The sequence below is a fragment of the Parambassis ranga genome, chromosome 5, assembly GCF_900634625.1.
Source record: "Parambassis ranga chromosome 5, fParRan2.1, whole genome shotgun sequence".
NCBI classification, from domain to species: Eukaryota; Metazoa; Chordata; class Actinopteri; family Ambassidae; genus Parambassis; species Parambassis ranga.
The window spans coordinates 19,266,189-19,333,668 of NC_041026.1; the positions used below are offsets into that span (position 1 = coordinate 19,266,189).

The 67,480-nt window shown below is 41.3% G+C and overlaps 8 protein-coding genes across 15 annotated transcripts in view; 5 read left to right on the forward strand and 3 right to left on the reverse strand.

Moving 5' to 3' along the window:
- Positions 1–296: 296 nt before the first annotated feature.
- On the reverse strand, positions 297–18,438 carry LOC114435708 (growth/differentiation factor 11). Its single transcript, XM_028405617.1, has 3 exons — positions 18,024–18,438; positions 7,288–7,661; positions 297–3,443 (listed from the first exon to the last, which is right to left on the reverse strand). Exons 1-3 carry the CDS (start codon positions 18,436–18,438, stop codon positions 3,063–3,065), a joined length of 1,170 nt encoding a protein of 389 aa, XP_028261418.1. The 3' UTR covers positions 297–3,062.
- Positions 18,439–21,041: 2,603 nt separating this feature from the next.
- Positions 21,042–25,206, forward strand: LOC114435709 (leucine-rich repeat flightless-interacting protein 1). 2 transcript variants are annotated; one of them, XM_028405619.1, is made up of 6 exons: positions 21,042–21,272; positions 21,530–21,604; positions 22,687–22,722; positions 22,958–23,119; positions 23,269–23,352; positions 23,594–25,206. In XM_028405619.1, exons 1-6 carry the CDS (start codon positions 21,174–21,176, stop codon positions 24,134–24,136), a joined length of 999 nt encoding a protein of 332 aa, XP_028261420.1. In that variant the 5' UTR covers positions 21,042–21,173; the 3' UTR covers positions 24,137–25,206. The 2 variants fall into 2 exon arrangements, with proteins under 2 accessions (XP_028261420.1, XP_028261419.1); XM_028405618.1 differs by having other exon boundaries at positions 21,043–21,272; positions 22,684–22,722.
- A 939-nt stretch (positions 25,207–26,145) lies between these two features.
- avil (advillin) lies at positions 26,146–32,316 on the reverse strand. 2 transcript variants are annotated; one of them, XM_028405591.1, is made up of 20 exons: positions 32,230–32,316; positions 31,958–32,063; positions 31,802–31,876; positions 31,485–31,624; positions 31,304–31,412; positions 31,102–31,212; positions 29,946–30,151; positions 29,780–29,858; positions 29,588–29,686; positions 29,339–29,492; positions 29,147–29,247; positions 28,638–28,775; positions 28,380–28,538; positions 28,113–28,292; positions 27,786–27,943; positions 27,566–27,710; positions 27,305–27,493; positions 27,166–27,234; positions 26,941–27,045; positions 26,146–26,679 (listed from the first exon to the last, which is right to left on the reverse strand). In XM_028405591.1, exons 2-20 carry the CDS (start codon positions 32,015–32,017, stop codon positions 26,566–26,568), a joined length of 2,391 nt encoding a protein of 796 aa, XP_028261392.1. In that variant the 5' UTR covers positions 32,018–32,063; positions 32,230–32,316; the 3' UTR covers positions 26,146–26,565. The 2 variants fall into 2 exon arrangements, with proteins under 2 accessions (XP_028261392.1, XP_028261391.1); XM_028405590.1 differs by having other exon boundaries at positions 31,485–31,681.
- Positions 32,317–34,468: 2,152 nt separating this feature from the next.
- Positions 34,469–36,847, forward strand: olfml3b (olfactomedin-like 3b). Its single transcript, XM_028406459.1, has 3 exons — positions 34,469–34,641; positions 35,400–35,685; positions 35,801–36,847. Exons 1-3 carry the CDS (start codon positions 34,543–34,545, stop codon positions 36,583–36,585), a joined length of 1,170 nt encoding a protein of 389 aa, XP_028262260.1. The 5' UTR covers positions 34,469–34,542; the 3' UTR covers positions 36,586–36,847.
- An 852-nt stretch (positions 36,848–37,699) lies between these two features.
- cdk2 (cyclin dependent kinase 2) lies at positions 37,700–41,575 on the reverse strand. The gene is made up of 7 exons (XM_028406517.1): positions 40,880–41,575; positions 40,141–40,218; positions 39,933–40,053; positions 39,671–39,841; positions 38,962–39,063; positions 38,676–38,879; positions 37,700–38,395 (listed from the first exon to the last, which is right to left on the reverse strand). The coding sequence occupies exons 1-7, from the start codon at positions 40,993–40,995 to the stop codon at positions 38,291–38,293; spliced, it is 897 nt and encodes a 298-aa protein (XP_028262318.1). The 5' UTR covers positions 40,996–41,575; the 3' UTR covers positions 37,700–38,290.
- A 3,160-nt stretch (positions 41,576–44,735) lies between these two features.
- Positions 44,736–50,020, forward strand: pmela (premelanosome protein a). 2 transcript variants are annotated; one of them, XM_028406036.1, is made up of 12 exons: positions 44,736–44,879; positions 45,914–46,009; positions 46,093–46,239; positions 46,357–46,491; positions 46,595–46,756; positions 46,840–47,124; positions 47,206–47,949; positions 48,030–48,194; positions 48,288–48,390; positions 48,665–48,870; positions 48,960–49,050; positions 49,502–50,020. In XM_028406036.1, exons 1-12 carry the CDS (start codon positions 44,792–44,794, stop codon positions 49,653–49,655), a joined length of 2,376 nt encoding a protein of 791 aa, XP_028261837.1. In that variant the 5' UTR covers positions 44,736–44,791; the 3' UTR covers positions 49,656–50,020. The 2 variants fall into 2 exon arrangements, with proteins under 2 accessions (XP_028261837.1, XP_028261838.1); XM_028406037.1 differs by having other exon boundaries at positions 48,033–48,194.
- Positions 50,021–55,431: 5,411 nt separating this feature from the next.
- On the forward strand, positions 55,432–60,128 carry prph (peripherin). 2 transcript variants are annotated; one of them, XM_028406015.1, is made up of 9 exons: positions 55,432–56,049; positions 57,277–57,337; positions 57,660–57,755; positions 57,866–58,030; positions 58,112–58,237; positions 58,320–58,540; positions 58,791–58,843; positions 59,219–59,292; positions 59,416–60,128. In XM_028406015.1, the coding sequence occupies exons 1-9, from the start codon at positions 55,505–55,507 to the stop codon at positions 59,485–59,487; spliced, it is 1,413 nt and encodes a 470-aa protein (XP_028261816.1). In that variant the 5' UTR covers positions 55,432–55,504; the 3' UTR covers positions 59,488–60,128. The 2 variants fall into 2 exon arrangements, with proteins under 2 accessions (XP_028261816.1, XP_028261817.1); XM_028406016.1 differs by lacking the exon at positions 59,219–59,292.
- A 919-nt stretch (positions 60,129–61,047) lies between these two features.
- timeless (timeless circadian clock) overlaps positions 61,048–67,480 on the forward strand; it is a 9,548-nt gene continuing 3,115 nt past the window's right edge. The window contains exons 1-25 of one of the 4 annotated variants that reach the window (XM_028406013.1): positions 61,059–61,110; positions 61,258–61,286; positions 61,487–61,537; positions 61,781–61,869; positions 62,037–62,151; positions 62,274–62,336; positions 62,456–62,557; positions 62,683–62,838; positions 62,932–63,065; positions 63,571–63,658; positions 63,753–63,929; positions 64,004–64,221; positions 64,306–64,409; positions 64,582–64,751; positions 64,837–64,962; positions 65,267–65,418; positions 65,616–65,713; positions 65,794–65,917; positions 66,025–66,226; positions 66,329–66,468; positions 66,588–66,667; positions 66,764–66,887; positions 66,992–67,074; positions 67,140–67,294; positions 67,427–67,480. The exon at positions 67,427–67,480 is cut by the window's right edge and continues 175 nt beyond it. In XM_028406013.1, the coding sequence (XP_028261814.1) occupies positions 62,041–62,151; positions 62,274–62,336; positions 62,456–62,557; positions 62,683–62,838; positions 62,932–63,065; positions 63,571–63,658; positions 63,753–63,929; positions 64,004–64,221; positions 64,306–64,409; positions 64,582–64,751; positions 64,837–64,962; positions 65,267–65,418; positions 65,616–65,713; positions 65,794–65,917; positions 66,025–66,226; positions 66,329–66,468; positions 66,588–66,667; positions 66,764–66,887; positions 66,992–67,074; positions 67,140–67,294; positions 67,427–67,480 (2,661 nt within the window). In that variant the 5' untranslated portion in view covers positions 61,059–61,110; positions 61,258–61,286; positions 61,487–61,537; positions 61,781–61,869; positions 62,037–62,040. Of the gene's footprint in view, positions 61,287–61,486; positions 61,642–61,715; positions 61,870–62,036; positions 62,152–62,273; positions 62,337–62,455; positions 62,558–62,682; positions 62,839–62,931; positions 63,066–63,570; positions 63,659–63,752; positions 63,930–64,003; positions 64,222–64,305; positions 64,410–64,581; positions 64,752–64,836; positions 64,963–65,266; positions 65,419–65,615; positions 65,714–65,793; positions 65,918–66,024; positions 66,227–66,328; positions 66,469–66,587; positions 66,668–66,763; positions 66,888–66,991; positions 67,075–67,139; positions 67,295–67,426 lie in introns of all 4 variants that reach the window. The other 3 variants (XM_028406010.1, XM_028406012.1, XM_028406011.1) reach the window with 3 other exon arrangements.

Here is a 67,480-nt window from a genome sequence, read left to right on the forward strand (position 1 = left end):
TATATGTATAGAACAGTTTTATTTTGTGGTGGCAACATAACCATTAGAGTCGATCCACTGCTCCACCAGTGATGAGAATAAAACTGTCAACATGTTGATGTAAACACACACCTACCCCACACTCCGATGCCACACAACCTGGTAAGCTCAAAAAGAAACAGCAAGTCTCATAAGCTAAATAAATGATTTATTGTACAAAAGAAAAATGACAGTAAATAAACAACAAAAGGCAAAAAAATAATTGAACAGTTATTCATATACACAACCATAAAACTACAAAGTTTGGGTGATTTTTTTTGTTTTAAACTACACAAAGAACAGAGGAATGTAGGGTAAAGTGAGAAAAAGAAAGTTAGAAGCGGTGAACCTGTCCAAAACATCATAAATGTCACCATTTGGGTAGGTATTTACATAGAGATTTTTTTTTTACTCTCATATATTTATATGAAAAAACTCTCACACATACAAACACTAAAATTCAAAATGCAACTTCTCAACAGTTTTAACCATAGTTAACCCACAGATGTGGGCACAGCTAATTATATCTTCTGACCACACATTACCAGAGCCGCTACCATCAGTCACTCTGTCAATAACTCAATCTGAACCTGAGAGCAAAGGGACCCTGTGGTTTTCATCTATGTATTTTTGGAGGGGGGGGGGTTTGTATGAGTTAATTTTTTTTGTTGCACAGATTAATTTATGACATTAAAAAGCAAGGTGTTTAGAAGGCTAAAGTGAGGTAGACAGACTTTGAAATGCATTGTAATTATTATTAATAAATAGACAGTTGACCAGTTGATTTTATTTTATTTTCTTTTTTCCAACCACTGCCCCTAAAACCAGCTTTATCCTCCCTTTGAAATGTTCTAGCATATTCCTGCGATCACAAAAGATACAGCACACAACATGTCATCCTCTACTTTGGCTAACAATCCCTGGATACTCCTCCCATTCTTATATGGGGTGCTTTCACTTAAAAATACACACAACGGCAAAAACACGTCTATGCAAGACAGTCTACACACTGTTTAAAGTCAAAAGGATGTAGTCTCTCTCTCTCTCTCTCTCTAACATGGTAACAGATTAAAATTGATGGGCGGGCCATTTCCAGTTAAAGCATTCTATGTTCATGGATCCAGACACTTAATACACACATGACTTGATCACCCAAAGGGGGCATGGAGGCCTTTCAGGCCGCTGGTACAGCACGTCCAGGTTCCAGATTGGAATGAAGTGTGTGAGTGTATGGACAGGCCCCCGCTTCAAAGTCAGGAAAGTGTGATAGTATCAAAAAAAAGTGATAACCTTTCTAGTTTATGGTTCATCACCAGAAGCTTGAATAGTTTTTCCCCCTATCCTATACTGTACAAGCTCTCTTGTGCTTGGTAAAACACAAACAACACTTCACCTCCTCACGCCATGAACGTCCCATAGTGCAAAATTTATTGTTGGTAAGGTAGAGTGCCCCAAAAAGGTTTTGTACCCCTTTTTTAAATATATACATATATCATTTATATATAATGTCAGAAGGCTCTTCCTTTATCCAACAGCATAGTGCTTTCGTTTATAACAAAAGGATATCTTTGCTTTGACATCCAAAGAGACAAAGACAAGCTTCAAGCGTACTAATCTACTCTGTGTTCAAGCACTAACCATATTTGATGATGATGATAAGGTGGAGGTGGGTGGAGGCATTTCACAATGCAGTCAAATATGTTAAGTCCATGGCTGAGCTACGTTGTCTTCTGTACACTGTGTGGTTTGTTGTGCTAACACTTCTTTAGTACTTTTCTGAAACTAGCATTGAGAAAATGTGACTGAAAGGTCTGAATGTGTAAATAAAACGCTTGTTTTCTTTGTACACTCTAACTCAGTCGTCTAGTGATCACATTTGTGCTGTTTCAGCTTCAGCTGATAACACTCACCACTCTGGTGTGGTCTGCTTTATTTCAGGGTGTGGGGTTTCTGTTGTCTGATATTACAAGTTCAGCCCTCAGCCTTCGAAACATTTACATTCCGCTTTAAACTGTTCTAAGTGTTTTTCCCTTTGTTGGTTCCTCCTCCTCCTCTTCCTTCTCTCAGACCTTACACCAGATAACCTGATCTACATCTCTTTGTATTTTCGATTGCAGTGTGCAAAGCCTACTAAACCTGTAAATCTTGTTGCAGACTGGCATCAACAACAGCTGCACTGACTTTATTTATCTGCTTTAAAAGATGGAGCTGTGTTAACCTCTTCTCTTTCTTCCCTTTCCTTTCCTTTTCTTTCTTTTCTTTTCTTTTCTTTTTTTTTACAAGACTACAAATAAAAGATCAAAGTAACTGTGAAGAGGTTTCGTAGATACTCGAGAATGTCACACTGGGGTGTTATACATTAATAGTGGGTATAGGTTTGGTTTTGGATCTCCTTTACACTTTACATCTGTAAACAAGATTTTGGATTTATCCAAATGCTACCTCCAGAAGCTAAAACTCCTCAGCTCACTGTGTGTTTTTGATTTTTTTTTGTGATGGATTGTAAAAAAATATAATTCTGATCATGCCCCCCTGCAAACATCTTTTTTTTCTGAATCTGAAGTAAGTGTATCTGCAGAATTAAGCATTTCCAACTTCACATTAATGTATTGTAAATGCTTCTGTCTCCTGTCATCTCAATCCACTAACCCGGACACTTCACAAAGATGCCATTAAACAAACAAACAAACAAAAAACCATTAAAAATCCACAAAACTAACACACACTCTATAATATAGTTTTGTCTCATTTGCCGTTTTTCTGAAGCTCCTCCACAAGTTAAAACCTCTTTAAATCATTCATAATGTTCTGTATTTCCATCACTCAGTTCTTTTTTGATTCATATTTCAATCTTAAGTTTTTTTTTGTACAGTTAGAATCAATTTAATTACTGGAAACATGGAAACCCCAGTGGGATGCTTGTGTGGCTGAGTGAAAGTGAAATCTAGTGTTGAGGAGTGGGCTCTGGTGCCAGGGGCGAGCTCCGTAAGGGTTTTGGGTGGTTTGATGTGAGCTGTACACACACGTTTGTCTCCTCCCGCAGCCTAAGAGCAGCCACATCTATCCACCACCATCCCCGGGATCTTGCCATGAATGATCTGCTGTTTGTCATTGAAGTAGAGCATGTTAATGGGGGACATCTTGGTAGGGGTACAGCAGGGCCCTGCGGAGCCTCGGGGGTTGGCGTGCTGCACCAAGTGGGTGTGTGGATATTTCTGCATGAACATGTACTCGCACTGGCCAGAGCAGTAGTTGGCTTTGTAGCGTTTGGGGGCAATGATCCAGTCCCAGCCGAATGCCTCGAAGTCCACAGTCAGGGGGTAGCGGCAGCACCGGGACTCGGTGGAGTGCTCGTCGCAGTCCAGGCCCAGGTTTCTCCGAGAGCGTTTGGTCGTCTCAAGAACCTTCACTTCCAGGAACGGCTGCTGGAATCAGGGGGAGGAGGGGCAGGACAGACAGGAAGAGGTGGTTATAAGAGCACAACTGAACAGACATGGCTCACAAAGCAGTAAGGTTACTTATAATTATTATTCATTAAGCAGATGATAGTGAGGACTTTTTGTCTATTTTGTCATTTAAAATGAAAAACATCCATATGACAGCATCTTTTAATGTTAGAGTCCTAAAGGTGAACAACATTCCTGCATAAAGTATTTATGCGTAGATGTATACACCACTCCACACTGCCTCCTGAAGTGTCAATCCAAAGAGGAAGTGCCTACTTGAAATTCCGCATATACACCATATTTATATTCTCAGGAATGTGCACTAACTTCTATGTTTATATTGTAATTATTTTTAATAGCTTCTTTATATCTCTTTTTCATATCTTTTATATTGCTTGTTTTTTGCACTGAAACTGGATGACGCTTTAATCTCATTGTACTTGTGTATAGTGACAATAAAAGGCATTCTATTCTATTCTATTCTATTCTATTCTTAGACCTGCATTCTTTCTAATGATCAGCAGGGGGCAACTCTACAGAGCGGTCCTATCATACAGAGGTCAATGAGAAAATTAAACCTCTTTATACTATATTTTTTTTTAACCTAACCAAACCTTCCTGATGCATTTATTGCTTCAAACTGTCAATAATGTATGAGAATAATTTGGTAAATTATAATCTCAATCAGGCCCAGCTCCACCCACTAGTCTAAATGACAGTTCCAGCTCCTAAAAACCAAGACGGTGAAGCCAAGCTGCCACATTGGCTTTAAAAGTGGTAACGTCCACACAAGATTGAGACATTCACACTGCTGTTTAGCTGCCTGTGTGTATTAAGAAGGCTAACTAGAGCCAGAACTGGAAGCAATTAGCTTACCCTAGCATAAAGAATAGAAAACAGTTGGAAACAGCTAGCTAGCTTATAACTTGACTGTCTACTGCAGAATTATCCAGTTTAATCCTTCTGTGCAGTGTCACTTCTTGTTGCCTGGCAACCTTACAACAACAACAACAACAACAACAACAACAACAACAACATGACTCTGGGCGATAACGGCATGCACTCTGGTAAAAGCAATGAACAGTAAACATACACTGAGTTAATCAGTTAGTTTTAAACGTAGTGGTATGAGTAATGATTAATAGACAACCAGGATCAGTGTTTCTTCCAAACTTTGTGCTAGTCTAGGCTAACCATCAGGTTTTTGATATTCAGTGGACAGACAGCAGTGTAAATGTTGTTATCAGACTTAATAAAAAACATAAATCTGTGCTATTCCATTGCTGGGTTCCCCTATAACAGAAATGGGGTGTTGTCTGACTGTGTGTCTTTTTATGTAAATTATATTTGTCAAACTGATGGAGACAAAGAACACACAACATCTTACTTATGCCAGTGTAGAGGACACACTGTGTGCCACACACAATCAATCAAAAACTGACAGGTGTCAGCAAACCTGCCAACAAACCAAAACAAGGAAGAATTCTTAAAAAGTGATGGGAGCTCAGATGTTGCTGAGTTTTAACATGAATGGCTGATCACTATCAATATAAAAATAGCCCAAAGGTCTAAATTCTGACATGTCACAATGACAAACATCAGCAAACGAACATAAATAATAACATGCATGAAGATGTATCTTATATACTAACTCATTGTCACATGGTTAAATGGGACGTGTGAATATAATGAAAGTTGCTCTTTTCTTCCAGTACAACAGTACAACAGCACCTCACCTGTTCATCTGATGAGCGTTTATTTTATTTCACTGTTGATGTTATTCTACTGATTTTAGGATTATCTGTGACATTTAAACACTTGAAAGAACAAACTAAGTTATATTAATATACAGATTAAGGCAGAGGCAGATGAGTTGCACAGCTCTCATCAGACGCACGTGAGGACTGAACTTTTGTGATCAATAAGATTTCATGGTAATTCTGGTCTGGGTAGATTCAGTACTTTTTAAAGCTGCAACCTAAATTTGGCTGCTGCAGTCAGATAATGAAGGATCTCAGTGATCACTATATAGGCAAGATGACATCACCTCTGCTGGGGTCAGTAGTATCAGTGAGTAAATGCAGGATAGGATCATGTTGTAAAAGAAATATGCCATGTTTTTTTATCAATTGACATATTAATCACTTTTTGCATTTTAATTTCTTGTTAACAAAAATCACTTTTTAACTTTAAAAAGAGCCTTACTCCTACACAGAGCTACAACCTGCTTTAATATTCAGCATCTGCTCCCTTCATAACTAACCAACATTTATTTAAAGGGGGCAACACAATGTGCCACTGGAGTCCTGACAGAAACTTGTCTTTTCTAACACCGATGGCTGACTCTGTATGCGTGGTTTGATCCATGACCCAGGAGGTCATCTGCAGGCTACCATAACCTTGACCTTTAGGCGCAGCAAGCGGATCAAATATTTTACTCCATCATGTTTGTTTTACAAAGCCTTCTTCTCCCCACAGTGATTCCAGCTGGGCTCCAGCACAGGTTTTTGTGACGCATTCAAAAGAGGAAATAAGCTGAAAGGCGATTGGGGTGAGACCATGTCAGCTTGGCCTTTAGGGCTTTTGTTGTAGAAAAAAAGAGCCAGAGGATCAGGGAGAAGCAGAGGTTGACTCTTTGTTGTTTGTTGTGTTTTGTTTTATTTTCGTGCACTTGCCTGTGTTTTTGATCTTTTCCCTTTTTTTTGGGTTCAAGAATAATATTGCACACTGCTGTGTGCTCAGAGGGCAGCGATTTATTGGCCAAGACACCAGAGCTGACCTCTGATATGTGTTGTGAAGATCTGACCCAAATAGCCACTCGGTTTGGTGTTGCTTAACTGTGATAAGTGGCCTACATAATTCAACATGGATGTTGTATGTAACTGTCAGCCGCAGTAGCTCTGGAATTTCTAACAAGATTAATGGTTTTACGTAAAAAATGAAGTTTGAACTTATCTGTTCAGACCAGGAGATTTATCATTAAAAAGATATAATCTAAAGAAATATGTAGGCCAGGACACGGCCGGTGAGATGTGGACATTTAAAGATCCTGCGCTGACAGTTTGAGGCCCAGCAGCATCATTCTGACACAAGGACCACAGCCCGAGACATGACCCAGAGGAGCGCTAAATCACGCTTTTCTACAGGAAAAAATGTAAAAACATAAGATGTTTTCAGTCTTCTAGCCATTTTACTAGCACTTTGTAAACGTAGCCATTGTTTGTTGCAACAGATCTGAGATATAGAATAGAATAGAATAGAATAGAATAGAATAGAATAGAATAGAATAGAATAGAATAGAATAGAATAGAAATTGTTAATTCATCCCAAGCTGGGAATTTCGCTGACTAAATGATGAAGGCCGACCAAAACAAAGCAGCTGTGTTTTCATCAGATGCAACTAAATATAGAGTGGTCAGGACCGACGTTTTTGAATGGAGTGTTGCAGAGTTTTAACACAGAACTGTTGAAAAGACTTAAAGACAGCAGCAGTATCCACAGTGTAAACTTAAAATGACAGTAACTAAATACATGACTCTACTGATATGTGATGGAAGCAGCCCTCACCAGATCAGCTGCTGTGTTATGACCACAGAGACTTAGTGAAAGCTTTTTGCTCACCATGTGGTTGCAGTTGTTTTTACTCTCATGAGGAAAACTTTAAGACTCCACAGGTTGTTTTTGATATTAAGGTGGAATTAGTCTGAACATTTTCACTTGCTGTGCTGCCCCTGTTTGATTGAAATATGAATCTGGATGAGTGTGAGCTGTGGTGGAAGTGATTCCCTGTTCCCACCCCAGGGGCAGGTCTGAGGGTCCTTACCAGCCCCTCCTCCCCGGGTCGCAGCGAGGTAACGGCGAGGTCATTGCCGCTCTCATCAAAGGCGTTGATGTCGATTCCCCAGTTGGTGTGAGGCTGTTTGAACCAGTTCTGCAACACGTGCTTAAAGTCAATGCTTTGCCAATGGCCCACCCTGGAGTTGAGCTCTATCTTCAGGGAGCGGATACGGATGTGGCGGCTGCCCTGCTCCGTGACTGGCTTCAGCCTCAGGATCTGCAGGTAGACTGTGGACGTCTGCTGCAGCGGCCGCAAGTACACCCACAGCTGGGCCTTCAGCACCTTGGTAAACATCAGTTTGGGGCTGAACTTGAAGAAGCAGCAGCTGGGCTTCCCGTTCACCTGGACCAGGGGCTCCGCTGTGGAACAGAAGATGGAGGACATTCAGTCTTTTTTCCCCAGTAACTCATCACTGTGTGCTTGGAAGATGCAGATAAACAAACAGCAGCTTGCAAAACAAAAAACAAACACTCGGTGGATTTAGTTTAACAGGAGAAAACAAAAACTGAAGATTGCATGTATTTAAATGTAACAGAACTCTACTAAGTGAGCTATGTGAGCTCTTTTATGTGTCTCCCCTCTGCAACAAGCTTTTCTGCCATTTTCTTGACTAGCATGAGTTCTAACAACTCTTATCTTAATTTCACATGCATACTGAGCACACAAGGAGCAAAAACTAGCCAACCAACTAGCCATCACAGCAAGAATTTGAGCCTGGCTGGTGCATGGGTTATAAAACTTGAAGCTCTGCAGAGGAGAGTGTTGGAGAGTGCATTTTGAGTGTTGTGCTCAGTTGTATAGGTGTATAGGTGATAGAACTTAGAATTACCTGTAATTTAAAGTTCTAACCCCTGCGGCAGAGCACTGTGTTTCTGTTAGAAAGCCGCCCTCTGTCTGCATGAAGGCTGTCCGTTAGGTGCACATGGCCATGTTGTTTGGTCTATTCAGTTAGGTTAAAACTGTGATTACATTAAGGTTGGACAACATTTGCATATTAAAACAAGAATCAGTGATGGTGGCCAGTGGCCAGATGGTAACCTTAGATTCCCCTGGGTCAGCCATAATGAAATGGTCTACCCTGACATTAAAACTACTAAAATTAAAACATGTTAAGTTTTTTCCCCCCTCTTTATCCTCGTGGCTCTCTCTCTTGTTGGAAATATATTTGGGGTGTGGATTAAGGGTTACATCAGAGAACACAAGGGGTCTCCTAAAATAGGCAGATTTATTCCTGTCATGATCTCAGGCTCTAGTGTTTCTGTGATTTGCACCACATGTCAAATCTGCACATGCTTCATTTACATAGAACTCCATCTGATATAATGACATCCATCCATTGCATTCACACATTCATTTCCATGTAAAGCATTCATTTATTAAGGGAAATTTATTCTGTATCTATCTGGCATGATAATGTGCCCGGCAGAGTACAATAGAATACTTAATCTGCCCATTTTCTCCAAGCAGATTTGATGTGTTAAAACTCTGATTCTGTTGTTTTTGTGTCATCTTATCTAACTGATTTGTTGTTATTCTTCCAAAAAAAAAAAGAAAAGAAGAAGATAAAAAAAGCTGGACATGTCAATCATCTGAGGTTGCTCAGGCAAACTGCAAATGCTTCCTGGGTCAAAAGGTTATTTGGCACCTCAGCCTAGTTAAGAAATGGGATCAGGGGTCAAAACCGTCAGCCTCTTTACATCTCAGGGGTGCTGGGGAGGGGCAGCCTCAACAGCCAGATTGAGTTTGAAGGTCAAGGTCGACCCTATGGCAATGGTAATATGTCTTTCTTCACATGATGCCTTTTCAACAGAAAATCATTTGAAACCTCAGAGACACATCAGTGCTGAATCAGCCACAGTTTGTTTTTGTTTTGATCAGGGTGGAGATTCTCCAGCCAATAGTGAATTGTTTATCAAACCTCAATTGCGCAGGAGAGAACAGTGCGCCGGGCTGTTTCTTTTTACACTAAACAAGTGTTGTAATTGAATTATAGGCATGCATTGAGGGATATGAATTCACTGAGGTACAGATGGACTATCCATTAGAAGAGACCAGGGCGAACATTGAATAAGGGCCAAGCCAGGGACAGACGTGGTCCTTCAGCCTGTATTTCCAAGGACAGTCATTAGTGAGTGTAAATTATACAGTGTCTCACGCTGGACAAACAATATGTCAATGTTCCTTTTGGTGGGTTGCTGGGGTCACAGCAATTAACGTGGGTGGTGTTGTGTTTGCTCATCAGCACAAAACTGGGATGAATGATTCTGCAGTTTGCTCTGAGTTTACTTGTGGTTACTACTTTTTGTTGTTTTTAATCGCTGCAGATGGGGGCAGACACACACCAGGTCTTCCTTTGCAAACACTTTTTAGTGCTTTTGTTCATTTCCAGGAACAAACAGAAAAAAAGTCCAATAAACAGCGTAGAGCAGAAAAGGTTCTTTTTTTTAAGCTGAGGCCTTTTCCTCAAGAAGGAGTAATCTGAGAAGCTGAACCTGTGTACGGCGTGATCCAGCTAGGACCTCAGTTATTAAACACACATGCACAACATATGAGCTACATCATGTTAAACAATGACTGCATTGATAGGTGAAATCAATTTGTGCCTTTATAGATCCTGTAGGTGCACAAGTGTGAGGCAAAGCACGAAGGATGAATGCCAGCAGCTTAATTACACCCTGTGTCCTGGCACAGTGTTCCAGTTGTGAAAAACAGGTCAGGTTAGCTTGTAAAGAGCATAAAACCAGCGGGACATTTAATCCGTCTACCTGAACTCCACTTTTTCCCTTTCTACCATTCCCTGTTCCTCTTGAAAAGCTCAGCCTAATTGCAAATGCAATCCTGTTTTTATGGCATCATTTCTTGAACAAGTTGCCTATAACTAGGCAACTTGTTCAAGAAATGATGCCATAAAAACAGTTCTTTTAACCAGCTGCAGTAAAGATATAAATCTGATTTTGAGTTCAGCACCACCTACTGGAGCAAAAACACCTCTCATCCTCAGCTACACTGAAGACAAACACGCAAACTAATTCCTGTAAAGCAGCAACTCTTCTAACTAAAACTAAAAAGTGTGAACAGAGGCTGTGCTTTTCCAAAGAAACAGGTCTGTTTGCTTTTCCTGCTCATGTTTCCAGCCCGCTTCATTATTACAGCAGCTTATTTCCCTGCGGTATAATTGCAGCATATGCAGCACATGAATTTTACTGCCAGCGCACAGCGGGCTTGCAGGTGAGCCTATCAAACATCTGGTGGACTCCCTGGGTACCTGTGTTCCAAAGTGAGCCTCCTATATGTGTGTGTAAGGGGGGCATATAGAATATAAGGGTTTATTCAGCACACCATCTGTCCTTTTTCAATACCACTGCAGCACATTTAAATAACTCTTTCTAAGGTGCAGAAATGACCCAGTAAAAAACTTACTTTAAGCCGTGTTACAATAAAAAGGCAACATGCTACCATTGCTTAATAAGCACAGATAGAAAAGTGAGAATTTTCACTCTTGCATGGATAATACTTGTGACCAAACTTCCAACATGTCAGCTTTGGAAATAAAGAGCAGCCTTGCTATATTTACTGCACTGACTTCTCCTCTCAATCATCACAGCAGGATAACATATTTCATGTCCTCCGTTTTTTGTCAAAGAGCGGCCAGCAACATAGTTGATAAATTGATAAAAATGACCCATGCCTCTGTCACAACACATAATTAAACTTAACTTCTTTATCTAAACTCTTCTATAGATGTGTGGCAACATATGCCAGTCAAGTAAAAACACACAGCTCAGATGGAGTGTGGAGAGAAAGGGTCATCTATTGTTAATGTCCAAATGGATAATGCATAATGGTATAAACCTAGATAGGAGTTTCATTTGCATATATATCTATATTTTCTTTTCTTAATGGGAAATGCAAATGTGCCATTTTGTGGTGAGTGTGTGTGTTTGGGAGCCTTCGTGTTGAATAAATGTGACTCTAGGGTATCCCCACGCACCTCGGCATATTAATCATCGTGACATGTTCACGACCCTTCTAATAAGACAGGGGCCACAGTGCACCCCCCCAAACATCCCATCCCACCCCAGCCCCACTCCCTCTTTGTCTCTCGGTCAGTCCCAAGGGAGCGGAGAGGGTGGTGGGGGAGGCCGAGCTCGAGCTGAGGACGGAGGGGGTGTGTGAGTGTGTGTGTGAAGTTAGACCCCCTCATTCAGAAGCCTTCCCCTGGGACAACGGCAGGCACAAGACTCCTATTAGGACGGAGCACAGTAGCCCCCCAGGAGCAACAAAAGACACCTCCTAATGCTCACAGTTATAGCTCAGTGAGCACACACACACACACACACACGGAAACATGCAGCCACACATAAACACACAACAAGCTCCAAACTGAGTGTCCTCTGCAAACACACTCAAAAGTTATTGTTTCCCATGTTATATACCTTTGTATTATAAGGGGAGCGTCTGCTGGACAGCAGGATGGGAAGAGAGGGGCGTGCAATGAACTGCAATAATGTGGACAGCTGGACAGCATGAAGCATGCTGGGGTCTCACCGCTTGTGTTTGTGTGCAACCACACATACATGCAAGACGTTAATGTCACAGGAAAATGTGTTGCTCTGCTTCAAGGAGTCAAAACTTTTTACTCACTTCACATCAGCAGAAGCCTGATCAGACAGATGGTTGTGACTGCAGTGTTGATGTTTTTGAATTGACACAGAACAAATAAACAGGACTCAGTGTTGGATTTTTAGCATTTAAACAGAGTATCATGAACACAGTTTATACTGTTTTTATGCCCTCCAAAACACACTGAGCCTGTCAGTGTGTGTGTGTATCTACTCTGTCTGCATGGACTTGCAGTCTATTGGAAATGACCGCAAGTCATTAAATAGCAGATGTTTTAATTTACATATAATCACCTGTAACCAAGTTTTTCAAATGTGTGAGGAAAACGCATCACTTGATGATTATGTAACAGTACTGGTGCAGTCATAGGTAGCAGCTGTGGCACCTGTTGGCCACAACGGGTTCTCCTACAAGCTTGGAGGGGGTTTCATTTGGAAAAGACTTACAAAATGTGACATGCTTAAGTTCTATTGTTGTATTATTGAGTTCAGTAGTGACTCTCATGTGAGATTATGACTTCAGTAGTGGTCAAAGCCTTACCTGGGATGATACACAAATGAGTTTGTTTTTTCAGCCATTACTATTTAATTGATTAATGCACCAAGGTGCAGGTACCACACTATCACATCCAAGCTTTCTAAAACTAGCAGAGATATTATCCAAAGAGAGCAAGCACTTAAAAAAACACTCTCCATGCAAAGGGATGACCCATCTCTCTTTTAACTAGAAAAATACCACTGCTTCTCTTGGTCACCATCATAGACCCTCATATCGGTCTGAGCCATTGTCTCAAGGATCCTGCATGAATCTTAAGAATCAACACTAACTTCTTTGCAACATAAACCTACAACAACAAGTTTAAAGCAGAAGTACTCATCAGGAGTTGCTTAAATAATGCACAGTACTATAAGGTCATCCACGTCTTCAAGCTGCACTCTGTAACACATCTAGTGTTTGTCTGGAAGCAACCATGTGAAAGAAAGTCAGTGATCAAAAACAAAGAATCATGCTGACACAGAATGAACCCAGAACAGCAACCAGCTGTATGGCTGCACACGTATGAACACCTCCATGAAGTTACATTTGTGTTGGAAAATCTGCAGTTAAAATCCTGTGACAATGCATTGCATAACATACATTATAAATGTGTAACCGTCAGTGATGCAACCATCTGCAACTGCTAGTTATTCACCAGTCCATGACAAAGTTGCAATGTATCATCTCTATCAATGCAGCCTACCTGCACTGAGCCTTAACATTAAATCAATACTTCACATGCAGAATGACAACATTTCATAATTATGTAGCTGGACCTTTAACCATTTTACACTTGATCTTCTCATGTAAAGCTTTTTAAAATGTAAATAAAGATTTGTGGCACTGTTTGCATTTTTAAAAAAAATTCAAATTCATGTCATTCTCTTAGATCTACAATACTACTTTTTCAGCTACTAATCATAAATAAATACATAAATGATCCCTGAGGACACCTAAATCTCTCAGAGCCTGAACCAAGACGAAGTCCGTGTGACCAGATTGGGCAAATCCTCTATACCGTTTCCTCAAGAAGGTCTAAATAGAATAATGTTTCTACAGTTCCCTTTATGAGTCTGTCTCTATCTGTGCTGTGCATTGTAGAAGTCAAACCTGTCCCTTGAACTGAGCATTTTCACAACTTCTGTAATGAAAGTCCTGGGGTGATTTGTGTGTGAGGAGAAACACAGCCAGGGGCGATAAATACAGCAAGAAGCTGCTGCTCTCCCTTTTGCTGCAGAAAAGAAGCTAATTAAATTTTTATGTAGATAATCATGAGGTAATCCGCTTCTTTCCGACACAGTGGCTCCCTCGTGGGATCCAGCATTATGCCCATGCAGCATTCCGTTTGCTTAAACGCCTCTTAGATTTAATGGACTCTTCCATAAACTGATCCTCGACCACAGAGCGTGAACGCATCCATCAACAATAATCCCCTCAATGATCTCCATTTTATCTTCTCCCTCCTCCTCTTCCTTCTCACTCGTGTTACTACATAGAGCTTAATTACTGTTGTGAAGTAATTATTTCCTTTATTAGTGAAACGTAACATCTGTTTCAGGTCTTTTTAATTGTACCTATAAAACTCTTCCATTATTTCTGTCCCTTTAGGATAGGACTGGGCTGCTTGTTGCTCCCTGTGGACACTCTCCCTTCTTCCCTCCACCCCCCGCTTCATACATGCAGCGTGAGCCATGGTACGCCTAACTCAGTCATTGAAATCCTTTTAAGAATTTCAGCATAAATACATTTATATTTACATTACAAATACATGTATTTGATAAAGCATGCATTAAATCCTAACACAACATATTCCCAAATACCAGGAGGAAAGACTGCCGGCTACAGGGACTGGAACATGGGAGCGTGGGAATAGAGGAAGGAGGGTGGAAGGAGTGAGATTCCTGAGGTCCTGGGGAAATTTTGTCCTTGTATTAATAGACTTTGGTCCCTTTGAAATTTTATTAGCCATAAAGTTGACAGTATGTTGTGCAATTTCTACAGTCCTACAGACCTTTTCTTCAGTTTTTACTCCTTTATAAACAAACCGGGTGTGCCCCAGCATCCAAACAATTCAACCACCACAGTTTATCTTTCCCCCAACTGATGCCAGCAACTACACAAGGAGAACAGGTGTCATCGTCAAACTGAGACCTCCATGGAATAAATAAATCTATAAAAACCTCACATAGTCATCAACTTCCAGCAAACACTGACCAGTGAGTTGAAGACAGTCCGGCTTCTGCTGCTCTGTCCTTTTAGCGCTCTCCCTCTTAATTTTTATGGTTCCTGCACCTTCAGGAAATGACCCTTTTATAGGGTCAACACTATAAAAGACTTGTTTTTTTGTGGGAGTGGTTAGTGGATGTGTGTGTGTGTGTGGGTGCGTGTGGTGGGGGGATAAGTGTTCAAGTTACTACCGGTTCGTCTTTGCTGCCAAAGAAAGAGACCTGATGAGGTTAATAGTCTCCTCTTCCAATATATCACATAGCTGTGAACTCTGTGACCCTTTTTGTCAATAGGAGAACTTTTCTCTGGAGTGTGTGTGACTGTGTGAGTAGGTGTGTGTGAGCATCCTCGTGCGTCCACACAAGTATGCACATGTGGGAAATTTGCACAGTCGTACCTTTACATGTGTGCAGATGTTTCTTGAGAATTGCAGGACTACATGATAATACATGCATGAAATTAAATGTGGATATAAGGTAGTTTAAAAGTCAGAGGTTTGAGAGGTGTTCTAATGTTGGTATTAATATTTTTAAAGGTTAAATATTTCTCTGCAGGACTAATTTCCAACATTTTGGACACACTGATTTGTCCATCAGCTCAAAGAAAACATGTAATTTACATGAAATAACAGCTTTAATTAGAGAATAAACACACGGTGCTCTCTACTGCATGCTCTGTTTGCAGAAAAACTACAATCACAGTCTAAAATCAAATTACTTTACTATACAACCACACAATCTCCAATTGACTTTTCTCCTGCCTACTCCTGATATCTGAAAGTAGTTTCAGTGTGTTATTAGAACTTATGATATGGTTGATCAGCATCATGACGTACAGAAAGAGACAGAAAGAAAGAAGAGGTCACCGGTGGCAGAGGAAGGTCTGGTCTAAAGGTTCTGGACATGTGACAAATGGGATACTAGTGGGGTCAAATCCTCACCCCACCTCAGGCAAAACAAACTGAGCTCCAAAATACACACTTTACATATGCTCACACACACACGCATCAATTAACTATTGCATATTATATTTTGATGAAGATTTGCTGCACAGGAAAATGACCCTGATATTCTGAACCTCATTTTCATGTCAAGGAACGCAGTGGTTACCTTCATGCTGTACAGAGAGAGATGTTTTAGTACATAAAGTGCCGCACTATGATATAAATAGATGTACTTTTCCATGAAATTTCATAGTAATTAGAGACCAGGAAACACGGACCCTCTCAACCCCCACTGCGGCACCCACGTACCTTGAGTGAATACTAAGAAGCAACTCTGGCACAGGTCCAGTTCAGTATGTACTGTGTGAACCCCCGTGGCCCATCAAAGGCAGTGTGCACGACCGTGAAAGGGTGATTGGGTTCGAGGTGTGCAGGGAATAGTGTTTGAAGTCCTCCTTCTATCAGAGAGACAGAAAAAGGCACTTTTAATCCTGTGGGATCATTAAGGCGCCACAGGCGAAAAGAGATGCACTCATTCTCTCAACTCTTCGCTGAGTACCAGAGGAAAAAAAACAGCAGAAGAAGAAGAGAGGGGGGTAACGGGAAAGAAGGTGGGGGCGGCACGAGGAGGAGGTAGGGGGGGGGGGTGCAGATGATTAAAAACTGCAGCTGACGTAAAGAGATGAGGCAAACAGAAGAGGGAGAGAAATGCTATAACATGACAGATTCAGCAGTCATGTCAGTCATCAGCTTCTCTGGCTGGCATGAGGCCCCCAGAAATGCACCATTACTCTGCATCCCACCTTTCTACCTGGACTGATAAGGCATCACATCACATGGTACTCAAGTCTTTTGTGCACACAGAGTAAATGTGCAGGTATAAAGAATCAAATTATGGCTTTAATAATCACAGTAACAATTTGTTACAGGAAGTCTACACTGTTAGGATCAGCTGCATAACACTATGGAGATTTTTAAAGCAAGAGAGCAAACCTGACATGCCTGAAGGGCTTAACTAGGCTGATGTATACTGCCACATCCAAACAGCAGTTTAAGCATGAACTCAAGCCCTTCATGATGATTTCAAAATAAGACATGAGCTTTGCACTGATCTCCTTCATTCCCTACATCAGAAACCCTATTGTCAGGTGCAGCCAAAAGTGCATCATCCAGAAAGAACAAACAGCCTAAATTAGGAAGCATCCACAGTATTATAAGGCTCCACATCAAAATAAATGGTGAAATATTTCACATGATGTATTTCTGCTGTTAAGACAGGGACAGGTGGGTCTGCCATGACAGGTGAGAAAGGAAAAGTGTCACTAAACAATAAAATAATAGATTGATAGATAGACAGATAGATAGATTTTGCTCAGTCACAGACTAAAAAGTACTGATTGTTTGGAGTGTGTTTCATCCACCGCAGAATATATTATGTGTGTAAATGTTGTTGAACCCCACGATTTGCCAGGAAAAGGTCACACACTCCCCTCGACCCTATGTGATTCTCTGTCTTTGTGTACTCGGGGTGAAAAAAAACGAGCTGTGCCTATAAACTTCGCATTTAAAAGGCAAGTGCGGCCGAGGGGGGCCGCTGCATGAAGGGAACAATAGCAGCTTTTTGGACACACTTTTTCTCACTGCGATGAACAGCAGGGAAACCGGTAGAGGCTCCTATAAAAGACCGATAGAGCACAGCTGCCAGGGTTCAACAGTAATTTCATAAAATGTCTCCAAGGGCTCTGCCTTGTGGATTATCTGCAGATTTATGGGAAACTATAAGAGGGGGAGCAAATTGTTAGGGGCCAATAATCAGAGGGGCCTCGCCACATGATCATAACTCCAGAATTTTTATGCAAAAGAAGACATAAAAGACATAAAGTGATGCAACTGGCAGCCAAATGGTGCGTTATTGATCATCTTCATCACAAACTTCATCACAAACACACAATATGGGAAAGTTTGAGCATGACAGCAGCAGGAGAATCCACCAGCCAAACACTGCTCCATCATCATCATCATCAGCAGCAGCAGCAGCAGCAGCAGCATGAAGACAAAAGTTCATCAGGCCATATTGCAGCTGTCTGTTTCAGGCTCTTTATACTGCTGATTATTGATTTATCAGGCTCACACATAATCCCTACTTTGTCAGCCACGGGCAACAGCTGAACAGAGCCATTTGTCTAATTTTATCAGACACAGACACACACACACACGGAGTGAACCCTCATTTCTGTTCCCAAAAAACAGGTTAGGCCACTGACTTGAATGAGCCCCGGCGGTTCCACTTTCCACGCAGCAGGCCTGAGTCACTTGAACCTATCTGCTCCCCAATAACGCGCATGACGCATTTGAAGACAATATCGTTGTTGGGTTGTAAACTATTACTCACGCTCAGAGGCCATAGTGATCACGGACTCCGTGGTGGCGTGGTACTCATCCTCCTCCATAAACTCATCCTGGGACGACGCGTCTCCCTGGAAGTCGTGATGGTCCAGAAGTTGCTGGAGCGGAGGCGCCTTGGGGAGCAGCTGATTGACCACCTCCCGGCTGATGTTGGGCGCCTGCTTCAGACGCAGCTTGCTCAGGATCTGGGACTTGATGGTCTCCAGTCTCAGTACTTTGCTTTGCTCCCTCCAAACACAGGCAGAGCACTCGTGGGAACCGGCGTCCTCGTCCAGCAGAGACAGCCCGGCATCCGTGGGCGTCTCGCTGGCATGAGGCAGCAGCAGATTAGGCTCGTCGCTCCCCGACTGTCCCAGGGAGATGAGCACCATCAAGCACAGTAAGAAGTTGTACCTCGGCATGACGATGCGCGGACGCCAGGAAATGCAACTTTTTGTCTGGTCTTTTCTTGTCTTTTATTCCGTTATATTCCTTGTCGGATCAGCGCCGATCCTTGCCTTAGCATGCAGAAGGGAGAGAGCCAGTGACATGCATCTAATCCAACACGATCACCCTGAAGTTGCCTTTTTTTGCAGGAGCAGGCGCTTTTGCAGTAAGTGCGTTCCAGTGTGGCTCGGTGCAGGCTGTTTTGATTGAAAGTTAAATTATCTGCCTGATGAATGCATAGCCCACTCACATGTAGTAGTAGCCTATAAATGGTTGTTTTGGGGTCTTCTGTACAATTTAGTCCATGGAGGTGTGTGAATGTTCAGAAGTGTCACTGAAAAATGTGCAAGTGCGGTCAAAAAGCGGCTCTTTATATATCTCAGCTGCCCGGTGTCGTAATCCGTCTCCATTGGCTAAGATTGCAACAAAAGGCTTTTAGGTCTGTCACCAAGTCAAGAGGGACAGAGCGAAGGGAGGGTGCACACGCTGTTATGAGAGTAGAAATGTTTTTACAGTGCACAAACACTGCTCTCACATTATACAAATACACTCCAAGCACGTTTTTAAGATGACTGTGGCTCACAGGATCTGTGTTTATAAAAATGTTGTTAATGGTTAATAAAGCTTGTTGTATTTCCCACAAATTCACCAGATCTTCTCCTAATCACACACATTTGAACCTTTGTGGTGCATTTTAACATGGAACACATTGCTGGGGGCTCTTCGTGCGCAGTTATGGAGGGTTTTTTGTTTTTGATTTGCATATTATTTAGAAGTTACAGGGTCTCTCCAATACAAGGCTTTATCAAAACTGCGTTTAAATAAACAAAGAAATCAACAAACAAAAAATTCTGAAATAAAAATCATCATTATTTAAACAGTGAATTGAGACTTTTCAAGCAGGTCTGACTGGCCCTCTCTATTCCAAACAATATAGACTTAAAGATGTATATTTTAAATATTAGATATTATCAATATAACCCCTAAAGAAAATGGTGTCATTGAGAATATTAGATTAAAGCAGATTATATGTCATTCCACCATTTACAAACCTCTAGTCAGGATCTAATGTAAATACTGCACAAGAACATTGAACACACGGTGGATTTATATATCTGTGTGTGTCAGAGTGTGTCTTTCATAAAAGTTTTGTTGTTACTATAATTGCACCCTTAAAGCAGTGAGGTGACTGTGAGGCAATAAACTACTGACCCACTGCTGTCATCTGCTGGAGGAAAACATAGCTGCAGCTATGAGAACAGCCACGGTGGAGCCAATGTCCCATTCTTAATAATCAGTTTTTTCCCAATTGTAGCAGTCTTGAATAATGAGCATCAAAATGACCACCTCAGGCACTGACAGAACATTTTCTGCATGCTGTTAAATAGATGATCATGCCATCATGTCATGTACCAATGTCATTTCCTCCACTGGTCTCTATTTGTATTTACTTAGCACCTTATATCTCTATATTACAGCCATGCAACATATATTGTGCTCAGTCATACTGCTTACTGTACTTCTTGGATTTTTATTGACACTTACTCTTATCTTAAATGTCCACCCTTTCATTGTTTCTGGTGGACAAATATCACAGCTTGTCTTATTTACCTGCTCAGAAACATTAGGAGTGCTTTACTGATGAGGGTCAGTGGAGAACATATCTACTATGTGAAGTTCATGTCCTCACATGTTGGATGTGTATATATGGACTGCTTTGAAGTGAGCTTTATGTGCAGTGTCTGTGTATTTCTCTTCTTGAATGTCTGTGTGACAGATCTGCATAATTAAATACTCACTGCAGTCTTGTGATCACCACCGGATTGGGACAAACGTCTTCCCGCAGAGGACGATGTTTAGAGGGCTAACAGCTGCCATGGTTAGTGCTTCAGCAGTCCACTGGTTTTCAGGGTGATTATGATGCTGTAGTAGAAAGAGAACATTATGTAAAGTGGCACACTTGTACTCATCCTCTCCGACCTCTGGATCCCACCATTGTGTAGTGAGTCACAATTTACAGACACCTCCAGTCAGCAAGATTATGCTGTGTATGCATATCTGCAGTGAAACTAGAGGGACTATCTGGTAAATAAGCTGATAAATTACTGATTAAAAAGGGATACATGCATGGCAATTAAGGTTAAGGAGAAAGGGAAAACGAGTGTGCAGTGCATTAGTGTGTTTTTCTCTACATTAATACAGTCAGTAAAATGTCCTACAGCCTACACCGACATCAATGCGTGTACAAAACTCTTTTGAAAGGAAAATATGAACACTGAGTGAGTTGTACACATTAAACGTAACCCCTTGACGTTTCCAGGAAGTACCCTTGGCCCACCACACTCACCTTAACACTTGGCAGGGTCTTTTATTGATTAATGTCAGCGCGTCAGGCCTGCCATGCGCCACAGTGCTTATCTGAACTCTAAAATAAACAAAACCTCTTTCATATTTGACTCACCGCAGCTTTAAAGATTAATCGTGTCTCGTATGAAAGGCTGATAAACCGTGTCTGTGGCTGATCTTTGACTTTCCAGTGGGCGGAGTGAGGGCGGCGTTAAAGACGTTTTGATCCCCGCGGCTTTCCGTAGATCACGGCCTGGGCGTAGTTCACTGCCGCTCCTGCTACTGCGTAGGAAACAAACACCACTTCAGCCGAAGAGCTCGGAGGTGTCTTACATAAACAAAAACTTAATATAAACCTTAAAAAATGCACTCGGTCACGCTGGACAGCAGTGGTTCGCCAAAGAAACGGACATTATCTCGGGGTCTGAGCGAGGATGAGTCTCTCCGCAGCATAATAAAGGAGGTGAGCTGAGAAAAATCACGGCGTCTTGAAGTCAGCGCTGACGTTAATGTGGATGTGTAATGATTTTAAACGATTTAACAGATAGTTTCTTCTTTTACAAATTCTGTGAATTATTTACTCTAAGGTGTCACCAGATAAACAGAGTTGGCTTCCAGAGGCCGACAGCTTTACTTCACTTCCCTGTTATTAGCCAAGTTAGCTTCCCGTGTTGTTGTTAAGAGCGAACGTGATGCTGATGACTGTTGTCTCCTCATCAGACTGAGAGCTCATCCAGACGTCTGCCACGAAGCGAGAGTCGAGCAGGCACCCTGAAGAGAAGGAGCGACAGCCAGGTAGGAGCCAGACAACATGTCTGTACACACGATCACAGTCTGTATCGATTAATGCTGTCTGTATCAATATCTTTGAAACGTACAGGACACACACACACACACACACACACACACACACACACACACACAAAATACGTATACCACATACTTGTGGACTCTTATCATGTCCATTGATGTACACACACTGTAATTAATATATGATAAGATTATTGGCCATAAAATTAGCTGCATGGCTATAGATCCTTCAGGGATCTGTACGATGATTTGTTCGTGGATAGAAGATATGACTGGCTCTCTGACAAATAACTCTTCTTGTGACATCTTGTCACACTTCATATTGATTGATCATACTCATTCCTAAATTGCATTTTATGGACAATAATCAATCATTATTTAAGTTATTTTAATAATTTTGACAGACTAATGAAAGTCACCAAGACTATTTTTATTGTACCTTTAAAAGTGTAGTTTTCCAAACATGATATGGGAAAAAAAAATTTAGTGTTTGCATGCCATACACATGCCAGTAATAAATGGTGACATCTGCTGGACAAATCATTGTTATTACCTTTGTAGAAATGGATAAAATCCAAGAGCAAAGTTGTTGTAGTCAGAGTACAAGTTTGAGGGTCACATGGTTTAAATAAATATAGTACTATAAAGCTTTTAAATGAGCTCAGATGTAGACTGGCAAGGAGAGAAAGATCAACTCTGGGTGGTTAATCTCAAGCTTACTGTCACTGTTTTGGCTACAGAATAAATATGTGCTGTGATAACATGTTAATAAAATGTTTGTAGATGCTACACGATCTGTTGTAAAAATATTTAAAAACTTATTCTCTGCTAGTCAGGCTTATTTATAGGAAACATCCTGGTACTTTTATGTGTATTCTGTAGTATATCATCTCCAAAATGTTTTTATTAATTTTATTGTTGCACTTAGTTTTTAATTTATTGGTCCTTATTGGTCTTTTTAAAATGATCTGTCAAGCAATACTTCTAAAGTTGTTCTCATACACCTTAGTGTTGAATGACAACAGGTTGTGTAGTGTTACTTTTGTGTTTTTTCTGTCTTTCAGCAGTCTGATCAGGAGCTTTTCATGGGACTACCAGAAATGGTGACTATTATTTTATTTATTTATTGTTATACTCTTCTACTCTGCTATTTAAAGCCTTTTTTTAATAAAATGGATCGCTGCAGACAAAAGCAGTCCTTTATGTTTAAAAGGATTGTTGTGCTTCCACATGCGGCCTCCCACAGGCTGTTACCTCAGAGAGCTTTGCTCTCCCACTGACTGTCACTGATTCCAGATAGGTTACCCACACTGATTTGTAACTGTATTTGTTTTGTAGCTGGAGCTGCAGGCCAGCTATGATGAGGTGGTGCAGGAGCTGCGTGGGATGGAGGTTGAGCGAGAGGCTCTGTTGTTCCAGGTGGACGTCCTGCAAGACACACTGGAGGGTGTAGAGGAGTTGCTGGCTGAAGCCCAGAGGGAAGCTGGACAGGCGAGTGTGGTAGGTCTCAGCAGAAGTGAATTGCCATTTACCTTAAAAACTTGATGGTATTTTTTTAGTCTGGATCTTTTTTGCTGTGATGTTTATTGCTGCAAAGTTGAACACTAGCAAGCGGTGGGTCCTTGCATGACATCTGTCTGCATTTGTAGGAGCTGGAGCAAGAGAGACAGGCCAAGAGAAAGCTGGAGAGTCTCGTTGGCTCTCTGATGGAAGAGGTGCAGAGATTAAAAGAGGTATTGTGACTTTACATAATGTTACTGAAGCACTGACGCTGTGTGCAAAGGTTGTGCAACAGTTGTGCAGAGTGTAATCACCATAAATAATGCTGAAGTTTTGTTTTACAAGATTAATCTTAATGATCTCACATCAAATAATATATAAATTCCATTAAAAAATGTAATATACCTATATTTTCTTCGGGTTTTAATGGGTAATTTTGTTTTATTAATGATTCTTTTTATGTTGTCTTTGCAGGAGAAGAATAATAAACCCACTGCTCCAGTGAACATGGTGGATGAAGCAATAATACAAGGGCGCCAAATAAAAAATTATGCCAAGGAATTGAATGAAGCAACACACAAAGAAGAAAAGGACACCTCACAGTGTGAAACTCACAGCATCAAAAGCAACAAGGTAGAACCAGCCGCTACAGAGGAAGATGGTGAAAGAGAAGAGGATGGAGTCCTGATGAAGCTGCGGAGAATGGTCAACAAGCCACTGGGCCACCTGCCTTCTCTAGCACTGGACGGCCTGATGGTAGAGGACGGTGTACTCCAGAGGCCTTGCGAAAACGGACAAGACCTCTCGTCAGACAAGAACGACTCCGACAGCATAAGTGCCTATGAGGATGCTTTTTCTGGGACGCCAGAAGAGGATAGGCTGTTTCCAGGTGACGGGGAAGCTTCGGATCTGCCCTTGGATTCAGAGAATAAAGAAGAAGGTCCGACTAACAATGGTCAGGCCAACTGCAGCAAGATGCAAGACCCCAAAAACCCAGATGGCTGCACTCTGTCTTAACTTCATTTGCTTTATCTAATACTGGGCAAATGTTAAAGATGATTATTGATACATTCTAAGAGTTCTTGATATTGATATTTCTGCTGGCCAACAGTAACATCCAGAATTGGTACACAAGGTCAATCAAAGTGAAATTAATCTGCAGTTATTTTGATAATCTTATTTTTTTTTATTTTGACAGGGAAATATTTTTAAGATTATGACTGCTGGGGGGACAAAACAAGAAACTTGATGTCATTTTCTGGGTCATTTCACTTTTTTAAATGTTGAATGATTAATTTAGAAAGTGATTGGCAGCTTCATGTGTAATGAAAATAATGAATAGCCACAGCCCCTTGTTTCAACACACTGTAGTAGAAATGTTTTAAATTTAAAGGACTCAGGATTTAGATAATTTTCTAGCTACAATTCCACTAATCACGTTATTTGCCAATTGTTTCTTTTAAATTTGTCTTAACTTGTGTTTCTAAAAGTACGTGGATAAACATGGGAAATACTCCACGCTGCTTTCATTGTTTACCTCTGTTCATCTTTTAGGATCATTTTTGTGTGTATGGACAGGAATCAGGATTTAACTGTATACAAAATACAGTGAGAGCTGTTTGCATTTGGACGGATGCTGTTTTGCCTCCAATCCCTGGTATCCCTGGTATGAGTACAGTCTCATTTATTTGTTTGACACTGATCGTTGTACAAGCTGCCATCACATATAACAATCAAGGCCAGGTGTCGTTTTTGAAGGAAAAACATAGTTTACTGCCGCTCCAGTCCAAAAACGTCTTCTTTCTTTGTCCTTCATGTGGACAACTTTTGTTCCAAGGAAACTTAATTTGGCTGCATTTGCACTTTTAAAATTCTTGTATTATGGCATAAAAATTGTCAGATTACATGAGAAACAACATTCCCTTTATAACCAAACATGTTAGTGAGACACGGTCAGCTGACCTGCTGTATGGTTGCACATTTTTATTAGTGGAATTTGCTGAAATCGGTCTGTTTGGATGTTTGCTGTAAACACTTTGTATGTTTTTGTGTTTGTTTTTTTCTAATGTTACATTTTTTAAAGGCAACAATGGACCCCAATCCTTATTTTTTAATAGTTTGCATGAGCATCTATGAATGTATGTTCATTTCCAAACTGCACATAAGTTATTGATTAGTACTTTTGCACGCAGTACTTTTAAAATATATTTTAAAAAAATGTACTCACTGCAAAAAGTTTTTAAAAAGGGATTTTCAGACTTGATTAAGATGAAATAATTCTGAATCTAGTGTATCATATCATACCCCAGTTACTGAGATGATTATTTTGTGAACAAACATATCAGACTACATTAGAAGTAAAAATCACACTTGACAGTTTATACAAATGCAGAAAATCATACATTAATGGGACATTGCAGTTGGTTTATTTAGCCTCACATCTTTTTGAGGGTTAATCATTGCCTTGATAACTGTAATCACACTGTCCTCTCTCAGCATTAGTCTTGCTCTCATGCTAATACTTGATTATATATTGTGTTGGATGCCAAGATGCACGAAAGAGTGATCAAGTTACAGCAGGTTACTGTTACTGCAGTGCTGTTGAGGCATTTTTTTAACAATTTATAAAATGTTCAAAAATCTGTCTTTTGAGCCATTGAAGTTTATCACTGGGATGCATCCGCTAAATTTCGCTGGCATTGTTTGGCATGTTCAACACTCGGCAGACAATGTATTAAGTAGTTTGTTTTTGTTTCATCATCGCACAAGAATGCAAAAATATCATCACCATAATTTGATGCCTTTTTGTGGGTCTGAATATTTTTGACTTTGCCTTGAGCTTCGGATTAAATGTTCAGTACATTTATATCAAAATAAAATGAGTGAATAATGCAGATGCTGTCCTTTGTGATGACTGAGTGAAGAAAAAGCCTGTCCAGTGTAGAAACTTCCTACTAATTCCTCTGTTGTAAAATATTAAAACAATTTACAATGAAAAACATGACATCACACACTGCTCTCTCCCTTAACATACTTTATTTTTCTTTTTTGCCTGACATGTAGCAATATCAATCCAAGAGATGGCAAAACAGATGGTAAAGTACATTTAATTTCAAATGTTTAATGTTTAAGGCCAATAAACCTCCACCTCCAAAATCATCTTCTGCTGTGTTCAGCAGAGGTAAACAGACCTATGCACAGCAGAATATTAAGCAACATGGTTTACAGTTTCTTTTTTTAAGTTTTAAGTTAAGTTTTTTAAGTTAAGTTAGACTTAATTGATAAGATTTGAATCTCAACATAATCAGAATGAAGAGACCTGTTTTTAGAAATGGGTTAAAAATCTGAAGCCTGTCTCAAAAAGTAAAATCAATACAAGCGCAAAGAGAGCTCTACAGCTGTCATTTAAATGTGATAGCTTATTTCAAAGCTGCATACAATTGTTATCAAAACATTCCTTTTTCTTTCTTCATGTTAAGCTGTTTCCACTGCGGCAGCCTCACAAAGTCATCCTTGGTGATTCCAAATACACCGGTGAAGTCCGAGTCAGAGAGGTGTTTCTGAAAACAAGAAAAACTTTGATTTTTAAGTGGTTAATGAATAAACAGACTAACTGTGTCTACCTGAACAAACATGGTACTACATCAGACAGGGAAGTGAATGTCAATGTTCTGTGGTGGTGTAATGGATCCATATGTTTTTTCCTTTAGGTGATTTATGGTCTTTTGATGGCTGTTGTTGTGTTATTTTCTATGAGGTATTCATCAGTGTTTCTTAGATGCTCCAAAGTAAAACCTCTCACACACATCACACATACACACCTCTTTCTGGCCTGGGTCCACTCCTTCAGGCAGCTCATTTGCCTGCTTGTTGACCAAAGCTTCAGCTGGAAAAGACTGAAAGCTTTTCTCCACACAGGGTTGATCCTGAAGAGTCACATTAAATGAAAATGATGATTTAATAAGATTGACACTGAAAACAATGATTGGTGCTCACCTTCAGCAGCTAATCTACTGCCTTCATTAGAAATCTAAGACTTTACATACAGTTTTGACATTGACAGGTGCTGCTTGATCTCCCAGCTCCTTCTTCAGCTCCTCGTAGCTCTTTCCTCCCTAAAAAAATGCATGAATCTTAGGTCTTATTTACATTTCAGTAAGACTCCCTTCTGGTTTGAGCACTCACGCTCCATTTGGAGGAATCCCAGGCTGTAAACCACCCAGTGAAGGTCGGCGGCTCAAACCCCTGCTTGATCATGACGATGGGGGTGTCTAGATCCCTGTTGCCTGGGTGGGTGCGCAGATACTCCTGGCTGGTAGGCACTGATTCTTTGCGCTCTACCTCATTGGCCTCTTTACCGATCCAGAGAAACACCTGACAGATTGTGATTGAGGTGATGAGTTTGAGTCTACATAAGGTGTGTGTGTGTGTGTGTATTTCACAAACCTGGTCCCACGTGTCCAGCAGCATGACGTCGTCCTCGTTGAGGTCGTCCTGCGTGAACTGAGTCACCTCAGTCACAATGAATCGGCCCGTCTTATTGGAGCATTCAAAGAGGCGCGGCTGATGGTCTAAGACCCCCTGCTGCAATCTGAGGACAGCAGCAGGAAACACACGTCATCAGGCTGTGACACACATGAAGCTTGTCACAGCTGGCTCTTCTCACCTCTTTTCACTTGCATAGGGAGCTTTCCCACCCAGCAACTCCCAGAATACAATGGGCTCCTGACCCTCTGCCACAATCTCCTCAGAGCCTCTTTGTGAGTTCTGTCCAATGACAGAGCTGACCTCTTTCGCCATGGCCCTCTCATCTCCACTTGAGCCCTAAAAAACAAAACAACAAAAAAACTTTTTTTTAATTTTTAATTTTTGTTGTTATTTTGGTGAGACAGCAGTTTGTACTTGGGTCGATGCCCGCTCTCAAATCCAGAGACCATCAATCTGCTCTAATGGCGTAATATAAAATAACATGGACACAAAGTTTCTCTTTTACCTTCCCACACCACAGATAAATCCCTGCCTGGCTCTTCAGCAAAAACACATCATTGGAGTTGAGAGAGCTGGCGAGAGCTGGAACCTCGATGGTTTTAGTGTTTAAGGAGTCAGAGCCATGAACCTGGAACAGCCTTACAGGAGGCTCTGGATCAGAGGCCCCCTTTCTAGACGTGCCCCCCTAATAGGGCACAGAGAGACAGTCTGTCCAAACATAAGCGGTGAATGTTTCTAATGAAGTTATACTACATGAGGTTACATATCTTACATCAAAGATGACCATTTTCCCTTTGAAAACTGCCATGAAGTGTCTTGGTTCTTTCCCCATTGTTACTCTCACTTGGACCGGCTCTCCGTTGTGCTTCTGATCCAAGTCCACGGCCTGAAAGGCTGAGGCAGCCAGCTCATCCTGTGTGGTGTGACGCCCCTGAAGTCATCAGTGACAAACAGATGTCATGGTGAGGGAAGCAGATGAAAAGAGAAACACAAAGTTCAAGTGTAGCATCATGATTCAGCGTGTCTTCACCTGCCATATGTAGAGCAGGTAGCATTTCTTGTTGTTGACCAAGTATGTGTAGAGGATCAGGTAGCAGTCTCCTCCATAGAAGTATCCGTACCACTCAGGGTCCACAGGTGCAAGCTCCAGATTCTCAATCCTCCAAACCTGGACACATCAAAGCAAAACAACACTGAACCGAAGATGACAACAAAATTTGCTGCTCTACTCTAAGTGGTAGGAGCACTTTATAGGGCTGTTAGTGTCCTCCATGAGGCCAAACAATGGTTGGATGGTTAAACTGTGAAGAGCAAACTGTGCTGTGATGGTGAAAAAAGAAGGATCGTAGAACCCATCAACAAAACAGTGCCCCAGACAAAGTGTTTTTTACACAGCAAAATATTCAAACAAATAAATTCGCACCACAAATGTAGAAATTCATGGCTTTTGATTTTACATTCATTTGAATGCATTTCTGCTTTTATATGCAAATGATGTGAGCTGCCAGTCAAAGTGTGTCACGCACTCACACACTGTACCTCGACTTGACCTGACCCGTCGTCCACCATTCTCTCCTGCGCGGCGACCTCTGGCATCACGTGCATCAGAGAGGCATCGAATTTCTCCTGGGTGACGTGAGCTTAAGCAAATACAACATCCGAAATATCAATACCCACATGGCTTTCATTATAAGACACTCTGCTGTGTGTTTTCGTGTGTTTTAAACATACCGACTTTCCCCTTTGTGTTGACTTTTCCCAGGCCTTGAGTCTGGTCCTTCACAGTCCACCTCTGGAACAGCTGCTTAAACAGAGCCGACTCAGCCCCGTCGTTCACTGCCTCCACATTTGTAGTGATTGGATAGTTTTTGGCTTTGATGAACTCCTGAAACAGCCAACACGTAGTAGGAAATACTGTAAATATGAATGCCAGTGTGTACTAGCCAAAGACATGCCTGTTGATGTAGAAAAAACGCTCACCAAAGCTCTGGTCATGGCAGCCTGTCTTTCAGCTTTGTTTGCTTTCTTTCCTTTCCAGACAAAGATTTTTGTCCCACCCTGGTCTAGGATGTAGCAGTCCTAAAAATTAAAAAAAATTAATTAAACACTTATTTAGTTCATCCATTATTATAAATTATAATCATTTGTTTGTTGGATAAAGCACAAACTTACATCATGGTTGAGGAGATCCTGAACCAGTGGTCTAGTGGCAACTTCTGTGACCTTCATCTGACCGTCAGCATCTGACACACTGAAAAAAGGCACACATTTAACCTCCTTCACAGACAGATCTGAGACAATCAGGATGTCAGATATCACAGATCAGGGAGCAGCTCACTGGTAAAGTGTGACCTTGGCCTTCTGTTCCTGGTCAGCAGTTTGATCAGGAGCTCCATCCACCAGTGTGGAAGCTCTTTTACCCAGAACACCATTCAGCATCTCCATGCTCTGAGGAGAGCCGTCCTCCTCGTCACCCTCGATCACTCTGATCTCTGCCCGGCCTCCTCTCTCTCTGTCTCGGATGTCTTTGGCCAACATCATGCCCTGAAATGCAGAGACACCCACTCTGACTTACCTCTGCCAAAAGGTCGCCACATATTTACATAGAAACCTATTTATGGAAAAGTTTGAGCCTATTAAATGTGCTTTACTTTTGTTTTCACAGGACTTCATGTTCTTATGTTCTGATCATACATTTAACAACTGTAGACCTGCTCATAATACCTGTAGTGTGTTATAAGCATGCTGGATCGTTTCTCCACAAAAGCACAAGCACGTAACTTTGGAACTAAACCAGTTTTTTCTGTTTGCAACACATTCCCACACATTAGCGGCTGAATATGTCATCATGACACAAACAAATGAAAAGACCATTCTTATGTTCTGTTGTGAACTACTTCATTTTCACCACTTTTGTAATTCACTAAAAGTTAAGGATTAAAACTGACTGGTTAGGTGTAGTAACAAATTGTAACTTCATACCATTAAGTACATTTTTGAGGGAAGCTTCTCCCATCTGCCATTTTTCTTGACCGTTTTTAAAATCATAAAATCACATTCACAATTTCAACTCAGTCAGTGTTGATTTGTAAAGAATCTGTTTCTGGCTCTCCATCTCATTCTCACATTCACTTTACCCCCCTTTTTTCCTGTGCACATTTGCACAGGGCATCTAATTGCTAAATATCGTTACCTTACATTCAGTATAGTTTGATTCAATCATGTAGATACAGTTTGAGAATTGTGCCACTTTAAGTTTCTGTCTAATTGCAGTGCTCTCATAGACTGAGTGCAGGTGCAGAGCCTCCAGCAATCTGCAGGAAGAAGGAAATGAGCTCCACACCCACCCTTCTCTATAAAGTTTAAGGTTGATATTTACATCTGGTGAACATAGGAAAGCACCAAATTCACACTCAAGATGTAAATATATTATTTACAGCTAGAAAGCAAAGACATATACAGTATATATGATTACCGTAGTTTACAAATGTTACCTTAAGCCGCTCCTGCCTGTTGCTCTTCGGCCCGTTCCACTGAATGATTGTTTTGCCGATGTCCAACAAAAAGACATCTCCCAGATTAAAGCTGCTCCAGCTCATCTCCACCTGAAACAAATTGAAACACTGAGCACTTCTCCACCATGGCACCCTCTGTCTCATTATGTGTTTAACAATAATAATAAAAAACCTGGCACACCTCTTTGGCAGTCACTCTCTTGTTTCCTTTCACATGAAGCAGCCTCTTAACATCATATGTGTTGGTTTCAATGTGTTTCATGCCACTGGCAACTCCACCTTTCTTATAGCTGAACAGAACGTGATCATTAGTTTGGAGTTTTACTTTCTTTTTCTATAAATACTTGCATGTTTTCACTCACATTATTCCTTGTTTGAAGTAGCCCTTGAAGGCATCAGATTCGTGGTCCTGAACCTCTCGGTGCTGGACCGGAGTGGAGCCCAGAAATTCATCAAGCTGTATGGTGTAAATGGCAGCTGCACCCTGTTCATCCTGAGAGGACTGTGAGCCGATCCAGTAGTGGATATCATAAGACAGAGAGCTTCTCACCTTCTGGGTCTGAGGAAATGTGAATGAACATGAGAAGCTCTAAAGAAGAGCGCTGCAAACATGACACATAACCAAAGTCTTTACTAAAGTCTACAACAAGCAGCATCCAAAGGCACTTTCCAGACTTACAGACAGCACAACGTAGCAGTCACCCTCAAAAAAGTTTCCATAGGATTTCTCTGGAACTTGAACCAGCTCCATTTTCTGTTGCACAGAGAGAATAAGGTGATGATAAGAAGACTCATCACTGCTCAAAAAATCTGAAAATCATGTAGCTCAAATTACCTCAGTTCTCCAGATTATAATCCCTGGGTTGTGGGTTACAGCTCTAAATGTGTACTCCATGCTGCTCGGCTTACTCACTCACTCCTCACACCTTTTAAGCCTGGTTCTGATAGAGGAAATCAATCAAATGCAATTGTTGCAGACTTCTTCATTTTAGAATAATGTCTCTTTCTATGCCTTTAAACCTGCACAAAACACCAATTCCTAACCTGACAGCTGACTCGAACCCAAGCTCAAATCACATAGTTTATATTTTATCAAGCAGTACACACCTGGTGTTCTTGGCTCCTGTCAGCTGGTGTGACCTTCAAACAGCTGATAACCTGTCAAATAACAAAAGACCCTCACTTCCCATCCTGACAGGGCTTCGAAAAGATTTGCATGTGTTTGCATGTTTCAGGACCTTTGACGGCGCTCTGCCCAATCACTGGGGAACAGGCGAAATCCTGTAGGCAAATATGCTAGAAAAAAAAGATTGACTCATATTCAAATACACACACATACACACACAGTAACACTGATCTCCTCCATCACATCCTTCCATTTCCCAGCCCACTCAGCCAAACGCGGCCGTGTTCGCTCCATATATGGACACTTTCACAGCCATCCAAAGATTTGCTGTCTATAAGTAAAACACGATAATTCTGCTTGATTAAGGCAACAAAATGATTACTATGGTTGTTCATAACCATAATGCTGAGCAGTCACTCTTTATTATTATTAGTTTTAACATTGATTACAACATATTATATTATTAACATGATAATAGTTGCCCTTTTTTATTCATACACATTTTAATGCAGGTGCAGTCATCTGACAAAGAAGAGGCAGGTGTTGCATAAAAAAGCTCTTTGAATCAGCTGCAGCAACAGTGAGTCTAGTCGAGTCTGATCCCCACTGTCAAATTACAGGATTATCTTTCAAAAGGTTTCCCAGAAATGCAGAAATATTTGCATACTGATGTAGGAGTCTGATCAAAAGTGGCCTACTGAGGTCAGGCAGCACCAGCTGCTGGAAAGTGAGGCAGAAATAACCACTCAGGCACTCTGTAGAAGCCCTAATCACATTTTGGCAGGAGGACAATGTTCTATGAGGTGTCTTAACCCTTTAAAGATGTGTTAACAGGTATAAGTGAGCTGGTTGGATTATAATCTGCTAAATATCACAGACAAGAATGAAACCAAGTAATTTTGAGGCAGAAATAACAACTCATGCACTCTGTAGAGGCCGTAATCACCATACTTTTTGGCAAATGAAAATGGCTATAAAGGGGTTGGTTGAATTATAATTTTTCATATGTGTTAACCAAGAATGAATTTAAGTCAGCAGCAGGTCTGCAATGGAACATTGTGGAAGGCATACACACACAAAATATGTTACAGTCACAATTCACGAATTCTACCAGGAAATAGTTCATTCTTAAAGCCCAATAGATTGAAAAATAGGATTAGTTTCCATAGTAACCGATCTCATCTCAGATATCAGTTAGCAGATCTACAAATGGGTTTTACCCCCATGTACAATAGGATGTTGTGAGGAGGAGGAAATCACTGAGAAGAACAATGCAGGTTTGTCGGCCGTCACATACTTTACTTCTTTATGTTGAAATGGGAGGACACACACACACACACACACTGCATTAATAAATATTTCTCTGAAAGATGATGGTTTGTGGCCTTATAGAGCAGCAGTGTACAGTGAAGGGTAACTGTGGATTGTCTGCACTCACACACTGCTGTGAATCTGTAATAAACATGCAAAGTAATGACATTGTAGTTTGTACAAAATAAAAATAATACTGTCTTGATTTGCAAAATCCTCTCACCATTTCAGAGGGTCGTTGGTTTCAGAGAGAAAACTGCAATCACGTCCGATGATATTTATATACCAGAAACTTTTTTCCACATGTGTCTACTAGAAATTATGTAAGATACCTTAGAACCGCCAAAACGTAATAAATGAAAGACACTTTCAAATACAGTGGGAGAACGAGCACAAACAGTGTGCACAGTGTTAGGCTAAGCAAACTGGAAAAAAAAAACGTAAAACACATCCTTTGGAAAAAGTTTGTCTGTGACGTCATCTAGATTTTGCATAGTAAAGTGGGGATTCAGTTGGACACTATTTCCTTCCTATTGGCTGTAATTTACTGTTCACAACAGGAAGATACTCTTTTACAGAGAGTAAAGGTCTAAGTCTGTCCTTTAATAAATAGACTTAATAAACTGATGTCTTCCACTTCATACAGGAGTGCAGACCTGACTCCAACTCACATTAAACTTCCTCCTCCTCCTCCTCCTATAAGCCCCCCCCCCCCCCCCCCCAAAAAAAAAAGGCAACCTAACCTATATTCAAACGTCACATATTTATATTGTTTTAAATGTGTCCTCCAGGTATAAGTTGAAGTGAAAATAGGCAGCCCAGTCTTCAGAGGCTGTGTTCTTCCATCTCCACCAGATGTTTCTGGCTCCTCCCAGACAGCTTAGTAAAACATTCCAGCCCACCTCTGGGAATCTGCTCCGCACTCTCTCACTGAACTCCAGTCAAGAGCAGGAGCTAAAAGACACTTAGCCGACACACACAAAATGAGACCACTTGTTGTCCTGGTTACTTTGGCCTGCTTTGCCACGGCTCAGCACCAAGCACTGATTGACTACTTGGAGCGGAGGCTGCTTGCTATTGAGGTAAGACTCCCTTTACCTCCCTGCCGAGCCCTGCGCTCCTGAGTCACCTCTGAAAGGAAACTTCCAGGGACACAGCACAGACGATGGAATGCAGATGTCGGCATAATCTGGAGAAATGCTAGAAAATACAGCCAATAAAATGTACAGGGACTGTGAGCTTCATAACTGGATTATATATTAAAACGCAGCTCAGAGTGTAGAAGACTTGTGCTCTGCTTATCATCATGTCTCCTTCTGAAAATGTATTTTAGTGATGGCTATAAATATTTCACTTTGTGTTACAGAAACAGACTAAATGACCAGTTTTAGTTTGCCATGGAGATTGTGGCATTCAGTTATTCTATTGTAGGGAGGCTGAAGCGTGTGCTTCCCTGTTTTATGTCAGATCCACTGTCCTCTGCACGGCTCCGTCAGCTCATCTCTGACGGATCACCTGCAGAGAGGATCTCTTTTCATTTCCTTCCTCTGTATCAGGGTCAGAGGTCATTGTTTGCTACAAAGCAGCCTAGGATTCAGCTTCTTGCTAAGAGACACTTAAGCTGGGTGGATGCTTGCCACGTGTGGGCTGAACCTGGTTGTTGAAGGATGAGTTTATTATGGCCTTCTGTTGCAGCCTGAAAGGAACATAAAATTATGGCTCCTGGGTTTCCTGGAAGTCACTGGAACACATGAGTGTATTATCCACACAGGGAGGATAGGGGATGTTTCTGCTTTGATTCAGACTCCAGATAAAACTTATGGCCTCTGTTCAAAAACAGGACAGGATCTCTCTGTGGCATGAACAGACCACTCGCTATGCCTCGGAGCTGCGGGAGCTGAAGCAGCAGATGGTTTCTCAGCTGGAGAACCTGGACAAAGAAAAAGAGGTGCTAAGAATGAGCCTGGACAGCGTGGGGACCAGGGTGGACCGGGTCGAGAGGGAACTGGACTACCTGGAGACACAAAACGGGGCTCAGCCATGTGTGGATGTGGACGACAAGCTGATAGAGCAGCAGGTGACTCTGGTGAAAGAGAAGCAGAAGGTCAAATATTTAAAAGTCTCGGGTGAGATATGACTTCTGTTTATTACAATAAAGTCAGTGTAGAAGAATCTGACCAATGACAGTAAAGAGATGAATTGTACCTACATTGTCATGATATCCCCCTTTCATTCCTTCAGAGTGCAGCGACATGATCTCCAGTATAAAAGCCATGAAGATCCTGAAGCGTGTTGGAGGACCAAAGGGCACATGGACCAAAGACACCAGCAGGGCCCCAGGGAAGGTCTTCATCTTTAATGGCACAGATGAAGACACCATCCATGAGTTTGCCTCTGTGCAGGACTTCACACGCTCACTGGGCATGGCGCTGTCGAAAAACCTGAAGCTGCCATCTGCCTGGAGGGGAACAGGACACGTAGTACATAATAACTATGTGTATTATATAAACCAGGGTGAAGAGTTAAATGTGCTTAAATATGACATTAAGAAAAACTCAGTGACAGACAGCGCGGTGTTTCCAGTACAGGACCACGTCCCTGTGTATGGCCTGACCCCTGAGACTGTGATGGACCTGGCTGTGGACGAGGAAGGACTGTGGGCCATCTATGCCACTCGCCAGAATGAGAGGCACATCTCTTTGGCCAAAATGGACGCCAACTCGCTGGACATTGAGCAGATGTGGGACACAAACTGTCCACAAGAGAATGCAGAGGGAGCCTTCGTCATCTGTGGCACTCTGTATGTGGTGTACAACACCAAACAACCCGGTCGCTCTCGAGTACAATGTGTGTATGATGTCAACGGCATGGTGACCAATGAAGAGGCCCCGCTGGTTTATTTTCCAAAACGCTACGGGTCCCACTCCAGTCTGAAGTACAATCCACAGGAGCAGCTGCTCTATGCCTGGGATGACGGCTACCAGATCCTGTACAAGCTCCTCATGAAAAAGAAACTGGAAATCTGAGCACAGTACCAGACCAGATCACATCAGACAATAACAGACCACACCACAGTGTATCATCAAAAAGACCATATTATTGTTTAAATTTAACTCTAGATGATTTAACATGGCAGCCATCTTTACAATCATTTCTGTGTCTGATGGACTGGAACACATTTACTGTATTTACCTGTCAGCTCATGTTTCTGCAGAATGCAGGCCTTTATGATCACTAATAGAATGCAGGTACTTTTAAACAAGTATAAAACGCTCGACCACTCACTCTAACCTGTCTGTACATCATATGTAACTTTGCAGTTTTAATAAATTACAATCATATAAATAATACTTGTTTATTGTTTCTAAATGTTCTCCTCCCCTTCACTCATACACACATTTCTTTATGCAGTTGTGGCAATTTTTGTGTAGCATCCATACAGACTACAAACTGTGTGCAGACTGATAAATTACAAAACAAATATCCACAACAGTATGTTACTGTGGTGGGCCTATTCAGAGCTGCAGTACATTTGTATTAACCAGAATATTAACTGGTAGCTGGCTGCACATACATTTAATGTTCTTTTAACAAGCACACATTCTGTAACACTTTCAAAGAGCAAATGGCACTATTGAATTACACCTCTAGTACAGCACACTATATTTGTTTATTAATTACACTTGGATATAAACATTTCTTATTGTTTGCCTCTAATACATTCATTATTTCTTCCACTATCTAATTTTATAAAAAAAGGAAATGTCAGCTTTGATTATGAGGCTAAGCAAGCTAAAATCTATTCTATTGCTAAAATCTGGATTTCCTGCTAACCGTCTTAGTGGTTCTGTGTGTAAGTGCCAAATATTAATGAAGTATGATAATTAGATTTAAAAAATGGGTGACTGCCTTTTCCTCTGGTATTTTAATCTGACCATGTATTCAGCAAAATTGTAACAGACCCTTCAGAATGTTCTCCAAAAAAGAAAGTTAGGCATACAAACAGTAAAAGTTATTTAAACAAGTTTATTTTTTTCAAACTCTAAATAAACAATATCTGTAAAAACAGTTTAGATTTGGATAAAATCCAGAGTAAGAAAGATGCAACAGTACATTAAATTCTGTAAAATCTGAATTACAATATGGAACATTTTGTACATGTGAACTTCGGTTTGGTTAGTAGTCCTGCCGGAGAGCCTGAACGCCTAATAAACATAAGCAAAGCAAAAGGTGCACTTGAAAAAAAAAAACTCACTAAAAAAATCACTTTAAGATACTTTGGACCCAAATGTTGAACATAACTGTGAGGAAACTGACCCCAGAGAACACTGATCTGTATCACAAAGCATGGTGTTCTGTTCTTTGCACTACCCCATATACAGGTACATTTAATTCTAATAGACTACTTGGACATCCTAAAGCCAATAAACCACTTAAAATTCAATGGCATGCTACTATAATCAAAGCCCATCCCACCGTTCAAATAACATTTATATCATATGGCGGCTGCACATAAATACACAAACTATGTTGACACAGATAAATGCTCATTATTACATCATGGCTGACAAAACCAGCCAGACTCCAGCTGTCTACACTCTCGAGGGCTGCTTTAAGGTACTGTATCCACTGTTTTTTTATTGTCCATTCCAGTCATGGACTTGAAGCAAGGCAGTCCTTATTGCTTGTTTAATGTTGGCATTCATAAAAAGCCTGATATTTTTGCACAGCTCAGAGTCGGAGGTGTGGAAGTGGCATGGAAACGTCACGGAAGAATCGATGTAAAAGGGCGTTTTTAGCCGACAGTCTTTTGTTTGGATCATAATTCAGCATCTCCTGCAAAATAATAGATGACACATACCACCAATTAGAATAATTAAAACAAAAAGGTTCACTTTAAAAAGATAACTGGCAGGATGTTGTAAAATAAAGAAATGTAAAGCAGTGAGGGAGTGGCTGCCTCTGCTAACGATGCAAAATTCTGTATTTCTGTTATTCTGAATAACTGCAGAAAACAATCATTAGATATTCATGTCTGGCATGTTTTTTTACATAAGTGCGATAAAACATTTCATGGATCCAAAACATGTCATTATCTGCCTGCCAGTATTCTCACCCCAAGCAGTTCTCTTCCATCCTCCTCAAGAAGAGGCACCACTTTGGATAAATCCTGCCGTGCCCACTTGGGAAAGGTTGGTTTGTAGTCAGGCATTGATGTCACTCCAGGCCAGACGGTCTCATCAGGTGTACCCAAGGTGCGAAAGATTCTGAATAACTGATCGATCTCAGAGTCACCAGGGAACAATGCCCTCCTAGTGATCTGTGGACAGAAGCACACCATGTGGTTAAACCTTTGGCATCATGCAATAAGAAAATGTGAATAAGAAAACTGAGTGTATTACCATTTCAGCAAAGATGCACCCCAGGCTCCAGATGTCAACAGCTGTTGAGTAATATTTGCAGCCCAGGAGAATTTCTGGTGCTCTGTACCAAAGGGTTACCACCTGAGAAATGTCACAGCAGCAGGTTTGTGATGAGGAAAATACAACTTCTCCATCTAAACAATTTTCAGCTTCTTTTGTATTTACAGCATTGTATATGAGGGTTGCTTGATAATTTCAGATTGTCAGGAGTAATGCAACCTTCATTACATGCACATGCAGGTCAGCTCTCTGATAATGCAGAACATTTTGAGTCAGTAAATTCTGTGCTTCTTCTGACGCAGGAGACAGGTCAAGAAGCTGCCTGCTAAACATACAATGTCAATGCCTATACATAAAAATGATCAGACTTCCAATTACCCACATTTAGAAATGCCACAATAAACTTCATACATTTTAACTCAAAGAGCTGAACTGCATGAAAGGGGAACTGTGCTGATCATCAGTGCACTGAAGTCAGCTTTACAAGCTTCATGACCAGAACCTATGTGATTCCTGTTTGTACAACAGTTTTATTAAGGACACACAAAAACAATGCCACAGAAGAGAACAGACACATTTTGACAAACACATATATATTCTTCATGACTTCAGACTAATGCCGTTTAGCTGAAAAGCATGACCATGTCCCTTAAAATATGTAACTCTTGTTTAAATAATTACACCTTACCTCGTGTGTGTATGTTCGGACAGGCACACCGAAAGCTCTTGCCAGGCCAAAATCAGCCAGTTTAATCTCACCCTGTGCGTTAATGAGGAGGTTCTGAGGCTTCAGGTCCCGATGAAGAACTCTGTGAGAGTGGCAGAAGGCCAGGCCTTGAAGCAACTGGAAAAGATAACTCTACAACCACAAAAACAAACACTGAGGTGAGTCAACTCATACAGGGTATATTTACTTTAAACTTCTTGAAAACCTATCTGATGGTGCTTACCTTAACCAGCGGCAGGGGGATTCCAGTAACCGAGGAAGAGTCCATGAACTTTTTTAGATCCTGATGAAGGAACTCAAACACAAGGTAAAGTTTGTTCTCCGTGTGGATGACGTCCCGCAGTCTGAAACATGTGTATAAGAAGTTTAGTAGTGCAAGCAGGATTTAAATACTATTACTAACTACTATACTAACAGCACAAAGTACTTACTTGACAATATTTGGGTGACTGAGTTCTTTAAGAAGTGAGATCTCTCTGATGGCTGTGCTTGGTACTCCCTCAGTTTCCCTGAAGAAAATCATTATTCACTTGTAATTAATATTAGCTTGGTTAATTCCATCAAGATGGTTTTACATGCTGTATTTCCACTATAATTATAGATATGAGTGTATTTATGTGACAGCTAAAGGAACAAAGCATTGAGATGGCAGGCAACACATTGATAAAGCTTTGAACAAATGAGATTTGCTTCCTGTGGACTGTAAAAATCACAGGATACAGTGACTCACTGATGCCATCTGCTGAAACAAAGGAAACTATAGGTACTCACGCTGATTAATCCAAATACACTTCAGCACACCTTTTTGCAACCAATGAACGTGTAACACAATGTAACAGATGTTTATAAATCATCAACAACACTGAAAAGCCAGATTTATCTGTCCGGAAGTCGTGCTGTTATGTTACTTTTAGTTATATGGGTCACAGACTGATGTTAACTAAGTGATTTTCACACATCACTACGTTTCAGGTATAAGTGTTTTTGGATGCAGGGACACACTGATCACACTTTGCAATAAATTATTATTGTGGTTTTGGAAAGTTGCCGGAAGACAAAACGATGCAGACATTTTATCAAAGGTGCAGCACAGTGAAAGTTGCTGTTAGCTCCGTTAACGTTAGCTTAGCCTGGCGCTGTGTCCAGATAATCATCAACACTCATACTTACGTGTCCAGCCTGATTTTCTTCAGAGCGACAGTTTCTCCGGTCACTTTGTTCTTAGCTTTGTACACCACTCCATACGTCCCTTCTCCGATCTTCTCCACCTTTTGAAACGTATCCATATCGTAATTAAAACCACAGCTTTGTAAGGGAGTTTAGCCGGTTAGCAAGAATGCTCTCTTTGTGTTGACAAGAGGCAGCGCGGGGACAGACATATAACTGCTGCTCCTACGGGTTGTTGCCTACGGTCGGGACACGCCGCAGGTTCCGGGCTGTATTCCTGTCGCGGATAAACTTTCTCACGTTAAAACGAAGCCGCTTAAAACCGAAGCAAATGTCATTTGTGGAGATGATTGTGATAATACTCGTAAGTATAAGGATTAGCGTGGCAGCTACTACTCGGCGAAAAACACTGAACTAACACAACAACCTTTCCCGCGTTATGCCGGGAGCGCTCGTTTCCGTGTTCAAGACACACCGATAATGGAAGGTGAGTGGGGGTTAAAAGTTTTTGCAATTGCTTCTCCGCTGGCACTGTGTGTGAAAATGTTCACATTTAGACTTGGTGTTGTTTAATCAAACCAACGCGTCTATAAATTACGTTCCGTGCTATTTAAATTACTTGTTTTAAAGTAAATTCGAGCAGGTCGGATAGCGGAGACGGGACAAGAAAGAGCCTACCAACAAGTGTACCGCTCAGATCACGTGATCAGACGTCGATGACGTATGAACGTCGGAAAAGTTCATCTTTATATCAGATAAAGAACAAGTCAAACAAAACTCGCTTTATCGCACTTTAAGACACAAATACATGCATTAAAATACATTAAATAATACATTTATTTATTGATTGATTTTTACACAAAATAGAGTGTGGTGGGGGTTTTATTTTACACTGACCAGATGAGTCACAAAAGCGTTTAATAATAGCTCATAAATCAGTCTGTTAGGTTGATAAATAAAAAAATAAAAAAAGAATACAGTCACTAGAATACACAAGAATACAGAACTGCTGCGGGCGGGCCTACAAAGGAGGATGGAGGAGAATCACTGGCTCCCCCTAGTGGCAGTAAGTGTAACTGTACAGCCACCTATTCCTTTACTGTCCTTCCCCTCTCCTCTCTATAAACTGGTTTCACTACATTTATCACACGAGGCTGTTTGAAATGACAATAAATTTCCATTTCCAACATTTATTACATTCTAGCAAATACTTACATAATTAATCACAGTTAAAATAACGATTGTGTTTAAGATTAACACCAGAAAGATGTTTTCAACTTATGTTTCCCTGCACATTGTCCCCTCCGGTCATGTGTGCCCCCCTGCAATGGCTTTGTGTTCTCTCAGGGGGGAGGCTGGTCATGTACTGGGCCCTCGGGCAGAAAAGGATCTTTCTTTGATAACACCCCCATTTTTTGTTACAGTGCAACAATGAATGCCAGCTGGATGCAAACTGGGATTGTTGTGGGACATACAATGTATAATCAATGGTGTGTTTTATTAGACTGACTTGTCTGTGACACCGCTAGTACTGAGAAGTGATTGATTACATGTCAGCAAAATGTTCATGCAGTGGGGAAACAGTGAATGTAAAAACTGCCATTTTGTTTGCTGGTTTTCAGGCTGAATCCTGACAGACAGCGTGTGATCACTCACAGGACTTAAAGACAACACATAATTATGTGATAAGAAATACCTGCTTTTGAAGTTATGCTGCCAATAAATGCTGTCTTTAGAAAAAAAGGTCGTCATTGATCTGAAACATGAGCTAGGAGTATCTGTAAGTGGTTGGGTGTCCTCTGCAGCAGGAAGAAGTGGCCTCTGGTGGTCTTAGCTGACAGAAAGGATTCATGCCAATACTGCACATGACCAAAACCCAGCAGATTTATACATGAAGTGACGTCTCTGAGACCACAAAGACCTTCTTTCTCATTTTACTGTCTACAGTGTCCCTTCTACAACAGAAAGTGTAATATTAAAATGTCTTATAAATGCTTTTTTCTATGTCTATGACAAGGTTTAGGTTTTCTGTGAAGAGCTCTGACACTTCCAAATTAAATAGACTGATGCTGATTAGACCTGAGCTGTATACTTCACATCAGACTGTGTGATGGTGCTCAAATACTAGATTTATTTCCTCCAAGAGATCACATATATGTGTGTTTTAGAAATGTGGATGTTGTAAGTTGTTGTCTCTGGTTTATGTTTTCTGTCATTCGTCAGTGTTGACGAAGACATCAAACGATGAAGAAACAGAGGAAGCAGGATCAATTTGGGAAAGCCTGCTGTACACGTGAACTGATTTGCCCGTCTGGTCTGGCTTTTTACAAACCAGATGGCCCTATTGATCTGGCAGCAGTCAATTCCAAATCACAATCCTCGCTTAGCACCAGGAAGCCTGTGTGAGTGTGTGACTGCAGATTTGTGGATGACCTGTTTTTTAGGCTATTTTAAAAGATATCCAAACCTATTTTTTTTCTTTTTTAATTTTTTCTTTTAGCTTTCCACCGTTCAGGTCCTGCTACAAGCTAAATCTGACTTATCCCATCTTTATTTTTGTAATGGCAGTGCGAGGGTATGTGAATGTCTAAGAATATTCAGATCTCCAGTGTTTTCCCATTACTTACTGTTAATTCTAAAAAATCTTTAAATCTTAGAAACAACCCTATCATAGGATAATAGAAACTGGAGACTAATGAGGCATGACGTTAATGGTTGACTATTTGTGGTATGTTAAGTCAGGTGCTCCGTGGGAGGAGAGGATTTATTTCTTCCTGAACTGTGTTGTGAGCACATGAGGGGTCACATGTAGTCCAGGCTGAACAGTCTCAAAGGCATGAGACAACATCACTGAGAAAACCTTCAGTCACTCAGGATGTCCTGTAACAATGTCCTGCTGTCAAATATATATTCAGTTAAATAAAAACTGTGAACATAAACATGTTTGTATGATAGGTAAGAAGAAATCCTCATGTTGCTTCTAATTCTACAAAGTCATGGTAATACTGTTTTATGGTACAAAGCTTTAAACAAATATGATGACATACACATTACAAAAACAACTATGTTGTGTGGAGATGGTGAAGTTTTGTCTGGCAAAACTAAAAAAATTATTAAATGTGACAAGAACTAATATTTGTGAATAAACAGTCTCATCATTATCAATGTTATGTGTGTACATGAAGACGAGCAGACAGATCTCCTCTTCTGAATGAAACTCTGGCCCACAGAGGAGAATGAGTCTCAGAAATGGAGCACGGGTGTGTCTGTGCTGATGTGAGTGCAGATTCCTCGAGCTACTGCAGCCTGAGGTAACAACAGCAGGGTGGCAGAGGAAATAAAAGGATGCTATTGATTTGCCGTGCACACACTTATCTTGTGATGCCCATGCACACATAACTGTAAGGTCATATGTCAAACATGGGCCTGACTCGAGCTTTGCTCACAGCTCTCTCCATCCATCTGTAGGCTTCACATACAGCATTTTCATTTACAATTATATTATATTATATTAAATTATATTAAATTATATTATATTATATTATATTATATTATATTATATTATATTATATTATATTATATTATATTATATTATATTATATTATATTATATTATATTATATTATATTATATTATATTAGAGCTGCAGCTCCCCAATCACAAGTTAAAGGTAACATAGTGTGAAAACATTGTTAACTCAAGTGAATTAATAAAGTTTATCACAACAAATAGTAATAGTAAAAGAAATGAATAAAACCACCCAGCCTAAACAAAATCGAAATCTCTACTCACTGTTCTTAAATGGGTGGTGCCAGTGTGCAAACTCCCAATGATGTCAGAGGTGAGAAGAAAGTCTGTGGCCCTCTTAAAGAGAGTGAGAGGACAGTTGTTGAGCGGGGTTCAGGACTGCAGGCTGATGATTGGGGCTCAGACAGACTACAACACACACAGGATGAAGTCTCTGCTGCTGCTTGTTCTGGCTTTTGCTTCAGCCGCTGCTTTAAGTGAGTATACCTGAAATTACACACAAGATGAAGACAAGACATTTTGTTGTATTGATAATTAAATGACAAAATTACAGACATTTGCTTATACATCATGACTTATTGGCCTTATGACAACTTTTCAGTTTACTGACTATTTGTGTTTGCAAAGTAACTGCCTAATCTGATTAGCCAGGAAAAATCAATAAATTAAATAAAATTTTACTTACCTAAGTGCCATTTTTTACTTTTAGTTTCTGAAAATCAGAGTAATAAGCTGAATTAGAACCACATTATTTGATAAAACAAGCTTTGTTTTTCTGGCTATGTGAGATTTGTGACTTAATTTGCATCACTGTGAATAATCTGAAGTACAAACACACTTCTGGTTCCACATTAACTCACGTCTTGTGGTTTTTCTTCATTTGGACGGCTATTTCACGCTACTTTCATGCTGTTAAACACAAGAAATATGGATGTAATGTTGTAATGTTCACACACACACACAATTTAAGCCTTTATACTATGCTATATTCACCAATCAAAAATTCTGAGTCTTAATTTGGACAAATTATATTTTTCATGTGAAGTGAATTGAGAGTCATTAGTCATGTAATAGTGGATGTGTGATGACTAAGAAAAATCTTCCAGTATTGTTTTTACACACAAACCACTAACAGGGATCAACAATCCTGAGAACCAGTGTCTGGGAGCCCCCACTCCCCTCACTGGGATTACTAATGTAGCTGCTCAGCTGATAGTCACATGAAAGGGATTGGGGGGGGGATTGTCGGTCGTGTGACTCTCACCACCAAGAACCCCGGCAGTCCTCTAACCCTGTCGGCACCAAACCATGTACCTGCACTTCTTTACATAAGTGCCTCAGACACTATTTTGATTATTAGAGTATTAGCAGTTTTGATACTTTTGGCAACCATTTCACTGGAATAACCTGGTTTCAGTGCATAGACTGGTGTCCGCCTGATGCCTAATCCTTCGACTCATACACACTCTACACTCTTAACATCCGTGTGTGTTTGTAACATTTCTTTTAGGGCAAAGAAGTCAGTTCACACGTTACCGATCATGGAACTCCAGGATGTATCCTGTGTGGAAAGACGGAGACCCAAGATTCAGAAACTGTTGGTCTGGTGAGGCTCAGAATTTACTCTCTATAAACAAAAGTGCTGCTAATTCCTTCTCATACTAAAATGTGTGTGTGATATTGTTTCAGGTGGTGAAATAACCTTTAACCTTAAGAATGATGCCCCCACCCTGACCGGAGCAAAAGCTACCTTTACTATCAGTCTTAATTTCCCACCAAACCAGACAGTGCTTGCTGATGGACAGGTGGTCTGGGCACGCAACTGCACTGTTGACGGTAAGAAAAGTTGCCACTAATAGAGCGGTTACTGAAACGGGTACCATAGGTTACTATGGAAACTGTTCTCCGGAAACAGGCTTCTGTAATTTATGCTGCATGTGTGTGTTTTTCCAGGAAAACAGTATCAGGAGGGTCAGGCCGTGTATCCAGAGCGGAATACTGAGTGGACTGGAGTGTTCCCTGATGGCACACCTTTCACCAGGAGCCAGAACAAGAAACCCCGCTATGTGTTTGTGTGGAAGACATGGGGTAAAATATGTTTAATGTATTTAAATGTAGATTTCCCCCACCTATATGTAATGTGAAAAATTACCCCCAAATCATAATATACAATAATGTTACTGTACTATAGGGCGCTACTGGCAGGTGGCAGATGGACCTTCCTCCTCCCTCTCCATCGGCACAGACAACATCCCCTTAGGCTCTTACAACATGGAGGTTGTCATCTATCACTGTCGTGGTGAAGACAAGTTCATCCCCCTCGGCTATGCCTCTACAGTATTTACCATCACAGGTGACCTACCTAACTTTGAACTCCTACATCACCTGTACTTCTATTAAATATCATAACCCCTCTACATCTTTTGTTGTTATTAGACCAGATTCCATTCACCATTTCGCTCGCCCAAGTCAACGATATAAACCAGAATGACCAGAACTTCATCCAGAACCAAGCTATTGCTTTTACTGTCAAGCTCCATGATCCCAGCCAGTACCTGAGCAACGCAGATATCAGCTTCAGCTGGGACTTTGGTGACAGCAGTGGCACTCTGATCTCCAGAGAGGGCACCGTCACACACACATACCTTGCAGTTGGGACATTCAAACCTCAAGTGGTTTTGATGGCCAGCATCCCTTCAGGCTGTGGAAACCCCACTGCAGGTGGGCTCTTCACTGATTACCTCTTTATAATCATATAAAGTCATAATATGTTACTCAGGTACTTTTACACTTTTCTTCCAGTTGTCCCTCTGGATGCCTCTGCTGCTCCAGCAGTAGTTGTGATGGCCTCCACTCCTGCAGCTGCACCAGCACCAGCTGAGGGAGGAGATGTAATTGCTTTGGATGTTCCTGCCTCTGATGCTACTCCAGTTGCAGCATCTGTGCAGCCCGCCGAAGCCGCTACAAACACAGACGATGCAGAAACCATTGTGAATACGGACACAGAGGTTGTGGAGGTTGCCTCAGTGGCCCCTGCAGGAGTAGATACAGCTGTTGTTCCAGCAGAGGAAGATCCTGCCAACACCGCTGCTCCTGCTGCAGCTGCAGATGTTGCTGCAGAGGAGACAGAGGCTGCAGCTGGAGACGTTACTGTAGAGGAGACCGAGGCTGCAGCTGGAGAAGTTGCCGTCGTTGCTTCTGTTGCACCAGCAGCTGAGGAGGAGGCTGATGCTGCTGCAGTGGAGACAGATGCTGCTGAAGAGAATGTTGCTGTAATTGATGCGGCTGCCTCTGTTGCCCCTGTTGTAGAGGGAGAAGAAGCTGCAACTGTCACTGTGGCTCCTGCGGCAGAGGAAGCTGTTGAGCAAGAGGCCGTTGCAGCCACTGAGGCAGATGTTGCTGCAGAAGATGTCCAGGCTGAAGCAGCAGCTCCTGCTGACAATGTTGTTGCTCCTCCTGAACCCACAGCTGTAGAAGAGGCTGCTGTAGCTGAAGCTGAAGTGGTGGAAACAGAAAATGAAGTTGCAGCCACTGCAGCAGCTGCAGGTGATGAACACTTTCCAATTACTACACTGATTTATAGGACAACTCCTGTAACTAAAGTATAAATGGTCTATTTTTTCTAGCAGTTGAAGAAGAGGCTGTTCCAGCTGAAGGTGAAGTTCAAGCTGAAGTAGAAGCAGCTCCAGCACAGGTTGCCCTTGTTTTGGCTAAAAGACAAGCTCCACAGCTGACAACTGACTGCACGGTCTACCGTTACGGATCCCTCGCAACATCTGTAGATGTTGTCCGTAAGTCAACTGAGTGCTTGTTATTGTTATAAACATTACGCATCAACGATGCTTTAACAAAATGTTTCATATTATTTGTCTCTCATCCTGCAGAGGGCATTGAAAGTGTAGAGATCGTACAGGTATCCAATGTTGTATCAATGGCAACTGAATTGGATCAGAATGCTGTGGACGTCACCATTTCATGTCAGGGGAGGTGGGTAGAAACATTCATCATGTAGTCTGGGTCACTTCTGTTTAAGCTTTACTTTAGTTATCCCAGTCTAAAATCTTAACTTTGGATATTTTTGCTTCCTAAGACAGCTCATCCATTTACTACATGTGATATTATAATTTTTCTCCTGTGCCTACTCAGAGCCTTTGATGCATTCTTCTTAGCATGAGCATACGTAAACTTCATGTTTATGAAGTTAATTGATCAAGTCAAGATTACTCTCCTTGTAACAACATCCTCACTCTACTTCCTGTAGTCTGCCGAGCGAGGTCTGCACCGTCGTTTCGGATGCTGACTGTATCACGCCGGTACAAACCGTCTGTGGTACTGCCACACCCTCACCAGACTGCCAGCTAGTCCTTCGGCAGTTCTTCAACGACTCCGGAGTATTCTGCCTCAATGTCTCCCTGACAAATGATGTCAGTCTTGCCGTGGCAAGTGCCAGAGTCAGTGTTACAGTAGGTGAGTGAAAGACATGTTATATAATAGGCCGAGCACTGACTAAATCTATATGTTATTATTGAATGATGTATTCTGTGCTTCAATTTCAGCCTCTGGTGGTTCACCAGCTGGAACTGCTGCTACTGTTCTTGGCATTATGGTGCTCGCCTGTGTTATCTGTTGCATCGGTTTGATGTACAGGTGAGTGCAGAAATTAAGAAATAGTATATAACTATAGTCACCTTTAAGGTTGTAGGATGTGCCATCATTTTTATTAACAAATATAAGCAATATGTCAATTCCACAGATTGCTCAGAGAATTTAGCAGCAGATCACGTAATACCAGTTTTTAGTAAAGTGTTGTGTCCCAGTAATTGATTATTGTGGAATACCCCCTTGTAGTTACATATGTAAGAGAAGATATCCATAGGGGAAATGTTTTTAAAAATCTGCCTACACCTCTAACACTCCTCTACAATTTTGGGAAAGTTTATTGTAATTAACACAACAGTGTTAAATGACGGGCACTCACTGCCAACAGTTGCCATCTTGCCAGTTTTTAACTTGTGAAAATGATGTCTTATATTTAAATCCAATTTGTCTTTGTGACATTTGTCCCCACTTATCTTACTCATGTTGTGTTTCCAAGCAGACGGTTCAAGCAGTACCAGCCGCTGAGGGAAGACTCTGCTGGCAGTAACGGAGGCAGCTCTGTGGTCACGTCAGTGCCTTTGCTCTTGTGGAACTTGCTGAGTCGACAGTCACCAGGAGAAAGCCGTCCTCTGCTTCAGGGGAGAGTTGTGTGAATATCATGATCAGCTTTTGCACTCAACATTTGCTAACATGTAACTGTCAGCCATTAAACCAGAACCAATTACATTAAGTGAACCAGCCTCATATACATCTGAATAAGGAGTTCTTGTGTAATAAAATGAAAGTGTATTAAAATGTTGAAACATTTTTAGAGAAGTGGTATTTATGTTGCCCTACAATATTTGTATGAATTGGCACTGATAGTTTATAGAAGCCTCTTATTTTTGGCCTGCTTATACTAAACTATTGGAAAATTAATGTTAACAGCTCAACTTCTTCATAATGTGATTTGAATGTATCTTATCTCAGAACATTATTATATTTGTGACCCCGAAATTATTAAAATGGAACTTTATCACCATTGTGTGTTTTTTTGGTGTCACATCACATCACATCACATTGTATGACCTCATTTAGCTCAAGATCTACAAGTGCATAAATAAAGTACATAATAAACTATAATTAAGACAGAAGTGCTCCTGTAACTTATTTCCATGATATGGACAGTTTGAAAAGTACAAAATTGCAGCAACAATTCAGTCAAATTCAAAAGTAAAGTTAGACAAGACAGGCCAATGTACTTTGAGCAGTACTAGTAATGTTATGTATTATCATTCAACTGTTGTTTCTGATGCATTATGAATGTGTTTACTGATGCAGATGTTTGAGGTGGATCATATTTTTCACTGTTTTGTGCAAGTGCAACTGATGATCATCCTGCTAGTTTTTAATAACAAATCAATATAATTTAACTACAGCTGTTAAAAAAGGGGAAAGCCAGATTGGATAATCTACAAGATAAAAATAGTAAATAAAACAATAAATCATCTGATCAGTTCTGTTTAACTTTTACTGCATAATAATGTGTGACAGTTTATAATGTTTTGTGTGCAAACACTTCCCACTGAAATCTAATGAGGATTTGACTCTTGAATTGCAGTTACTGTGTTGATTTTATTACTATATTGACCAATTAACATATACCCAAAACCACAAAGAGAAGAAATAGAGAAAGACAGCCGCAGAGGGTGTGTGCTATGCATTTCTGCAATGTCATTAGCCTGCAGAATGCAGAGCTACACCGCACGCTAAGTGTGTGTCAGGCGCTGAGACTAATCAGTAAGATTTCCATTCACATGTGTAAAGCTGACCTTGCAAGACACCTGGATTCTTGCAAGATTTGTAAGATTACAGACTCAAACATATCCATCTTGCCAGCCTGCATGCTTTTGGAAAATGTCTTTCCATTCAGTAAGACACTTCTCAGTAAAGGCAGACTACTGCCTGCCCCTTAATTTTACAGGGCTTTCAGACCTCCTAAAAGAGGCGGCCTTCCTGCAGATCTTATGGTGAGGGTCCTCCTGGTGAGAAGGCATGCTGAAGGACAGGACTTGGATGATGATTTATTCACCTGCACAGTGCATCAACACATTGTGTTCCTTCAGGAGCCGCACTTCATTTTCAAACTGATCTGCCGAAAGTGAGCACAAGCAATATAATAAACAATCTCCAGGGTGATAACCAACTTGTGTAGGTTGACCCCATAGTGAAACTGTCAGTCATGTCACAAAACCATGATGTGGTCCATAACACTGTTCTTGTACCACAGCAACACATCTGACCAATAAGAAGAAAGCAAGTTCTTGCATGAAGACACATACTGGTACAACTGATGTTTTCTCCTCTGCAAAATTACAACATTATAAACCCATCAAAAGATCCAAACCATTGTATGTCTTAAATAAAAATCATCCAAAAGGCATAATCTGCTGCAAGAGATTCCAGATGGTAACTTCTATTTTTTTTTAAACCTCATCAGCTTTTAATTGCCAGAACAGTAGTGGGATTTTAAATGTCTCATGTAACTCTTAACAAAAAGGAAATATGTAAAACCTCAACATAAACATCCAGATACACAAAGAGAAGAGAAGATGCTGTCAGAAAGTTCTGTGTGAACACTGTGTGTGTGCAGCTGAGTGTGCTACCATCCCACACCGCTCTCTGCACCCTTACAATCACTTACTAAATTGTTGCTTGCTACCTTCATGCAGCGACTCGACAAAGCACTGCTGATAATATTTACATCATATGACACACTGCAGTGCAGGAAAAAAGGCTGACGTCACTGCAGCAAAATCTTTAATGGAAGATGGCAGGATGTGGAGGGAATACGGAAGTGAAAGGAAAGATGGGGTGTGATCACAGGCCTGCATTTATGAAGCCAAAGTCATTCTGCTTTGTGTTCATAAACTCCTGTGGTGTCACAAATAAAATAGAAATGTGTCTGAATATCATCAGGCTCTTTGTAATGGCATTGCATCAATCATGCGTGCACTTAAATGCCTCCCTGTATTTATCTATGTTAAAATATGCTTCCCATTGACTTGTATAACACGGTTGTGCACCATTACAGTAATTACCCCACACAGCCATTACTCATGTCTTGACTATTAACATGTCTGTTGGTCAAGAGCACCCAGTGCTCCTCAGCCATCTCTCTTCCCTCTCAGCAGCCAACAGCCCTTCTGGGAGGCAATCATTTTTCACAGATGTCTACCTCAGCCCGGACAGCCCAGCAGCATTTAATAGGTCCCTGCATCCTCCCCACTATTCCCAAAGCAACCCACCACTGCTACCGATGGAACAGACTTCCAGCTCAGATTTACTAGGTAGATTCAAGAGCTTTTTCTTTGTCAAATTACTTCCGTGCAGTGAAAGTGGAAATGAGTCAGTGAGGTGACACCACCCAGGCAGCCACACAGCTCTGATTAATTAGAACGAAGCTTTATTACTCGCCACTCCCTAGCAACAGATCTTTAAAAGGGATGCATTTTCCTTCATCTGCCCTCGGTGCTGGAAGGACTACCACAGTGCAGTGCTACAGCTGCAACCCAGCATTTCCACATCGACGTCCTCATCCCTTACAACACAAAGTTATCTCCAGTTTTTACAGTTTTTAGCTGTGTAGGATAGAATCTTTATGTGAGATTCACCAGATCATGCAACAACCCATCTCATCAGGTTTTAAGTTACGTGCCTCAAGATAAAACACAGTGGTTCAGACTAATCAGGATCTGATAAGAAAAAGCATGTTTAAGGCAAGTAACAAGAATGAAATAAATGTTTATCCCCTCAACTTCCAGCAGTATTACTTATACTCTTCACCACTGTTTGTAATACATTTTACATTTATACAATTCCCATATGACAGAGATATATAATCATGTTTAGATTTGAAACATGACACACATTCAGAGCTCAGTATGTTAGGGGACAGATACTCTAGCCTGGCAGCGTCAAAGAAGCAGAATTGAATTTATGGCCCCTTCAGGAATTCTCAGAGAATTAGAAGGATCAATAACTAACGGTAACATCTGCCTGGTGGTTAGTATTACTGAAACAGGCCAATCCACAATCATTCCACTTGCTTGCTATTTTTAAATGCATGTGTGTGCCCGACAGATATACTGTTAATCAGAGTGCGGAAATGCTGATGGTCCTAACACTGATAGAAAACTCTGACAAAGGACATCGTTGGAGGTTGAAGGAGGATCTGGAAAAACAAAGTGAGATGTGCTCTGTGCAGAGAGACAGAGGGGGGAGGGAAAGAGAGGAGAGTTACTGACCATAAAGCAGGTTGATTAGATTACAGAGCAAAGACTACCAGGCCATTTATTATTACACAGAGAGCCAGACCTCCACAATATGCACATCTAGGAGCAAAACCAAGTGCATATTCATGTTTGCACAGAGCAGCAGTGTGCAGCAGATGGTCCATTAGGAGGAGGAAAACCCAAAGTCTGATTCAATCAGAGAAATGTGAGAAAGGAAAGTTTGAATCAGGGCTGCTGATTAATATGTGGATAATATGACATGGCAGGTATTTAAAAGAGAAACAAATAGTCTACATTTGTATCTGCATTAGAAAAGGACGGGCTGGATAAAACTAATTCACTGAGGACACAAAGGAAGGAGAGTGACACACCCTGACGACACAGAGCATGCTCTGTATTACGTCAACCTTATGCTGGATTGGAGGCAGGTCTGCAGTTAAAATTACACACACAAAGAGAAACTGTAGAAAGATTTAAAGGTGCTGCCTCAGAAATTATAGCAACCATTGATGTTTCAGAATATTTCCTGTCTTCTTCACACATAAGCCTAAATTATAATTTTATGTTCAACTCAATGCTGAACTTTAGCCCCTTTCACACTGCACAAACCAAACAAAAGAGGTCCAGCTCTGATCTGCAGTGATGTCAACATAAAACCAGCTGCTCTAAACGGATATGGCCTACATGCTGATTTCTACAGTTCACTGATGTGTCAGGCTCTCCAGTAGTAGCACTCATTACCCATCACCAGAAAATGGCAGAGAAGTTTGTTGTTAACCCAAACCACAATGTTTGATGCCACCCTCACCTGACTTTGTTACACAGAACCTTCTAGGAGAGCTACCAACGAAACCATTGGGAAAGAGCAGTCACTTTGAAGCGATTACTTGGTACGTGATTATCCCACCTTTTATTAATGTTAGCATAACATGAGGTAATGTCAACCAATCAGAGCAATTAATCAATGAATGCATCAAAGAGGAAACAAACAGCTGAGCATCTGTGAATACTAAGGACCAGCTGTTGCTACAGACCATCAGTATCTATGCTGCACTTTAATTCTTGCTGCCATCACCTGTCGCCACACTTAAAACATGCCCATAACTACCAGCATCTCCTCTCAGGACACAGTGCGTAGAGTGGCAGGCTGAATTTGTGCGATTTTGTGCACAAATCTCATGAAAGTTAACTCTGACCGTACTTTCACTAAATATTCGTCCATTATGTTTGGGGGTCAAATATATACATATATATCTTAAAATGCATAACAAATATCTCCTACTGCAGGTACTCGTTTGTCTTTGTTGAGTCATTGAGTCTGTGGTCCTCTCATGACAACAGTCACCGTCTCTGTGATGTGCAAGGCCTGAAACTCACTTTAGCACCACCTGAACTGAAACACCACTGCTGACCTGATATTGACTTATCTGACAACTCATACTCTAACAGGGATTACTGGATTTATAGTAGTGCATTTCAAAAGGATAGAATAACTGCAGAGTCATGGCTGTGCTCCAGACGCCCAGGATATCAATAAAGTATTCCATTACTGTAAAAGGAGAGAGCGACAGAGGGGAGAGAGGAAGAGAGACAAATGGAGGGGGGTATCAAATCAATGTATCCATATGATTTAATTTGGGTTAGAATTTCACATTATCTTTTTGAGAATAAGGTAACAGAATCCGTGACAGGCACTTTTGATAGTAAAGTTTAGGACATGTAGGCAGGAGTGAAGTCACATTTTTATGTGCAGGATTTATATAGAGACATAATTAAAACTGATGAGTAAGCACTAATGCAAAGTGTCAATGAGGACATACATCAGAGAGGGGAGTGGTGGGGTGCTGGACAGACATCTTTAGCTTTTAAAAAAAACAGCAATGTGGAAGCCAGTCTGGCTTCCTGCCATGTGCTCTAGTTAAAGGGGTGGAACTGTCGAGACAGAGAGTAAGACTGAGTGCTAGTGAAAGCACAATGAGAGGCACGGTCTGTCTCTGAAGGGTAGGGAGTGGTCAAAGCTTGTATGCCGATGAGTGATGGAGGAAGGCTCCATGTGGGTGGGGTGAGGAGAAAATCAGGGAGGGGGGAGGTGTGATGCTGATAGGGTATCTGGCCTGAGCGCATATAAACCCTCAGCACTCAGTTTGATGTCCTGTTGCTTCACAAGCATCTTGAAGTCTCCAGGTTGCCTCCTTCACACAGCGGCAGAGAACAGAACCAGATCAACCATGAGCCATTCAATGCATACCTCCACCTCCTACAGGCGCACCTTTGGAAGCCCACATCCCATCCCAATGTCTTCTTACTCCTCCGTGTCTTCTCGTATGCCTGTTTCTGGGGGGCGCTACATGCGCTCCATGTCACCTGTGATAGCATCCCGCTCCACCACCTACCACCAACAACGCTCCCGTCCCAGCCCTCAGCCCCCTCGTCTCAGCTACGACAAGGTGGACTTTACCCTGGCCGAAGCCATCAACCAGGAGTTTCTCACCACTCGCAGCAATGAGAAGGCTGAGCTGCAGGAGCTCAATGACCGCTTTGCAAGCTTCATCGAGAAGGTGCGCTACCTGGAGCAGCAGAACGGCGCACTGCAGCAGGAGCTCAACCAGTACAAGGGTCAGCAGCAGCATGGCCAGCCTAACCGTGCATCCGAGCTCTTCCAGGAGGAGCTGAGGGAAATCCGTCGCCAGATGGACGCTATCGGCAAAGAAAGGGACCAGTACCAGCTGGAGAGGGACAACCTGGCTGAAGACTTGACTCTACTAAAGCAGAGGTTGGTACCAATGTGATGAGAAAGAAAGATGACTTGAGCAGGAGGACATGAAGAATAGATAGATAAACCTAGTCTCAAGAAAATTAAACCATTACAGTACAGTAGTCACACAGAAAGTGTAGTAAAATAATATACACAGTCCGCTTAAAGCCCAGGGAGGGAGAGAGTCCCTGAAAGTATCTTCCACTTAGCTCCAGTAAGGCTGGTGGTGTAGGGCGTGGCACAAGAGCAACCGCATGATACAGGATGCTGCACTGAATCATGTGTGCTGATTGCATGTCTGATCTCAGTACATTAACATGATAGCAAAGTGACAGCAATAATGTGCTTAACAATTACAGTTTACTTTAATAAACTTTAATAACATACTTTAATAACATGTATATGGGGAGATGAGAGGACAAAGGTGCAGGAGGATGGACAGTCCACACACAGGGTGGGGCCAGCTGAGAAGTGGGGATGGGAGGAGGGAGGAAATGGGTCCAGAGGAAGAGAGGTTGGGTATCAGGCGTGGCTAGAATTGCCTTAGGAAAAATCAATGTGACTCAATGACTCCATTAGGTGTGTTTTCACTGTCCCTCTGTGCCGATGGGATGGTGCCAGCGAGCCCATTAGGACAAAAGGGCCCCATGTAACTCAGCATGAATTAAAGATGAGGAGGCAGGACCCACTCATCTACTTTATGTTCCGCAAGAGCAAGACTCCTGTCTGAGAGGACAGACGCACACTCAGACCACATGTACAGCACAATGGGAGGAAAAAGGGAAAACAGGATGTGAAAACCTATATATGGTGATAGGATATGCGACACATCATGTTGAATTATAACTCAGTTTGCTTGAGCATATTAGAAATCTGGATTTGAGCTGAATGAAATGTCCTTTTTCTTTGCAGATTTTTAAGCTTTATCAATATCCTGGCATTTGTTGCTGGTGTTCAATGATTTTCGTCCCATCACTGCAAACTGTGTACATAACCTAAGTGTCTGCAGACGACCTTATTGAACTGTAGCCACATTAGTTGAAAAGAGCAGCTGCTGATCCCAGTGGGCACGCTCCCAAAATCCTTTTTACGGGACAGTGAATTAACAAATTGATCCAGAAAGCTTTTTGCCAGCTGATGCCCTGATGTAACCTTTGACAGCAGGAGTGTCCTTCTTCTCTTCTCTCTCTTACCTTTAAGGGTTTCTGGGTAATCTGTACATCATTTGAAATGTTGTGTTTTCAGGTTGGATGAAGAAACACAGAAGAGGGCAGATGCTGAGAATAACCTGGTTGCCTTCCGCAAGGTAAACTCTCAGTTCACTGGACCATGATTACCATATTGATCACAGCATCCGCCTGTCTCAGATGTCAGGTCAAAATGAACAGCTTTGTCCCATCACCGTCACCTCCCTAGCAGTGGCAGAGTAATATGACAGGCCAGATGTCTAAAATGGTATTGATCTACTAGTGCACAGGAAAGACCCATTTAGCTAATGCACTTGTCTGCAAAAATAGTTTCCCCTACAGCTACAAATGATTTGTACAAGCAAAACTGTTAGAGATCAAATACTGGTTATTAACTCCTATCAGGAGATTGACATACTGCAGTTGTGTTTTCTTTTCTAGGATGTGGATGATGCCACTCTGTCCCGTCTGGAGCTGGAGAGGAAGATTGAGTCTCTGATGGATGAGATCGAGTTCCTCAAGAAACTCCATGATGAAGTAAAAGATGTTGCCTCTGCCTGTTTCCACACTGCAACCAAAAATGGAGCTGATCCTTCTTTTCACCATTCATTTGTGTCTTTTTACATAAAAAAATCTCATGTTATCAGGAAATCCAGGATGTCCAAGTGAGTGTCCAAACCCAGCAGCTGAAGATGGAGGTGGACAGCACTTCAAGGCCCGACCTTACTGGTGCTCTGAGGGACATTAGGGCCCAGTATGAGACCATTGCCTTAAAGAACATGCAAGAATCTGAGGACTGGTACAAGTCCAAGGTAGGCAGACGAACCGACAGACAGACTCTCACAGCTACATATGAACCAACATTCACTGAGTCATTTGTTCTATTCTTGCAGTTTGCTGATTTGACTGAGTCTGCCAAGCGCAACACTGATGCTCTGAGACAGGCCAAGCAAGAGGCCAACGAGTCCAGGAGACAGATCCAGTCTCTCAACTGTGAAATTGATGCACTGAAGAACACAGTAAGACCAAATATCACCTTGACAGTAGTCGTGCTTTGATGTGTTATATTAGACTGCATTAAATCTTACTGTATGTCTTTAGAATGAAGCTCTGCTGAGGCAGATGCGTGAAATGGAGGACCAGTTTGGCAATGAGATTGGCAACTACCAGGACAATGTGGGGAGACTGGAGGAAGAGATTCGCCATCTGAAGGAGGAGATGGCTCGCCACCTGAGGGAGTACCAGGACCTCCTCAATGTCAAAATGGCTCTGGACATTGAGATTGCCACTTACCGTAAGCTGCTGGAAGGGGAGGAGAGCAGGTGAGAGACAACATCCTGTGTTCAAGGGTTGGTGAACACTGGATTCTTTATTGGTCAGTGAGCCACTAAACTATATCAGAATCAGAATCAGAATTATATGTTGGTCATCTCAGATCAGATCAGAGCTCCGTTCTGAGGCCTTCGTATTGTCTTTGTTGATTTGTCAACAACAGTTTTAACCTCAGGCAAAGTGAATCAAATGTATTTTCTTTACAGGACATAACACACGCTTTATTTCTCCTGTTGCTAGGATTACTGTCCCAATCCTCAATATTGGCATGAGTAATCACCTTGATGGGCGAGGTAAGCTCCATTTCTCTTTATCTTTATGATCAAACATGATTTAAGCTTCAAATATATTTGTGAAATGTTATAAAGCAACTTGTTCTGGAAGTATTTTCCCTTCACTTATCACTATTGTTCTCAGGAAAACAGAAACATTCATCTTTGCACTGACTAACCAGGAGAGCCTTGTAGCTTTGTAGCATGTAGCATAATGGGATCTCTACTTCCAGAACACAGGAGTGCCCAAACCCCACACAGCTTATCACTGGATCAATAACAAATCTGTGATTGGTGGTTGCTGATTTAGAAGTGATCAGAAAGCAAACCTTTTGTGAATGGAAACTTATCTGAATGTTCAAAGTCTCAGCAGCATTTTAATCTGACTTTTCATAGACTATGAAAAAACTCCTGAAAGCCAGAGCAAGAGGACTGTGGTGATAAAGACAGTTGAGACTAGAGATGGAGAGGTACATAAAAAAGAAGAAGAAAAAAAAGACATGATGCAAAATAACAAGAATAATTTTTTTGATCAACTAAACTGATCATTGTATGAATTTCTGACTTAACCTGGTTTATCTTTTCTTCACCAGGTGGTCAAGGAATCCAGGAGGGAGAAAGAGAGAGACTTGGATAGAACTGACAAGGATGACAAGGACGAGTAGATAAAGTCATTAGACACTGTGAAGGCCAGTGCCATGAGCAAAACATTTCTAACAACATGAACAAATAGAACAAAAACAACTCCTGATCGGTGTAGTCCTCATTCCTACTTGTTATATGTTCCATTGTCTAGCAAAGTGTCTTTCAGCATAGGTGCAATATTTAATAAATTCCTTTAGACAGCGTCAATCTGGTGCTATTTAAAAAACCCAACTTTTGCTAAACACTTCTGTTATCTGTAGGGCTGAGCAAACCCATTCAAGTACCACTTGAGGCCTTGATTTACAGTGCAATCCCGTGGATTCCTTAGACGACCACACCTTTGTAGCAGGATATTAAAATGCAGGCTGACATAGGTAGTTTAAATGCAGAATTTACTAGTCTGTGTTGTAGATACAACTTACTAACAAACTTTCTGACACTGCCCTTTGACCAACACTCCTTAAAAAAAACAAACGAGTGCATTTGTTTTAGATGCTTTGCTACCCTCTGACTGTGCAAACCACCTTTTCACCAAAGACTAGGATTATTAATAATCATGATTGTCATTAATAAACAGAGAAGAGTTTTGCTGAATGTGCTTTGCAATGCTGTGTGCATCTGGCAAGATTGATGATGTGCAAATAAACTTAATTAGACCAAATCTGTGTTTTTTGTCCATAATTAGGACAACTGTAGTTCTGCAATCTACTAACTTTCCTTTTCTTCTGCCTATCCTGCACTTCACTTCCTTTTAGAAGTGCCTGAGCTTTAGCAACACATAAGAAGGATGAGCAAACACATAGGCCTACATGGGAAGGGACCAGACACAAAACAAGATACCTCACCATCAATCATAGGAGCACCATATAGGAGAATATACAGGTGTGCACTCACCAAGTGTTATTTTAATAAATATTCTTTTCTAATAAAGAACACTTTCTAGAGGCCTTAATGTTAATGTTGAAAAGAGAAACCTCACCACTAGATGCCAGCAGATCCTCTCCACTAGTTCTTGAATAGTTCGTGAAAATTGTCCACAAGCGTATTTGCACAGTTTTTAATGACGAATTAGCAGTAAGGAGGTTCACTACCTTTGCACGCCATATTAAAAATTCAACTGTACCTTTACGTGTCCCTTCTTTTGGTCTTCAGGCACATAGTTGCCCAACTGTTTCTCCAAAAACGTATTCATCTGTTGTAGGTCTCTGCTTAGTTTCCACTAACGTAACGTTACACACTGTCACAAAAACTTCATTATAAAAAGGTGCACGCTGCAAACAACTAAATGAGCATTTTGACCTGCCGAGGTTTGCCCTGAATTCAACCTTTCAGGCCACATTTTATTTCAAACTGCAGCTGAAATGCACAAACCTCACTAACTCTGGCACACTCAGACGTAAAGGAATCCTAAACCACAGTTTCAACTTTCTTCATTTAAATTTAACATTGTTATTTCGCCAACTGAAGCTTTTTTGTCATCTTGAGCGTAGCACGTTGCGGCCTGCGAAACCAATTCTAGGGCAAAAGATGTGCTCAGCAGCGACGTCATTCTACTTCCGCTTCAGAGTTTTCGCTCGCTGTCTTGGCGCGAGACTTGTCTGAGTTGTCAGATTTGTGAGGAAATTAGTCGAAACTCTTTAATGGTAATGTGAACATTTTAACTTCATGCAGCGGCGGACTTTGAATACACCACATGAAGAGTTTCTACATTTGAACGACCCGGTTGGTTCATATATTTCCACACATTCTTATTCTAAACCAGAACTGCTTTCATCCCAAGCTGACGCTAGCTGCTCAGTGGCTACATAACATTAGCAAGGTAAGAAGAAGCTGCGGCTCTTCATGGAGAAAATATGAACATAGACATAATCTACGTCAACCTCTGCTTGTTTACGTTAAGTCGGAGAGTCGGATCAGTTCTTGTCTTAAAATTAGCTCTATAAAGAACAATACACACGTGATGCACTAAATTGTGCTGTAAAATATTGCGATAGTATATCCTATATTATGTCTGTATAGGTCAATACATCTGGCACTTGAGACTGAACCCCTGCACCTCCAGGCTGGCAGGTAGTTTATGAATGAATTCAAGATGAACTGTGAACTTCTGGCAACATGCAGCGCTCTGGGTTATCTGGAGGGAGACACCTATCACAAGGAGGCTGACTGTTTGGGTGAGTTGTTTTGAAATGGTAAAAATAGTTTGTTGTCATAAGGACATGATCCTTAAATTGTCTCTGTGTTGCAGAGAGTGTGAAAGACTTGATTCGGTATTTGAGGCATGAAGATGACACCCGTGATGTCCGCCAACAGCTGGGTGCAAGCCAGATTGTACAGAATGACCTGCTGCCTATCATCACTCAGTACAGACAGGACAAAGCCTTGTTTGATGCCTGCATCAGGTATGAGTCCTTATATGAAAATTCAAAATGATAATGGTTCATAACAAATGAGCACTGTCAAATGTGTGATACACTATTGTTGCACTGTTTTGTTTTCAGCGTGAAGTGTTTTATTTTCTGTAAAGCTGTATTGGTTGTAAATATGAATGTGTTGTTTATTTTGTCAGGCTCATGGTCAACATTACTCAGCCGGCCTTACTTTGCTTTGGTAAAGTCCCAGATGACCCAGTGTTTAGGCATCACTATCTGCAAGTGACATCTCATTTACAAGCCTATAAAGAGGTAATAGTATCACTAAAGTGTATATTTATGGTTTATTCAATTTCTGTTTATACACAGCAGCGCATTGGTTAGAGTGTTGTATAAATAGCACTGTATTGTGTTTTGTGTTGTTTTATTTTCAGGCGTTTGCCACTGAGAATGTGTTTGGCATTTTAAGTGAGACACTGTACAACCTTCTACAACTTGTGAGTGTTCTCTGGTTGTCATCTTTGCATAAATCTAAACTGCAAATGGATTAGGATTTTTTTAAATGTTTATTTGGATTTTTCTGCTGTTTCTGCCTATTCATTTTTTAATCTCTCAGGACTGGGAGCAAAGGCAGGAGGAAGATAACCTGCTGATCGAGAGGATCTTGCTGCTGGTTAGGAATATGCTTCATGTGCCAGCAAACCCCAACGAAGAGAAGGTCTGACTTTTAACATGACAGTAATAAAATTCTGTTGATGGACTTGTCGTACAGTGAGCCCCTTTAACCTCCATGTTACCTTCACTACCTGCATCCCTAATCTCTGTTATTCTGTCTGGTTGTAGAAAGTGGATGATGATGCCAGTGTGCATGACAGGGTGCTGTGGGCCATTCACATGAGCGGTTTTGATGACCTGGTTAAGTTCCTGGCATCAGCCCAGAGTGAGCAGCGGTGGAGCATGCATGTGTTGGAGATAATCTCCCTCATGTTCAGAGACCAGGTTAGAGAGACAGAAGAACCATTTTGAAGTACATTCATATAGATTTCCATATGCTCTATTATTCATGGTTTTATTTTTTTTCCCTCTCCATAGACACCAGATGCTTTGGTGAGTGCTGGTCATGCTCGTTCAGCAGAAGAGAAACACAGAGACACTCATGAACTGGAGGCACTGAGGCAGAGGGAGCACGCAGAGAAACGTTCTCGCACATTACAAAGAGGAACCAGGTACAGACAAGGTTTTCTTTACACTGTCACTACTGTCACTAACAGCTCGAACATGGCTGCAAGGATACATTGGTGTACTGGGCTTTTGCAAAGAACAGCAAGCTGCCAGGGGATTTTACTGCATCAGCATCACAGTTACAGGTTTTCTTTTACCTCAGACAGGTGTTTCTGTCTCATTTTGCTGGCTTACCTTAAGTCAGAGAATGTCCAGCTGTGCTGACTTCTCCAAAACTGAGAGTCTTGTAGCCAAAAAGCCATTTAGCAGAGGCAGCAGGTTTCAGATGTAGATCTCTACATACTCAGCTGCTTTTAGTTGGAAAGCCTCTGCAGCAATGTAGTAACAAATAAAGCTAATGACTGGTTGAAATAAATGCAAAGCATAGTCACAAAGAATACTCACTTGTTAGGCTGTCCTCATTTTACAGCAGGAATTCAAAAGTATCCCCAGCACTGCATATACACTATATATTCTGCCTCACAGTTAATGTGTCACTGTTTCCTTTAGACACTCTCGCTTTGGAGGTTCTTTTGTTGTTCAAGGCCTTAAGGCAATTGGGGAAAAAGACGTGATCTATCACAGAAACCTTAACAGTGTGAGTAGTGCAACTTCCAGGACTCAAATCTGTCGAGAAATCCAGTCCATGAGTAGTTAAATTAACAAAAATTATTTTCATGTGTATTTCTTAGTTCAAAAATTACACTCATGACATTGGCAAAGCAGTGAGACGTGTTCCCAAGAGGAACCGACAGGCCCTGGAATGTAAAGACAAGCGCCGCTCAGCCTTGAATGTGAGACTCTTTCTCCGAGAGTTTTGCGTGGACTTCTTGGAAAACTGCTACAATCGACTCATGTACCTTGTTAAGGTAAGCCAACAAGAAATTAAGGAAAGACCTAGTACCACAGTGATGCAAATATTGTTTTGTTTTCTTGTCTACAGGAAAGTCTGATTCGAGAGCAGACTCAGCAGCACGATGAGACCTATTATCTTTGGGCGCTCAGCTTTTTCATGGCATTCAACCGTGGTAATGGTTTCCGTGCTGACTTGGTCTCTGAGACCATGTCTGTCCGTGCTTTTCACTATATTGAGCGCAACATTACCAACTACTACGAGATGCTGCTCACAGACAAGAAAGAGGCCACATCCTGGTCCCGCAGGTAAACAGATTGTCAGGACTGTTAGTAAGGAACCTATTAAAAACATGTGATTTAGTTACATACTGCTGTCATTTGTTCTTTCAGGATGCACTTGGCACTTAAGGCTTATCAGGAACTGCTGCTCACTGTGAATGAGATGGACCGCTCACCAGATGAAAGCATCCGTCAGAGTTCCAGTGTTATTAAAAGTAAGATTCCACTTGCTCTAGATTAGTCTTTTAAGAGTACAGTTTTATGCTTATTTTTCTTTATTTTTTATAACTCTTTAGTGGCATTGATGTGTACCTTTTTTTTATTGATATATTACTCTGTATACTGACATACTTCCAGGTGTCTCATCAGTTTACCTTCACCTTCTAGGTAACATATTCTACCTGATGGAGTACAGGGAGATTTTTTTAACTTTGCTGAGAAAATATGATGAAACCAGACAGCCTTACTCCTACCTCAAAGACCTGGTGGAGTCCACTCATCTCTTCCTGCGCATGTTAGACCGTTTCTGCAATGGTCGCAAAAACCTGATGGTGCAGGTATTGTATTCTTCTATTAAATATGTATTTTATTTCTGCTTGACCCACCTTAAAATGTTTATATCTCCTTCTGTCACTTCTGCAGAAGAAAAAAGTGAGGCGGAGGAGGTCTCAGGGTAAAAAAAATCAGTCAGCTCCAGACACAAGTCCAGAAGCCCTGGCAGAGACCTGGAAGGTTGTGGAGGAAGAGCTAAAGAACTCAGGCTTTCAGGTTTGTTCAAGAATCAACCCTCAGGGGGAGCTTAAGACACTTGTCAGAAGCCTGATTGTAGTGTCCTGTGTACCCTACACCATTATGAGCATTTATGGTTGTGAACTGTGTTCTCTGATCCTGTAACCTCTATAAATGTTAGTTGGTGGTGGGGTTTCCGTGCCACTGAGTTGGTGGTGCAGGGAGAATAAGCTTTGGTTTTTGACAAATATATTGCAGTGAAATTGTTTGAATTGATGATAGAAGTGACTCTTCAGATGTCTGCAATCGCTTGTGCTTAATGAATGCTATATCTTGTCTGCAGCTGTCAGAGTCTATAACAGAAAGCATTGTGCCCTTTGATGCCACGTCTGAAACCCCTCTTGAGGAGCAACGCACTGAGGCCATGGTGCGAGTGCAGGATGCTCTGCTGGCTCGACTGGGTCCAGAAGCTCTGGGACTGCTACGTGCTGCCAGGTCAGTAAAACTTGCCGTTAAATTACACATCCTTTAAACGCTATATGAGCTACATTCAGGCTGTTACCAAACTGTTTGTACAGGGCTGATTAACAAGTCTTCAGCTAAAACTAAACAGCATCATTGTGCATTTTATTGTAACAATTTATTATTATACTACTTTATTTTTTTACTTATATATCTTTTCTCCTGTTCAGGGAGGTGTGGCCAGAGGGAGATGTGTTTGGGTCGGCTGACGTGGAACCCGAAGAAGAACTAGAACTCCTTAAGCAGATCCTCCAAGCCAATCTGCCAAGTAGATTTTTAAATGTGTTTTAATTTGCCTTGTTTTCCACTTCTGCATCACAGCTTTTAAACTTTGGCTTTTACTTTCAGGACCACCTCCACCTGAGACTGGAGGCATGGAGGAGGAAGATGATGGAGCAGAATTAGAAGAGGAAGAGTTGGAGTCTGTTCAAATTTCTGAAACAGAATTTAACTTTCTAGACTTTGTCAAGAGGTGAGGAAAGTAGTTATTGTCACTCATTCCTAAACTTAAAAATACTTTTTGTTTTGTAGACAGTTTCCTACAAACACAGGTGTGTCCCTTCTGTTGGCCCTTTACAGGTTCGCCAACCCCAGTATTGTCCGTCCCTACCTCCTCCTGTTGAAATCTTACTCAAAAAACACTCCCCACACAAACCACTGCATTGTTCGAATGCTGCACCGTGTGGCTGTTGACCTCAAGATGGATGCCCTGTTCTTCCAGCTCTCAGTCTTCCACCTTTTGAACAAAATCATGAGTGACCCCGCTGCAGCTGCTTACAAGGTCCACAAGAAAAAGGAAAAAACCTGTCTTTACTGATTTCAGCTGCTGCTGATATAAAACTGAAGATTATCCAGAGCTTAACCCTATTTTTCTCCTTCACAGGAATTAGTGACCTTTGCCAAGTATGTGCTGAGCAGATTCTTTTCACTGGCTGCACAAAACAACAAGGCATATGTTGAGCTGCTGTTCTGGAAAAATGTGACTGCTGTACGAGAGATGACTGAAGGCTACAGCAAAGACGAGTGGGTCCTTTCTCTTTGTGTTTCTCTGATGAAGCCAACCACATTAAAATTAATGACACATTTGTGCATTATTTGTTCCCAATCAAAACTATTGTTGCACACTTTTCTAAATATGTCAGGGTGGGAAAGAAACCAGCATGGACAGAGGAGGAAGAAGAAGAGCTGCGTAAACTCTATGAAGAACACCGTGATTCTGAAGGTTTGCTTTCCATTTGGCTTAACATCTCATCTGTTGTGTGTTAAGTTGCACTCAGGTCTGGCTTCTTTTTAATTGTCCCTTCATTCCTATGCTCAGTGCCAGACATCGTAGAGACTCTGCTGCCGTTACTTAGCAACAGCAGCCGCACACGTCGACAGGTAGTGACAAAACTGGTGCATCTGGGCCTGGTGGACAACGCTAAAGAACTTAAGAAACAGAAGTATGTGTGCTAGCTTTGTAAATAAAGTGAGAACCATTGTGCCAATTTACTGTATTCTGCACTGTGAATGAGTTCCAGATTAAAAAAAGTTTTCTAATTCACAGGAAAGGCACTGGAATTGTTCTGTGGACTGAGGATCAGGAGCAGGAGCTGCAGATGCTGTTTGATGAGTACAAAGATTCTGATGGTACAGAGCAGGGTAGCATTTTTACTTTGAGTAACTGCCTGCCCCTAACTATACCTATTTTACAGATGTGCTGGGTAACATCCTGAAGAAGCTCACGGCAAAGCGGTCCCGTGCACGTGTGGTGGACAAGCTGCTCAGTATGGGCCTGGTGTCTGAGAGGCGAGAACTTTACAAGAAGAGAAGTCGCAGCGCTCAAACAAAGAGCTCTGGAAAAGGAATGGTAATTACTTCATATGCACTTTGGTCTGTTAAACTGAGATCATGATGCATGAACACAAAGATGTTGATATCTCTAACAAAAAAAATATAATCAGAATACAATGTATAATCCATAATATCTTTTGTGCCACAGACTGAGGACGACTTCTTAGCTGAACTAACACAAGGCTTCCCAGACGATCCCGTT

Excerpts from the sequence above, each read along its gene's own strand:
- LOC114435708 (XM_028405617.1), bottom strand. The coding sequence starts at position 18,438 with ATGCCGAGGTACAACTTCTTACTGTGCTTGATGGTGCTCATCTCCCTG. Across the intron at positions 7,662-18,023 it reads GATCACTATGGCCTCTGAGC|CGGAGCCCCTGGTCCAGGTG; the intron begins GTGAGTAATAGT and ends TCTGTTCCACAG. Across the intron at positions 3,444-7,287 it reads GACCCGGGGAGGAGGGGCTG|CAGCCGTTCCTGGAAGTGAA; the intron begins GTAAGGACCCTC and ends CCCTGATTCCAG.
- prph (XM_028406015.1), top strand. The coding sequence starts at position 55,505 with ATGAGCCATTCAATGCATACCTCCACCTCCTACAGGCGCACCTTTGGA. Across the intron at positions 57,756-57,865 it reads TCAAGAAACTCCATGATGAA|GAAATCCAGGATGTCCAAGT; the intron begins GTAAAAGATGTT and ends TCATGTTATCAG. Across the intron at positions 58,031-58,111 it reads AGGACTGGTACAAGTCCAAG|TTTGCTGATTTGACTGAGTC; the intron begins GTAGGCAGACGA and ends CTATTCTTGCAG.
- pmela (XM_028406036.1), top strand. The coding sequence starts at position 44,792 with ATGATTGGGGCTCAGACAGACTACAACACACACAGGATGAAGTCTCTG. Across the intron at positions 46,492-46,594 it reads GTTTGTGTGGAAGACATGGG|GGCGCTACTGGCAGGTGGCA; the intron begins GTAAAATATGTT and ends ACTGTACTATAG. Across the intron at positions 48,871-48,959 it reads CAGAGTCAGTGTTACAGTAG|CCTCTGGTGGTTCACCAGCT; the intron begins GTGAGTGAAAGA and ends CTTCAATTTCAG.
- avil (XM_028405590.1), bottom strand. The coding sequence starts at position 32,017 with ATGGAGTACACATTTAGAGCTGTAACCCACAACCCAGGGATTATAATC. Across the intron at positions 28,539-28,637 it reads ACCTGCTCTACATATGGCAG|GGGCGTCACACCACACAGGA; the intron begins GTGAAGACACGC and ends TGATGACTTCAG. Across the intron at positions 27,046-27,165 it reads CACCTGTCAATGTCAAAACT|GATCAACCCTGTGTGGAGAA; the intron begins GTATGTAAAGTC and ends GTGACTCTTCAG.
- LOC114435709 (XM_028405618.1), top strand. The coding sequence starts at position 21,174 with ATGCACTCGGTCACGCTGGACAGCAGTGGTTCGCCAAAGAAACGGACA. Across the intron at positions 21,273-21,529 it reads TCCGCAGCATAATAAAGGAG|ACTGAGAGCTCATCCAGACG; the intron begins GTGAGCTGAGAA and ends TCTCCTCATCAG. Across the intron at positions 23,120-23,268 it reads AAGCTGGACAGGCGAGTGTG|GAGCTGGAGCAAGAGAGACA; the intron begins GTAGGTCTCAGC and ends CTGCATTTGTAG.
- olfml3b (XM_028406459.1), top strand. The coding sequence starts at position 34,543 with ATGAGACCACTTGTTGTCCTGGTTACTTTGGCCTGCTTTGCCACGGCT. Across the intron at positions 34,642-35,399 it reads GGAGGCTGCTTGCTATTGAG|GACAGGATCTCTCTGTGGCA; the intron begins GTAAGACTCCCT and ends GTTCAAAAACAG. Across the intron at positions 35,686-35,800 it reads CAAATATTTAAAAGTCTCGG|AGTGCAGCGACATGATCTCC; the intron begins GTGAGATATGAC and ends TCATTCCTTCAG.
- cdk2 (XM_028406517.1), bottom strand. The coding sequence starts at position 40,995 with ATGGATACGTTTCAAAAGGTGGAGAAGATCGGAGAAGGGACGTATGGA. Across the intron at positions 39,842-39,932 it reads TCCCCCTGCCGCTGGTTAAG|AGTTATCTTTTCCAGTTGCT; the intron begins GTAAGCACCATC and ends TTGTGGTTGTAG. Across the intron at positions 38,880-38,961 it reads GGTGCATCTTTGCTGAAATG|ATCACTAGGAGGGCATTGTT; the intron begins GTAATACACTCA and ends TTCTGTCCACAG.